Genomic DNA, 70,874 nt, shown 5'->3' with positions numbered 1-70,874 from the left:
TATTTACCTGAGAAGAGATCTAACAAAACTCTATGAAACGTATTTACAGACAACTTAAACAAACTCTAAAACCTCTATCCTGAACACAACAACTGTAAAACGTATGTACAGCAGGGTGGCATCTGTGTCTGTGATGTCCCTAAGTCCTGGAAGAAAAACAAGTAGCACGGTCAGTGCAGTCAGGCACGGAAGGGTGTTCCATGTGCTGCCGGGCTGGGACACTGGCCCAGTGGGACCCTGCTGCCAGAAGGGAGCCTGGCTGGGGGCTGTGGCCCAGGCACTGGAACAGGGCTTGTGTGGCCCACAGCAAGCCCAGGCCAGGCCAGGGATGGCCAGCAGAATCCAGTGCATGGGCTAGCGTGTCCCTGAGCAGGAAGTGCCCAGCCCGGCCCCAGGCTGGCAGCAGGGGCCCCACTCTGCCTGTGGGGAGCACCTGCCTGTTCTGCTGCTGGCATCGGTCTTCATCCCAAGACCATGTCTTCCTCCTTGTCTTTTAGATCAATATCCATCTCTTCAACATAATCTTTCGTTTCCACCTCCATCTCTTCCTCTGTCTCGTACATATCCACATCCATCTCTTCCTCTCCAGTATCCTCTCCGTCCACTTCCATGGCTTCTTCTCTATCAGTCTGTGTATTGACGTCCGTCTCCTCCTCTCCGTCTGTGCCAGCCTGCAGAGGTTAGCAAAATTTCCCAGCCTGTCCCACAGAGCTCCAGCCCGGCCAGGCAGCTGCGGGGTGTCCGCCTCCGTGGAATAGTACCATACCTCTTTTGGAACAAATGCAGACATCCTGCAGGGATGGAGAGCAAAATCCAAGCGATGGGGAGCTTTGGGGACTGCTGGGGGAATCAGGGAGCAGGTGGCAACAAGGTGACAGGGGTAGGCTTGGAGCAGGGTGAATGAAGAGCGTGCTGGCACAAGGAGCCAAGGGTTGTGTTGTGGCCGTTGTTGGATGCTGGAAGTTCTAGCTGGAGCGTGCACTGTGACATCACCGCCAGGAGTTCAGGCCCAGGCTGAAGTGGACAACGGAGACCGTAGAATGAATGATGGAATCCCTGGGTGCTTGGGCTTGGAAGGGACCCTAAAGACCATCTTGTTCCAAGCGGAGCGATCTTCCCCTAGAATAGGTTGCTCAGAGCCCCGCTCCCAGCTGGCCTTGGATGTTGCCAAGGATGGAGCATCCCCAGCCTCTGTGCACAGCCTGGGCCAGTGGCCCAGCAGCCGGAGTGGAAAAGAGCAGCTTCATTAGATCCAACTTCAAGCTCACTCCTGCAGTTGAAAGGCTTCTCCTCCCTGTGCCCATCTTTCCTAGAGCTGCAGGGAGGCCTCGCCAGCCCCCTTCTCTTTCCAGGCTGAGCATCCCCAGCCCCACACGGACAGCAGTCCGATGCGTGGCAGTCAAGGCTAAAGGGTAGCAAATGGCTACATCAGGAAGTGAGAGATGGAAGCTTTTGGAGATGGAAGCTTTACCTCTAAATGTAGAAAAGAAAGAGAAGTGGAGGGGGAAATGGTGGGACTCTGGCTCTGTTCTAACTGGCGAAGATTTTCTTTTCTTCTTTTCTGTCGTGCTAACCCAAGTTTTGTTGTTTGAAAGGAGGTTTAGCAAAATATCCATCATCTTCTCCACTGCTGAAACACTGAACAACACCTGGGCAGGCTGAGGATGCAGAGCAAAACCTGCAAATATCTACTGCTGATCGTGATCCTGGGGAATGCAGCTAAAGCCAGCCAAAAGCAATTTCTGGAAAGTCAAGCCTGCTTTACGTTTTCTGGAGTTTGGTTGTACCAACTTCACCAGTCATTTCTAAAAAAGGAAAAGAAACTCCAAGCAAAAGAGAGAAAAACACAAAGAAACCAACCCAAAGAAACCAATCAAACAAACAGATAAAACACCCCCAATCAAACCAAAGGCAATGAGACGTTAGGACTAGTTGTAAGGATATCACAGCAGGCGAATGGCTGCTTCCTACTTGGATCACCATCCAAAGCCACCTAGAACAACTTCTCCAAAACATATCCAACAGGAGAAATGGAAAAAGTGATCCATGGCAGCTCTGCATTGTGGTGAAGGATGAGCATGCAGTGGTCCAGATGCAGCATTGCCCACCCTCCAGGCTGCTGTTTGCTCTGCTGAAAGACTCTTGCAGGACTCTTGTGGCCCCTCTCCATGCAATGGAAATCCTTGCCACAGCTCTCAGTTGAGGCACTGGCATTTCCAGAGCCAGATTCAGGCACAATCCTACTGCCTGCTGAGCATCTGGGAAAGGTGCTGAGCATCTTCAGGCCTAGAAGCACAAAAGAGCTCAGGCTCTCCCCGAACTGGGTTTTCAGGGCAGCTTTCCATATCTCTGCAAGATTTCTTCATCCCTCAACACGTCTGACTTTATGATGTCCAACGATGCATTTGGGTTTCTTCCGTCCTCTTGTGTGCCCGTGAGTAACCTTCCACGTGGATGAAGGAGATTGTGTACAGGACAATTGATTGCGGCATTGCCATTTGGCTTCACTGTCACTCAGTTGAACACGGTCCTTATCTAAGAAGGACTTCCAAGAAATGGGTAGGAGTTTTGGCTGTGAGAGGAGCAGAAAGCACATTTTCTACAGCAAATTGCTAGCTGATGCACTTTCCTCCCTGCCAAAATAGTGATTGCCATTCATCTTCCTGGGAAGAATGTAAAGACCCATTCAGAGATGCCAGGTTCAGCTGGCCTGTGGCTTTGTGTGCCTCATTTCACATGTCCAATTTCAAGGGCCACTAAAAGAGGCTCATGTTTGCCTTGCTACCCACAAGTGCTGTAGGTATTTCCAGGAGAAGAGGGAAAACATCGCTGTCCTGTGGTGTGGTAGAAATGCCACCACAACTGTGATTGTGTGAGCAAAGCCAGCCAGTGCTTTTTGGGGCAGCAGCAGCAGCTGAGAGTGTGGCAGAGCGGTTGTGATACTCTTTTTAGAGTCCTGCAAACATTGTTCCCGAAACAACCCACAGCTTTGCAAATGTGCCCGAAGAAAATGCAAAGAGAACTGGGGTGTGAAAATCAAAGACTGTTTATCTGTAGAAGAAAAGGAACAAGAATGAACTACACCACATATTTACACTGTAAGAATATTGGTAACAACAACAACAACAACAAACTATAGAACCTATTTACCTGAGAACAGCTCTAACAAAACTCTATGAAACGTATTTACAGGCAACTTAAACAAACTCTAAAACTTCTATCCTGAACACAACAACTGTAAAACGTATGTACAGCAGGGTGGCATCTGTGTCTGTGATGTCCCTAAGTCCTGGAAGAAAAACAAGTAGCACGGTCAGTGCAGTCAGGCACGGAAGGGTGTTCCATGTGCTGCCGGGCTGGGACACTGGCCCAGTGGGACTCTGCTGCCAGAAGGGAGCCTGGCTGGGGGCTGTGGCCCAGGCACTGGAACAGGGCTTGTGTGGCCCACAGCAAGCCCAGGCCAGGCCAGGGATGGCCAGCAGAATCCAGTGCATGAGCTAGCGTGTCCCTGAGCAGGAAGTGCCCAGCCCGGCCCCAGGCTGGCAGCAGGGGCCCCACTCTGCCTGTGGGGAGCACCTGCCTGTTCTGCTGCTGGCATCGGTCTTCATCCCAAGACCATGTCTTCCTCCTTGTCTTTTAGATCAATATCCATCTCTTCAACATAATCTTTCGTTTCCACCTCCATCTCTTCCTCTGTCTCGTACATATCCACATCCATCTCTTCCTCTCCAGTATCCTCTCCGTCCACTTCCATGGCTTCTTCTCTATCAGACTGTGTATCGACGTCCGTCTCCTCCTCTCCGTCTGTGCCAGCCTGCAGAGGTTAGCAAAATTTCCCAGCCTGTCCCACAGAGCTCCAGCCCAGCCAGGCAGCTGCGGGGTGTCCGCCTCCGTGGAATAGTACCATACCTCTTTTGGAACAAATGCAGATGTCCTGCAGGGATGGAGAGCAAAATCCAAGCGATGGGGAGCTTTGGGGACTGCTGGGGGAATCAGGGAGCAGGTGGCAACAAGGTGACAGGGGTAGGCTTGGAGCAGGGTGAATGAAGAGCGTGCTGGCACAAGGAGCCAAGGGTTGTGTTGTGGCCGTTGCTGGATGCTGGAAGTTCTAGCTGGAGCGTGCACTGTGACATCACCGCCAGGAGTTCAGGCCCAGGCTGAAGTGGACAACGGAGACCGTAGAATGAATGATGGAATCCCTGGGTGCTTGGGCTTGGAAGGGACCCTAAAGACCATCTTGTTCCAAGCGGAGCGATCTTCCCCTAGAATAGGTTGCTCAGAGCCCCGCTCCCAGCTGGCCTTGGATGTTGCCAAGGATGGAGCATCCCCAGCCTCTGTGCACAGCCTGGGCCAGTGGCCCAGCAGCCGGAGTGGAAAAGAGCAGCTTCATTAGATCCAACTTCAAGCTCACTCCTGCAGTTGAAAGGCTTCTCCTCCCTGTGCCCATCTTTCCTAGAGCTGCAGGGAGGCCTCGCCAGCCCCCTTCTCTTTCCAGGCTGAGCATCCCCAGCCCCACACGGACAGCAGTCCGATGCGTGGCAGTCAAGGCTAAAGGGTAGCAAATGGCTACATCAGGAAGTGCGAGATGGAAGCTTTTGGAGATGGAAGCTTTACCTCTAAATGTAGAAAAGAAAGAGAAGTGGAGGGGGAAATGGTGGGACTCTGGCTCTGTTCTAACTGGCGAAGATTTTCTTTTCTTCTTTTCTGTCGTGCTAACCCAAGTTTTGTTGTTTGAAAGGAGGTTTAGCAAAATATCCATCGTCTTCTCCACTGCTGAAACACTGAACAACACCTGGGCAGGCTGAGGATGCAGAGCAAAACCTGCAAATATCTACTGCTGATCGTGAGCCTGGGGAATGCAGCTAAAGCCAGCCAAAAGCAATTTCTGGAAAGTCAAGCCTGCTTTACGTTTTCTGGAGTTTGGTTGTGCCAACTTCACCAGTCATTTCTAAAAAAGGAAAAGAAACTCCAAGCAAAAGAGAGAAAAACACAAAGAAACCAACCCAAAGAAACCAATCAAACAAACAGATAAAACACCCCCAATCAAACCAAAGGCAATGAGACGTTAGGACTAGTTGTAAGGATATCACAGCAGGCGAATGGCTGCTTCCTACTTGGATCACCATCCAAAGCCACCTAGAACAACTTCTCCAAAACATATCCAACAGGACAAATGGAAAAAGTGATCCATGGCAGCTCTGCATTGTGGTGAAGGATGAGCATGCAGTGGTCCAGATGCAGCATTGCCCACCCTCCAGGCTGCTGTTTGCTCTGCTGAAAGACTCTTGCAGGACTCTTGTGGCCCCTCTCCATGCAATGGAAATCATTGCCACAGCTCTCAGTTGAGGCACTGGCATTTCCAGAGCCAGATTCAGGCACAATCCTACTGCCTGCTGAGCATCTGGGAAAGGTGCTGAGCATCTTCAGGCCTAGAAGCACAAAAGAGCTCAGGCTCTCCCCGAACTGGGTTTTCAGGGCAGCTTTCCATATCTCTGCAAGATTTCTTCATCCCTCAACACGTCTGACTTTATGATGTCCAACGATGCATTTGGGTTTCTTCCGTCCTCTTGTGTGCCCGTGAGTAACCTTCCACGTGGATGAAGGAGATTGTGTACAGGACAATTGATTGCGGCATTGCCATTTGGCTTCACTGTCACTCAGTTGAACACGGTCCTTATCTAAGAAGGACTTCCAAGAAATGGGTAGGAGTTTTGGCTGTGAGAGGAGCAGAAAGCACATTTTCTACAGCAAATTGCTAGCTGATGCACTTTCCTCCCTGCCAAAATAGTGATTGCCATTCATCTTCCTGGGAAGAATGTAAAGACCCATTCAGAGATGCCAGGTTCAGCTGGCCTGTGGCTTTGTGTGCCTCATTTCACATGTCCAATTTCAAGGGCCACTAAAAGAGGCTCATGTTTGCCTTGCTACCCACAAGTGCTGTAGGTATTTCCAGGAGAAGAGGGAAAACATCGCTGTCCTGTGGTGTGGTAGAAATGCCACCACAACTGTGATTGTGTGAGCAAAGCCAGCCAGTGCTTTTTGGGGCAGCAGCAGCAGCTGAGAGTGTGGCAGAGCGGTTGTGATACTCTTTTTAGAGTCCTGCAAACATTGTTCCCGAAACAACCCACAGCTTTGCAAATGTGCCCGAAGAAAATGCAAAGAGAACTGGGGTGTGAAAATCAAAGACTGTTTATCTGTAGAAGAAAAGGAACAAGAATGAACTACACCACATATTTACACTGTAAGAATATTGGTAACAACAACAACAACAACCACAACAACAACAACAAACTATAGAACCTATTTACCTGAGAACAGCTCTAACAAAACTCTATGAAACGTATTTACAGACAACTTAAACAAACTCTAAAACCTCTATCCTGAACACAACAACTGTAAAACGTATGTACAGCAGGGTGGCATCTGTGTCTGTGATGTCCCTAAGTCCTGGAAGAAAAACAAGTAGCACGGTCAGTGCAGTCAGGCACGGAAGGGTGTTCCATGTGCTGCCGGGCTGGGACACTGGCCCAGTGGGACTCTGCTGCCAGAAGGGAGCCTGGCTGGGGGCTGTGGCCCAGGCACTGGAACAGGGCTTGTGTGGCCCACAGCAAGCCCAGGCCAGGCCAGGGATGGCCAGCAGAATCCAGTGCATGGGCTAGCGTGTCCCTGAGCAGGAAGTGCCCAGCCCGGCCCCAGGCTGGCAGCAGGGGCCCCATTCTGCCTGTGGGGAGCACCTGCCTGTTCTGCTGCTGGCATCGGTCTTCATCCCAAGACCATGTCTTCCTCCTTGTCTTTTAGATCAATATCCATCTCTTCAACATAATCTTTTGTTTCCACCTCCATCTCTTCCTCTGTCTCGTACATATCCACATCCATCTCTTCCTCTCCAGTATCCTCTCCGTCCACTTCCATGGCTTCTTCTCTATCAGTCTGTGTATCGACGTCCGTCTCCTCCTCTCGGTCTGTGCCAGCCTGCAGAGGTTAGCAAAATTTCCCAGCCTGTCCCACAGAGCTCCAGCCCGGCCAGGCAGCTGCGGGGTGTCCGCCTCCGTGGAATAGTACCATACCTCTTTTGGAACAAATGCAGACATCCTGCAGGGATGGAGAGCAAAATCCAAGCGATGGGGAGCTTTGGGGACTGCTGGGGGAATCAGGGAGCAGGTGGCAACAAGGTGACAGGGGTAGGCTTGGAGCAGGGTGAATGAAGAGCGTGCTGGCACAAGGAGCCAAGGGTTGTGTTGTGGCCGTTGTTGGATGCTGGAAGTTCTAGCTGGAGCGTGCACTGTGACATCACCGCCAGGAGTTCAGGCCCAGGCTGAAGTGGACAACGGAGACCGTAGAATGAATGATGGAATCCCTGGGTGCTTGGGCTTGGAAGGGACCCTAAAGACCATCTTGTTCCAAGCGGAGCGATCTTCCCCTAGAATAGGTTGCTCAGAGCCCCGCTCCCAGCTGGCCTTGGATGTTGCCAAGGATGGAGCATCCCCAGCCTCTGTGCACAGCCTGGGCCAGTGGCCCAGCAGCCGGAGTGGAAAAGAGCAGCTTCATTAGATCCAACTTCAAGCTCACTCCTGCAGTTGAAAGGCTTCTCCTCCCTGTGCCCATCTTTCCTAGAGCTGCAGGGAGGCCTCGCCAGCCCCCTTCTCTTTCCAGGCTGAGCATCCCCAGCCCCACACGGACAGCAGTCCGATGCGTGGCAGTCAAGGCTAAAGGGTAGCAAATGGCTACATCAGGAAGTGAGAGATGGAAGCTTTTGGAGATGGAAGCTTTACCTCTAAATGTAGAAAAGAAAGAGAAGTGGAGGGGGAAATGGTGGGACTCTGGCTCTGTTCTAACTGGCGAAGATTTTCTTTTCTTCTTTTCTGTCGTGCTAACCCAAGTTTTGTTGTTTGAAAGGAGGTTTAGCAAAATATCCATCATCTTCTCCACTGCTGAAACACTGAACAACACCTGGGCAGGCTGAGGATGCAGAGCAAAACCTGCAAATATCTACTGCTGATCGTGATCCTGGGGAATGCAGCTAAAGCCAGCCAAAAGCAATTTCTGGAAAGTCAAGCCTGCTTTACGTTTTCTGGAGTTTGGTTGTACCAACTTCACCAGTCATTTCTAAAAAAGGAAAAGAAACTCCAAGCAAAAGAGAGAAAAACACAAAGAAACCAACCCAAAGAAACCAATCAAACAAACAGATAAAACACCCCCAATCAAACCAAAGGCAATGAGACGTTAGGACTAGTTGTAAGGATATCACAGCAGGCGAATGGCTGCTTCCTACTTGGATCACCATCCAAAGCCACCTAGAACAACTTCTCCAAAACATATCCAACAGGAGAAATGGAAAAAGTGATCCATGGCAGCTCTGCATTGTGGTGAAGGATGAGCATGCAGTGGTCCAGATGCAGCATTGCCCACCCTCCAGGCTGCTGTTTGCTCTGCTGAAAGACTCTTGCAGGACTCTTGTGGCCCCTCTCCATGCAATGGAAATCCTTGCCACAGCTCTCAGTTGAGGCACTGGCATTTCCAGAGCCAGATTCAGGCACAATCCTACTGCCTGCTGAGCATCTGGGAAAGGTGCTGAGCATCTTCAGGCCTAGAAGCACAAAAGAGCTCAGGCTCTCCCCGAACTGGGTTTTCAGGGCAGCTTTCCATATCTCTGCAAGATTTCTTCATCCCTCAACACGTCTGACTTTATGATGTCCAACGATGCATTTGGGTTTCTTCCGTCCTCTTGTGTGCCCGTGAGTAACCTTCCACGTGGATGAAGGAGATTGTGTACAGGACAATTGATTGCGGCATTGCCATTTGGCTTCACTGTCACTCAGTTGAACACGGTCCTTATCTAAGAAGGACTTCCAAGAAATGGGTAGGAGTTTTGGCTGTGAGAGGAGCAGAAAGCACATTTTCTACAGCAAATTGCTAGCTGATGCACTTTCCTCCCTGCCAAAATAGTGATTGCCATTCATCTTCCTGGGAAGAATGTAAAGACCCATTCAGAGATGCCAGGTTCAGCTGGCCTGTGGCTTTGTGTGCCTCATTTCACATGTCCAATTTCAAGGGCCACTAAAAGAGGCTCATGTTTGCCTTGCTACCCACAAGTGCTGTAGCTATTTCCAGGAGAAGAGGGAAAACATCGCTGTCCTGTGGTGTGGTAGAAATGCCACCACAACTGTGATTGTGTGAGCAAAGCCAGCCAGTGCTTTTTGGGGCAGCAGCAGCAGCTGAGAGTGTGGCAGAGCGGTTGTGATACTCTTTTTAGAGTCCTGCAAACATTGTTCCCGAAAGAACCCACAGCTTTGCAAATGTGCCCGAAGAAAATGCAAAGAGAACTGGGGTGTGAAAATCAAAGACTGTTTATCTGTAGAAGAAAAGGAACAAGAATGAACTACACCACATATTTACACTGTAAGAATATTGGTAACAACAACAACAACAACAAACTATAGAACCTATTTACCTGAGAACAGCTCTAACAAAACTCTATGAAACGTATTTACAGGCAACTTAAACAAACTCTAAAACTTCTATCCTGAACACAACAACTGTAAAACGTATGTACAGCAGGGTGGCATCTGTGTCTGTGATGTCCCTAAGTCCTGGAAGAAAAACAAGTAGCACGGTCAGTGCAGTCAGGCACGGAAGGGTGTTCCATGTGCTGCCGGGCTGGGACACTGGCCCAGTGGGACTCTGCTGCCAGAAGGGAGCCTGGCTGGGGGCTGTGGCCCAGGCACTGGAACAGGGCTTGTGTGGCCCACAGCAAGCCCAGGCCAGGCCAGGGATGGCCAGCAGAATCCAGTGCATGAGCTAGCGTGTCCCTGAGCAGGAAGTGCCCAGCCCGGCCCCAGGCTGGCAGCAGGGGCCCCACTCTGCCTGTGGGGAGCACCTGCCTGTTCTGCTGCTGGCATCGGTCTTCATCCCAAGACCATGTCTTCCTCCTTGTCTTTTAGATCAATATCCATCTCTTCAACATAATCTTTCGTTTCCACCTCCATCTCTTCCTCTGTCTCGTACATATCCACATCCTTCTCTTCCTCTCCAGTATCCTCTCCGTCCACTTCCATGGCTTCTTCTCTATCAGACTGTGTATCGACGTCCGTCTCCTCCTCTCCGTCTGTGCCAGCCTGCAGAGGTTAGCAAAATTTCCCAGCCTGTCCCACAGAGCTCCAGCCCAGCCAGGCAGCTGCGGGGTGTCCGCCTCCGTGGAATAGTACCATACCTCTTTTGGAACAAATGCAGACATCCTGCAGGGATGGAGAGCAAAATCCAAGCGATGGGGAGCTTTGGGGACTGCTGGGGGAATCAGGGAGCAGGTGGCAACAAGGTGACAGGGGTAGGCTTGGAGCAGGGTGAATGAAGAGCGTGCTGGCACAAGGAGCCAAGGGTTGTGTTGTGGCCGTTGCTGGATGCTGGAAGTTCTAGCTGGAGCGTGCACTGTGACATCACCGCCAGGAGTTCAGGCCCAGGCTGAAGTGGACAACGGAGACCGTAGAATGAATGATGGAATCCCTGGGTGCTTGGGCTTGGAAGGGACCCTAAAGACCATCTTGTTCCAAGCGGAGCGATCTTCCCCTAGAATAGGTTGCTCAGAGCCCCGCTCCCAGCTGGCCTTGGATGTTGCCAAGGATGGAGCATCCCCAGCCTCTGTGCACAGCCTGGGCCAGTGGCCCAGCAGCCGGAGTGGAAAAGAGCAGCTTCATTAGATCCAACTTCAAGCTCACTCCTGCAGTTGAAAGGCTTCTCCTCCCTGTGCCCATCTTTCCTAGAGCTGCAGGGAGGCCTCGCCAGCCCCCTTCTCTTTCCAGGCTGAGCATCCCCAGCCCCACACGGACAGCAGTCCGATGCGTGGCAGTCAAGGCTAAAGGGTAGCAAATGGCTACATCAGGAAGTGCGAGATGGAAGCTTTTGGAGATGGAAGCTTTACCTCTAAATGTAGAAAAGAAAGAGAAGTGGAGGGGGAAATGGTGGGACTCTGGCTCTGTTCTAACTGGCGAAGATTTTCTTTTCTTCTTTTCTGTCGTGCTAACCCAAGTTTTGTTGTTTGAAAGGAGGTTTAGCAAAATATCCATCGTCTTCTCCACTGCTGAAACACTGAACAACACCTGGGCAGGCTGAGGATGCAGAGCAAAACCTGCAAATATCTACTGCTGATCGTGATCCTGGGGAATGCAGCTAAAGCCAGCCAAAAGCAATTTCTGGAAAGTCAAGCCTGCTTTACGTTTTCTGGAGTTTGGTTGTGCCAACTTCACCAGTCATTTCTAAAAAAGGAAAAGAAACTCCAAGCAAAACAGAGAAAAACACAAAGAAACCAACCCAAAGAAACCAATCAAACAAACAGATAAAACACCCCCAATCAAACCAAAGGCAATGAGAAGTTAGGACTAGTTGTAAGGATATCACAGCAGGCGAATGGCTGCTTCCTACTTGGATCACCATCCAAAGCCACCTAGAACAACTTCTCCAAAACATATCCAACAGGAGAAATGGAAAAAGTGATCCATGGCAGCTCTGCATTGTGGTGAATGATGAGCATGCAGTGGTCCAGATTGCCCACCCTCCAGGCTGCTGTTTGCTCTGCTGAAAGACTCTTGCAGGACTCTTGTGGCCCCTCTCCATGCAATGGAAATCCTTGCCACAGCTCTCAGTTGAGGCACTGGCATTTCCAGAGCCAGATTCAGGCACAATCCTACTGCCTGCTGAGCATCTGGGAAAGGTGCTGAGCATCTTCAGGCCTAGAAGCACAAAAGAGCTCAGGCTCTCCCCGAACTGGGTTTTCAGGGCAGCTTTCCATATCTCTGCAAGATTTCTTCATCCCTCAACACGTCTGACTTTATGATGTCCAACGATGCATTTGGGTTTCTTCCGTCCTCTTGTGTGCCCGTGAGTAACCTTCCACGTGGATGAAGGAGATTGTGTACAGGACAATTGATTGCGGCATTGCCATTTGGCTTCACTGTCACTCAGTTGAACACGGTCCTTATCTAAGAAGGACTTCCAAGAAATGGCTAGGAGTTTTGGCTGTGAGAGGAGCAGAAAGCACATTTTCTACAGCAAATTGCTAGCTGATGCACTTTCCTCCCTGCCAAAATAGTGATTGCCATTCATCTTCCTGGGAAGAATGTAAAGACCCATTCAGAGATGCCAGGTTCAGCTGGCCTGTGGCTTTGTGTGCCTCATTTCACATGTCCAATTTCAAGGGCCACTAAAAGAGGCTCATGTTTGCCTTGCTACCCACAAGTGCTGTAGGTATTTCCAGGAGAAGAGGGAAAACATCGCTGTCCTGTGGTGTGGTAGAAATGCCACCACAACTGTGATTGTGTGAGCAAAGCCAGCCAGTGCTTTTTGGGGCAGCAGCAGCAGCTGAGAGTGTGGCAGAGCGGTTGTGATACTCTTTTTAGAGTCCTGCAAACATTGTTCCCGAAAGAACCCACAGCTTTGCAAATGTGCCCGAAGAAAATGCAAAGAGAACTGGGGTGTGAAAATCAAAGACTGTTTATCTGTAGAAGAAAAGGAACAAGAATGAACTACACCACATATTTACACTGTAAGAATATTGGTAACAACAACAACAACAACCACAACAACAACAACAAACTATAGAACCTACTTACCTGAGAAGAGATCTAACAAAACTCTATGAAACGTATTTACAGACAACTTAAACAAACTCTAAAACCTCTATCCTGAACACAACAACTGTAAAACGTATGTACAGCAGGGTGGCATCTGTGTCTGTGATGTCCCTAAGTCCTGGAAGAAAAACAAGTAGCACGGTCAGTGCAGTCAGGCACGGAAGGGTGTTCCATGTGCTGCCGGGCTGGGACACTGGCCCAGTGGGACTCTGCTGCCAGAAGGGAGCCTGGCTGGGGGCTGTGGCCCAGGCACTGGAACAGGGCTTGTGTGGCCCACAGCAAGCCCAGGCCAGGCCAGGGATGGCCAGCAGAATCCAGTGCATGAGCTAGCGTGTCCCTGAGCAGGAAGTGCCCAGCCCGGCCCCAGGCTGGCAGCAGGGGCCCCACTCTGCCTGTGGGGAGCACCTGCCTGTTCTGCTGCTGGCATCGGTCTTCATCCCAAGACCATGTCTTCCTCCTTGTCTTTTAGATCAATATCCATCTCTTCAACATAATCTTTCGTTTCCACCTCCATCTCTTCCTCTGTCTCGTACATATCCACATCCATCTCTTCCTCTCCAGTATCCTCTCCGTCCACTTCCATGGCTTCTTCTCTATCAGACTGTGTATCGACGTCCGTCTCCTCCTCTCCGTCTGTGCCAGCCTGCAGAGGTTAGCAAAATTTCCCAGCCTGTCCCACAGAGCTCCAGCCCAGCCAGGCAGCTGCGGGGTGTCCGCCTCCGTGGAATAGTACCATACCTCTTTTGGAACAAATGCAGACATCCTGCAGGGATGGAGAGCAAAATCCAAGCGATGGGGAGCTTTGGGGACTGCTGGGGGAATCAGGGAGCAGGTGGCAACAAGGTGACAGGGGTAGGCTTGGAGCAGGGTGAATGAAGAGCGTGCTGGCACAAGGAGCCAAGGGTTGTGTTGTGGCCGTTGCTGGATGCTGGAAGTTCTAGCTGGAGCGTGCACTGTGACATCACCGCCAGGAGTTCAGGCCCAGGCTGAAGTGGACAACGGAGACCGTAGAATGAATGATGGAATCCCTGGGTGCTTGGGCTTGGAAGGGACCCTAAAGACCATCTTGTTCCAAGCGGAGCGATCTTCCCCTAGAATAGGTTGCTCAGAGCCCCGCTCCCAGCTGGCCTTGGATGTTGCCAAGGATGGAGCATCCCCAGCCTCTGTGCACAGCCTGGGCCAGTGGCCCAGCAGCCAGAGTGGAAAAGAGCAGCTTCATTAGATCCAACTTCAAGCTCACTCCTGCAGTTGAAAGGCTTCTCCTCCCTGTGCCCATCTTTCCTAGAGCTGCAGGGAGGCCTCGCCAGCCCCCTTCTCTTTCCAGGCTGAGCATCCCCAGCCCCACACGGACAGCGGTCCGATGCGTGGCAGTCAAGGCTAAAGGGTAGCAAATGGCTACATCAGGAAGTGAGAGATGGAAGCTTTTGGAGATGGAAGCTTTACCTCTAAATGTAGAAAAGAAAGAGAAGTGGAGGGGGAAATGGTGGGACTCTGGCTCTGTTCTAACTGGCGAAGATTTTCTTTTCTTCTTTTCTGTCGTGCTAACCCAAGTTTTGTTGTTTGAAAGGAGGTTTAGCAAAATATCCATCGTCTTCTCCACTGCTGAAACACTGAACAACACCTGGGCAGGCTGAGGATGCAGAGCAAAACCTGCAAATATCTACTGCTGATCGTGAGCCTGGGGAATGCAGCTAAAGCCAGCCAAAAGCAATTTCTGGAAAGTCAAGCCTGCTTTACGTTTTCTGGAGTTTGGTTGTGCCAACTTCACCAGTCATTTCTAAAAAAGGAAAAGAAACTCCAAGCAAAAGAGAGAAAAACACAAAGAAACCAACCCAAAGAAACCAATCAAACAAACAGATAAAACACCCCCAATCAAACCAAAGGCAATGAGAAGTTAGGACTAGTTGTAAGGATATCACAGCAGGCGAATGGCTGCTTCCTACTTGGATCACCATCCAAAGCCACCTAGAACAACTTCTCCAAAACATATCCAACAGGAGAAATGGAAAAAGTGATCCATGGCAGCTCTGCATTGTGGTGAAGGATGAGCATGCAGTGGTCCAGATGCAGCATTGCCCACCCTCCAGGCTGCTGTTTGCTCTGCTGAAAGACTCTTGCAGGACTCTTGTGGCCCCTCTCCATGCAATGGAAATCATTGCCACAGCTCTCAGTTGAGGCACTGGCATTTCCAGAGCCAGATTCAGGCACAATCCTACTGCCTGCTGAGCATCTGGGAAAGGTGCTGAGCATCTTCAGGCCTAGAAGCACAAAAGAGCTCAGGCTCTCCCCAAACTGGGTTTTCAGGGCAGCTTTCCATATCTCTGCAAGATTTCTTCATCCCTCAACACGTCTGACTTTATGATGTCCAACGATGCATTTGGGTTTCTTCCGTCCTCTTGTGTGCCCGTGAGTAACCTTCCACGTGGATGAAGGAGATTGTGTACAGGACAATTGATTGCGGCATTGCCATTTGGCTTCACTGTCACTCAGTTGAACACGGTCCTTATCTAAGAAGGACTTCCAAGAAATGGGTAGGAGTTTTGGCTGTGAGAGGAGCAGAAAGCACATTTTCTACAGCAAATTGCTAGCTGATGCACTTTCCTCCCTGCCAAAATAGTGATTGCCATTCATCTTCCTGGGAAGAATGTAAAGACCCATTCAGAGATGCCAGGTTCAGCTGGCCTGTGGCTTTGTGTGCCTCATTTCACATGTCCAATTTCAAGGGCCACTAAAAGAGGCTCATGTTTGCCTTGCTACCCACAAGTGCTGTAGCTATTTCCAGGAGAAGAGGGAAAACATCGCTGTCCTGTGGTGTGGTAGAAATGCCACCACAACTGTGATTGTGTGAGCAAAGCCAGCCAGTGCTTTTTGGGGCAGCAGCAGCAGCTGAGAGTGTGGCAGAGCGGTTGTGATACTCTTTTTAGAGTCCTGCAAACATTGTTCCCGAAACAAGCCACAGCTTTGCAAATGTGCCCGAAGAAAATGCAAAGAGAACTGGGGTGTGAAAATCAAAGACTGTTTATCTGTAGAAGAAAAGGAACAAGAATGAACTACACCACATATTTACACTGTAAGAATATTGGTAACAACAACAACAACAACCACAACAACAACAACAAACTATAGAACCTATTTACCTGAGAAGAGATCTAACAAAACTCTATGAAACGTATTTACAGACAACTTAAACAAACTCTAAAACCTCTATCCTGAACACAACAACTGTAAAACGTATGTACAGCAGGGTGGCATCTGTGTCTGTGATGTCCCTAAGTCCTGGAAGAAAAACAAGTAGCACGGTCAGTGCAGTCAGGCACGGAAGGGTGTTCCATGTGCTGCCGGGCTGGGACACTGGCCCAGTGGGACCCTGCTGCCAGAAGGGAGCCTGGCTGGGGGCTGTGGCCCAGGCACTGGAACAGGGCTTGTGTGGCCCACAGCAAGCCCAGGCCAGGCCAGGGATGGCCAGCAGAATCCAGTGCATGGGCTAGCGTGTCCCTGAGCAGGAAGTGCCCAGCCCGGCCCCAGGCTGGCAGCAGGGGCCCCACTCTGCCTGTGGGGAGCACCGGCCTGTTCTGCTGCTGGCATCGGTCTTCATCCCAAGACCATGTCTTCCTCCTTGTCTTTTACATCAATATCCATCTCTTCAACATAATCTTTCGTTTCCACCTCCATCTCTTCCTCTGTCTCGTACATATCCACATCCATCTCTTCCTCTCCAGTATCCTCTCCGTCCACTTCCATGGCTTCTTCTCTATCAGTCTGTGTATCGACGTCCGTCTCCTCCTCTCGGTCTGTGCCAGCCTGCAGAGGTTAGCAAAATTTCCCAGCCTGTCCCACAGAGCTCCAGCCCAGCCAGGCAGCTGCGGGGTGTCCGCCTCCGTGGAATAGTACCATACCTCTTTTGGAACAAATGCAGACATCCTGCAGGGATGGAGAGCAAAATCCAAGCGATGGGGAGCTTTGGGGACTGCTGGGGGAATCAGGGAGCAGGTGGCAACAAGGTGACAGGGGTAGGCTTGGAGCAGGGTGAATGAAGAGCGTGCTGGCACAAGGAGCCAAGGGTTGTGTTGTGGCCGTTGTTGGATGCTGGAAGTTCTAGCTGGAGCGTGCACTGTGACATCACCGCCAGGAGTTCAGGCCCAGGCTGAAGTGGACAACGGAGACCGTAGAATGAATGATGGAATCCCTGGGTGCTTGGGCTTGGAAGGGACCCTAAAGACCATCTTGTTCCAAGCGGAGCGATCTTCCCCTAGAATAGGTTGCTCAGAGCCCCGCTCCCAGCTGGCCTTGGATGTTGCCAAGGATGGAGCATCCCCAGCCTCTGTGCACAGCCTGGGCCAGTGGCCCAGCAGCCAGAGTGGAAAAGAGCAGCTTCATTAGATCCAACTTCAAGCTCACTCCTGCAGTTGAAAGGTAAGCTGCACAAACATATGCTGTCCTGTCACGCGTTCTCTTTGCCAGAAGCTGTGCAAAAGCTTTCCGCTTGCATTAAGAGCAAGAAAGGCAGAAGCCTCGATTCTGGATTTCGGAAAAAGTAAACGCAAGAGGCGAGCATCCTTCGGCAGAAGCCGCTTTTCAGAACTCTTGGCAACCGGCCAAAGTACCATGTGTGTCTGTGGGACGTTGCCGGTCAGCGCGCGGCCGGTGGAAAGCGCGAGCGCTGCGGGCAGGCGAATAAGGAAGGTGTTTAAAAGGCATCTGGTGCGCGAGACTTTCAAACTGCAAGTGGATCGTAGCTGCCACTCGGACGCTTGCTGAGTAGTCGCTAAGGTGTCGTGTGCAAGAATTACTGTTTCGGCTTCCTTCTGCTGCTCCCTACTGCTGTTGCTGCTCTCTGCGACAACAATTGCGCTTTCCATTTACTCCCAGATGCAGAGAAATGCCCTGCGCAGCACAGAAACCTGTCACACCGCGAGTGGCATAGGGTGCTGCAAATCCGTGTTGCGTCAGTGGCAGGGGTATACTGCACAAACATGTGCTGTCCTGTCACACGTTCTCTTCGCTAGACACAGTTCAGAAGCTTTCCGCTTGCATTAAGAGCAAGAAAGGCAGAAGCCGCGACTCCTCAGTTCCGAGAAGGTGAGCGCAAGAGGCGAGCATCATTCGGCAGAAGCCGCTTTTCGGGACTCTTGGCAACCGGCCAAAGTACTATGTGTGTCTGTGGGACGTTGCCGGTCAGCGCGCGGGCGGTGGAAAGCGCGAGCTTTACAGGCAAGCGAATAAGAAACATGTTTAACAGACATCTGGCGCGCGAAACTTTCAGACTGCGAGTGGAATGTAACTGCCAGTCGCCCGTTTGCTAATTAGTCGTAGTTGTCTTGTGGAAGAGGTAAGATCACTACTTCCTTCTTCTGCTCCCTACTGCTGTTGCTGCTCTCTGCGACAACAATTCACTTTCCGTTTTACTTACAGATGCAGAGAAGTGCCCTGCGCAGCACAGAAACCTGTCACACCATGGGTGCCATAGGGTGTTGCAAATCCGTGCTTGTGTAAGTGGCAGGGGTAAACTGCACAAACATGTGCTGTCCTGTCACACCTTCTCCTCGCTAGACACAGTGCAGAAACTTTCCGCTTGCATTACGAGCAAGAAAGGCAGAAGCCTCGATTCCGGAGTTCGGAGAGGGTAACCGCAAGAGGCGAGCCTCCTTCGGCAGAAGCTGCTTTCCGGAGTTCTTGGCAGCCGGCCGAAATACCATGTGTGTCTGAGAGAGAGTGCCGGTCAGCGCACGGGCGGTGGAAAGCGAGAGCGCTGCGGGCAGGCGAATAAGGAAGGTGTTTAAAAGGCATCTGGTGCGCGAGACTTTCAGACTGCAAGTGGAAAGCAGCTGCCACTCGCACGCTTGCTGATTAGTAGCTAGTTGTCGTGTGGAAGAAGTAAGATCACTACTTCCTTCTGCTGCTCCCTACTGCTGTTGCTGCTCTCTGCGACAATAGTTGAACATTCCCTTTTACTCCAAGCTGCAGAGAAATGTCCTGAGCAGCACAGAAACCTGTCACACCATGGGTGGCATAGGGTGCTGCAAATTCGTGGTTACATCAGTGGCAGGGGTATACTGCACAAACATGTGCTGTCCTGTCACTCGTTCTCCTCGCCAAACTCTGTGCAAAAGCTTTCCGCTTGCATTAAGAGCAAGAAAGGCAGAAGCCGCGACTCCGCAGTTCGGAGAAGGTGAGCGCAAGAGGCGAGTCTCCTTCGATCCCTGAGGTGCATCACTGGAATTGCTACAAGTTTTACTTACCACAATTTTAACCAAAATCTGTCTTAAATCATGTTATATCTCTTTAGATGGAGGAAGACAGACACGAACGAAACAACCCACAAACAAAAAAAAAAAACAAAGCCCCCAAACCACAAATCCTACACAGCCCAGTAATACATAGAAAGGCACCTGATAATATCATTAGTAGCAGATATCTACAGCATCCTAAGTGTACTTAAGGAATCAAGATGATTTTTAAAAATATCATGAAATACAAGAATTGCTGGCATTCAAAATGTAACTCTAGCCTATGTAGCAAGTCACTAAAATGACGTGCAGTTGTAAATCATTAAGTGTGCAAAACTATACAGTTTTGCATAAAGTGCTGTATGTACCCCAGTTTGCTAAGCTTGACAATATGACACAAAATGATGAAGTTAAGGATGTATCTTACCTACCTCATCTTTCCTTTTCCTTTCCCTCCATCACCCACTGTCCTTTAAACTGTACATTTAAAAATTACACAAAGACCTTTTCAGGAATTGTAGTTCAGAAAAATGTTTCAAGTATATTTATCTTTCAGTGTAAACTTAGGGACACTATGGTTCAATTTTCACAAGCTCTACATACTTACAGCTTCTCTTGATTCAATTTGATTTGCAATTATTTCAATCTGTTCAATACCTCTGGCAAAGGAGTATTTCCTATTACTCATTTTACTCCTATTTAAGGAGTGCTGAAATCCATGCTGTAACTTGTCCAGATTTAAATCTAAACATGACACAATTATAGAAAAACAGAGTAATACTTTATCTGATCACTTGGGCTCACAAAACCAAGTCCTACCATATCTGTTCATACAGACTCATTCTAGGCATTGTACACAGATCTTTAACACTTGAATTCAAGTTACTATAGTACAGCAGTTTCTCTTGCAGGAATTGTGCAGTACACTTAAAAGTATACAACGGGTCTCTTCTTTACTCTGTATTTTAGTGATCCGTATCGTATCTGAGGGGAAAAACAAAATTATAATGAAGTACTAAGTCACATGAAATGGAAATATAATTCAGCTCCCCACTAATCCTATTTAGCAAATGTTTTCCAATGTGCTTTGGACACCCGGTTTCACTAAGAGAATCTACCTATGACTGAATAAAATAAAGTTTCAACAGAATTAGGCAAGAAGAGTAAGTATCAATTGTTTTCCTGGAATGACCCAAAAACTTTTATGAGACTTCACAGAGATTTATACTAGAGTATCTTTAAATTTTGTGATGCATGCACTAGGATGCTAACTAGGATCTTCTCTTTGTAGATCACAAAGAGTCAGGCTGTTTTTCTATGGCAACTAAAAAATTCTGAATATTCTTTATCTATTAAGAAGCAGATGTTTAAGTGTGCACAACACACAGATAATATTATTGTTATTCATACCCTTTTCAAGGCGAACACTTCCTGAAATTAGGCTTGGTGGTGCCAAAATTAGCATTTCAAATAGAGAGTCTGTTTCGTCTCCTCTCCCTTGCTCCTTGCTTCATTAATTTCATACATATATTTCCCCTAAACACATCAAACTACAAAAGCTCCAAACTTAGATATTGTTGTCACATGCTTTCTTTCCCATTTAGCATTCTGGAACCCAGTTACTGTTGACAAATTCTCCAATATTAAAAATAAAAATAAATTTCTGCACTATGAATAATGCCAATATACACTGAAAGAACAAACTCAATTAACCAGGATTATACTTGCTTCTTTACGGCCTTTAATAGTTTTCACAGACTTCATACTCTGAGTTCTGCGAAGGCCTCTCTGAGCAAACATTTCATCCTCTGAATGTGTCCCCTCCATCTCTTCATCTGTTTTATCATCTCCAGGATTTTTTTCCAGTGGGGTTTTGTAACCCTTAGAAAAAAAATATTTAAAAAATAGTAGCTGTAACTTTTTGACTTCTAAGAAAGCAGCGATTTTTATCTTGATTTATGCTTTTAGATGATGTGCTTATTTCAAAACAGAAACATCTCCTTTGCCACGAGTTTGGTACTTCTAATCCTGCCACTTGGTTCCACAGGTATGTAATGCAGTGCTTGTTCAGTTGTCAAGACTGAAATCACAAGTTTGCTGACATCTTCTGCTTTACACTGAACTGCAAAAACTTGAGTGATCGTTTAAAGAAGTACCTAAGATTTTAGGACACAATCCACATGAGAAGGTGGTTACACTTATAATAAACCTTTAAAGATCCCTCCCAATACAAACCACTTCATGACTTGTATTCATAGGATCTTTCTTCATACACTCATCCTCCTGCATTTTTAATACCAAAGCTACTTTCATTTCGGTAACACACCAAAGTACTGTTAAGAGTTGTTAACATACTACAAAACCAGGACCAAGATTATTACCTAAGACTCTCACTAGAGGGCACTAACTGCTTAAAAATACACTCCGAAAGCTCCTTGGGGTCCAACAGCCCCGAATCTCCACCACAGACCTATCGCAAAGCTACCAAATCCAGTGTGATTCCTTCCTCCACTGAACACTCCTTTTATCCCAGAATCTACTGGCTGTAACACTCAGGAACACCTTTTAGACTCTAAACCAAATTTTATCAATGACCTGTGTACATTTTATCTTAAGCCAATATTTTATTTAGGCTTATCTAATATTTTTCATCAATTTTTTTCCCTAGAAATTAGAATCACATCATCCATTCCACAGCTACTTGAGACAAACATCCGGTCATTCTCTTCTGCCATTTTAGAGGCAACATGTCTCTGCTTCCAGTACAGTTTCAATTAATCTTTTTCAATACAGAAGATTTGAATTACATCTCTTACTCTGTTTCAGAGTAGCAGTGTTTGCAGCGACACCAATACTTTTTTATCTGCATTTGTAATACCTGATGCATCGGCATCCCATCTGCCTTTTTCAGAGCAAGAGCACTGCCAGCTCAGCATCATCCTACAATCCACATCCTACAACTAGGCCTTTTAAATCAATTTGCACAGAACTCCTGGCCCAGACAAAAAATAAGATCCAGCTCAGCACAAGAGAATATTGCTACACAGTGTTCCTAAATCTATGTATACTTTTGATCTTTTTTAAGTTCCTAATGCTGAAGAAAATTCAAAGAAAACATGAGAGGTGTATGCTAGATGAGACCAGGACCAGAAAAAATAAATTAAGTTTAACTAACTGTAAGAAAGCTTTTTGACATTTGAGATTGAATCTCACAATCGGTGATTATTTATATAGTATAAACTGAAGAATTTTTTTAAAAAAATTAGAGCATTTTTAAGCTATTTCAGATAGGTAAATAATGCTCTCTTACTGAGGAACAGATCCTGCACAACAGCTGCAGTGACATTATCTCTAGTGCAGCTCTTTGTGAATTCTTGGCTTTCTCTCCAGCCAGAGGCTTCAGTTCACACTGCCCTGCACAGGATACTTTTTGGAAACTCTAATTCAGATTAGGTCCCTTCAGCTGGTCACCTATTCCTTAGAATGGGCTAGCACACTATTCATGAAATTCCTTGGTCCCCACAAATGCTATCCCTCCCCAAAATGGGGGGATGAGAAGGAATGACAGTCTTAAGTGAAAAGAAATAGCCCAGACCCACTTCTTTTGTGGGAAACAGCAGTTCCTATACATCACAGTCTTGCTATTTCAAAATTACGTAGTTAGCAGACCTTCAGCAAAACCTTCCTTCAAGCATCACAAGCTCAAAGGCAAAGTGATGATGACAATAACAGTATATGTAACATAATAATGAAATAATACTATCTTTCAACAAAACCATATATTGATCACCACACACCATCTTCTGAGCGTTAATAGACATCCGTCTATTATGACAACTTGATGCCTTTATTATTCGTATCACCATACACAATTTTACATTTTGATCTATTACTACAATGCTGTCTGTGCATTTGCAAGTTTCTTGTTCCTACCCTGTTTACTCCCCTGCCTAATCAAGACAGTGACTACCACAGGTACAAGCAAGCATCCAGATCCCTGAAATAAAAGACAAGAAGCAGGCCAGGATCATGTTAATGGAAACCCAAAGTCAAGATCGAGAGCACAAAACTGCCAGGGAAATATATGAGCAATATCGAGAATTAAGAGATAAATATTCCCAAGAGCCAGAAGTTAATGGTTGATGCGGGCTAGAGCCCGATCAAAATATAAGAGGGGGGATATTGTTAAGAATAATATGTTACAGTTGCTGTTTGTAAACTCCTTACTTACCTTGTACCCCTGTCCCAGGTTTACTTACCTTGTACCCCTGTCGCAAATTGCTGTACCCCATATTTTTTTATTCCTTGTTCAGCCAGGCCCTGCTCCCTCTCCCAAGTTGCTGTACCCTGTGTTTCTTGTTCTGTGTTCAGCCAGGCACTGCCCCCACTGCTCCGAGACTCCCACATGGCAACATTGTATCCTTTTCCCGAGTTGCTGTACCGTCCTGAGGAGGAAGATGACATACGGACTTTTATGCAAACGAGAGAGACCAGAGACTTATGGGATGCACCCAGACTGGAAAAAAACCCAAAACAACGAGCCACGCAAAAGGGAAGGAATAGAACCAGCACCATCTAACAAGGAAGACCCAGAGGAGTCCCCTGGCTTCTTTCCGAGGCCGACATAACCTCGAGGAGACTCGACTAGGATGACAGCCTAGACTACAAGGCCTAAAGAAGGAGTCTTCCCGGGGACTCCCGTGAGGGAGGAAGGCCCAGCTCTGCCCCACTGACAGAGCTGTACGGATTCTCCTCTTCTGCGGTGTCCAGTGGAAGCAGTGGCGGTGTGCGCAACCCCTCGGGCCCCCACCCCAGAGCTGTGCTGCTTAATAATGGCCTTTTTAAAAGGAACAGGCCTCCTGGCCCATTTATCACAATCGTGATCCTGGGGAATGCAGCTAAAGCCAGCCAAAAGCAATTTCTGGAAAGTCAAGCCTGCTTTACGTTTTCTGGAGTTTGGTTGTGCCAACTTCACCAGTCATTTCTAAAAAAGGAAAAGAAACTCCAAGCAAAAGAGAGAAAAACACAAAGAAACCAACCCAAAGAAACCAATCAAACAAACAGATAAAACACCCCCAATCAAACCAAAGGCAATGAGAAGTTAGGACTAGTTGTAAGGATATCACAGCAGGCGAATGGCTGCTTCCTACTTGGATCACCATCCAAAGCCACCTAGAACAACTTCTCCAAAACATATCCAACAGGAGAAATGGAAAAAGTGATCCATGGCAGCTCTGCATTGTGGTGAAGGATGAGCATGCAGTGGTCCAGATGCAGCACTGCCCACCCTCCAGGCTGCTGTTTGCTCTGCTGAAAGACTCTTGCAGGACTGTGGCCCCTCTCCATGCAATGGAAATCATTGCCACAGCTCTCAGTTGAGGCACTGGCATTTCCAGAGCCAGATTCAGGCACAATCCTACTGCCTGCTGAGCATCTGGGAAAGCTGCTGAGCATCTTCAGGCCTAGAAGCACAAAAGAGCTCAGGCTCTCCCCAAACTGGGTTTTCAGGGCAGCTTTCCATATCTCTGCAAGATTTCTTCATCCCTCAACACGTCTGACTTTATGATGTCCAACGATGCATTTGGGTTTCTTCCGTCCTCTTGTGTGCCCGTGAGTAACCTTCCACGTGGATGAAGGAGATTGTGTACAGGACAATTGATTGCGGCATTGCCATTTGGCTTCACTGTCACTCAGTTGAACACGGTCCTTATCTAAGAAGGACTTCCAAGAAATGGCTAGGAGTTTTGGCTGTGAGAGGAGCAGAAAGCACATTTTCTACAGCAAATTGCTAGCTGATGCACTTTCCTCCCTGCCAAAATAGTGATTGCCATTCATCTTCCTGGGAAGAATGTAAAGACCCATTCAGAGATGCCAGGTTCAGCTGGCCTGTGGCTTTGTGTGCCTCATTTCACATGTCCAATTTCAAGGGCCACTAAAAGAGGCTCATGTTTGCCTTGCTACCCACAAGTGCTGTAGCTATTTCCAGGAGAAGAGGGAAAACATCGCTGTCCTGTGGTGTGGTAGAAATGCCACCACAACTGTGATTGTGTGAGCAAAGCCAGCCAGTGCTTTTTGGGGCAGCAGCAGCAGCTGAGAGTGTGGCAGAGCGGTTGTGATACTCTTTTTAGAGTCCTGCAAACATTGTTCCCGAAAGAACCCACAGCTTTGCAAATGTGCCCGAAGAAAATGCAAAGAGAACTGGGGTGTGAAAATCAAAGACTGTTTATCTGTAGAAGAAAAGGAACAAGAATGAACTACACCACATATTTACACTGTAAGAATATTGGTAACAACAACAACAACAACCACAACAACAACAACAAACTATAGAACCTATTTACCTGAGAAGAGATCTAACAAAACTCTATGAAACGTATTTACAGACAACTTAAACAAACTCTAAAACCTCTATCCTGAACACAACAACTGTAAAACGTATGTACAGCAGGGTGGCATCTGTGTCTGTGATGTCCCTAAGTCCTGGAAGAAAAACAAGTAGCACGGTCAGTGCAGTCAGGCACGGAAGGGTGTTCCATGTGCTGCCGGGCTGGGACACTGGCCCAGTGGGACTCTGCTGCCAGAAGGGAGCCTGGCTGGGGGCTGTGGCCCAGGCACTGGAACAGGGCTTGTGTGGCCCACAGCAAGCCCAGGCCAGGCCAGGGATGGCCAGCAGAATCCAGTGCATGGGCTAGCGTGTCCCTGAGCAGGAAGTGCCCAGCCCGGCCCCAGGCTGGCAGCAGGGGCCCCACTCTGCCTGTGGGGAGCACCTGCCTGTTCTGCTGCTGGCATCGGTCTTCATCCCAAGACCATGTCTTCCTCCTTGTCTTTTAGATCAATATCCATCTCTTCAATATAATCTTTTGTTTCCACCTCCATCTCTTCCTCTGTCTCGTACATATCCACATCCATCTCTTCCTCTCCAGTATCCTCTCCGTCCACTTCCATGGCTTCTTCTCTATCAGTCTGTGTATCGACGTCCGTCTCCTCCTCTCCGTCTGTGCCAGCCTGCAGAGGTAGCAAAATTTCCCACCCTGTCCCACAGAGCTCCAGCCCAGCCAGGCAGCTGCGGGGTGTCCGCCTCCGTGGAATAGTACCATACCTCTTTTGGAACAAATGCAGACATCCTGCAGGGATGGAGAGCAAAATCCAAGCGATGGGGAGCTTTGGGGACTGCTGGGGGAATCAGGGAGCAGGTGGCAACAAGGTGACAGGGGTAGGCTTGGAGCAGGGTGAATGAAGAGCGTGCTGGCACAAGGAGCCAAGGGTTGTGTTGTGGCCGTTGCTGGATGCTGGAAGTTCTAGCTGGAGCGTGCACTGTGACATCACCGCCAGGAGTTCAGGCCCAGGCTGAAGTGGACAACGGAGACCGTAGAATGAATGATGGAATCCCTGGGTGCTTGGGCTTGGAAGGGACCCTAAAGACCATCTTGTTCCAAGCGGAGCGATCTTCCCCTAGAATAGGTTGCTCAGAGCCCCGCTCCCAGCTGGCCTTGGATGTTGCCAAGGATGGAGCATCCCCAGCCTCTGTGCACAGCCTGGGCCAGTGGCCCAGCAGCCGGAGTGGAAAAGAGCAGCTTCATTAGATCCAACTTCAAGCTCACTCCTGCAGTTGAAAGGCTTCTCCTCCCTGTGCCCATCTTTCCTAGAGCTGCAGGGAGGCCTCGCCAGCCCCCTTCTCTTTCCAGGCTGAGCATCCCCAGCCCCACACGGACAGCAGTCCGATGCGTGGCAGTCAAGGCTAAAGGGTAGCAAATGGCTACATCAGGAAGTGAGAGATGGAAGCTTTTGGAGATGGAAGCTTTACCTCTAAATGTAGAAAAGAAAGAGAAGTGGAGGGGGAAATGGTGGGACTCTGGCTCTGTTCTAACTGGCGAAGATTTTCTTTTCTTCTTTTCTGTCGTGCTAACCCAAGTTTTGTTGTTTGAAAGGAGGTTTAGCAAAATATCCATCGTCTTCTCCACTGCTGAAACACTGAACAACACCTGGGCAGGCTGAGGATGCAGAGCAAAACCTGCAAATATCTACTGCTGATCGTGATCCTGGGGAATGCAGCTAAAGCCAGCCAAAAGCAATTTCTGGAAAGTCAAGCCTGCTTTACGTTTTCTGGAGTTTGGTTGTGCCAACTTCACCAGTCATTTCTAAAAAAGGAAAAGAAACTCCAAGCAAAAGAGAGAAAAACACAAAGAAACCAACCCAAAGAAACCAATCAAACAAACAGATAAAACACCCCCAATCAAACCAAAGGCAATGAGACGTTAGGACTAGTTGTAAGGATATCACAGCAGGCGAATGGCTGCTTCCTACTTGGATCACCATCCAAAGCCACCTAGAACAACTTCTCCAAAACATATCCAACAGGAGAAATGGAAAAAGTGATCCATGGCAGCTCTGCATTGTGGTGAAGGATGAGCATGCAGTGGTCCAGATGCAGCATTGCCCCCCCTCCAGGCTGCTGTTTGCTCTGCTGAAAGACTCTTGCAGGACTCTTGTGGCCCCTCTCCATGCAATGGAAATCCTTGCCACAGCTCTCAGTTGAGGCACTGGCATTTCCAGAGCCAGATTCAGGCACAATCCTACTGCCTGCTGAGCATCTGGGAAAGGTGCTGAGCATCTTCAGGCCTAGAAGCACAAAAGAGCTCAGGCTCTCCCCGAACTGGGTTTTCAGGGCAGCTTTCCATATCTCTGCAAGATTTCTTCATCCCTCAACACGTCTGACTTTATGATGTCCAACGATGCATTTGGGTTTCTTCCGTCCTCTTGTGTGCCCGTGAGTAACCTTCCACGTGGATGAAGGAGATTGTGTACAGGACAATTGATTGCGGCATTGCCATTTGGCTTCACTGTCACTCAGTTGAACACGGTCCTTATCTAAGAAGGACTTCCAAGAAATGGGTAGGAGTTTTGGCTGTGAGAGGAGCAGAAAGCACATTTTCTACAGCAAATTGCTAGCTGATGCACTTTCCTCCCTGCCAAAATAGTGATTGCCATTCATCTTCCTGGGAAGAATGTAAAGACCCATTCAGAGATGCCAGGTTCAGCTGGCCTGTGGCTTTGTGTGCCTCATTTCACATGTCCAATTTCAAGGGCCACTAAAAGAGGCTCATGTTTGCCTTGCTACCCACAAGTGCTGTAGCTATTTCCAGGAGAAGAGGGAAAACATCGCTGTCCTGTGGTGTGGTAGAAATGCCACCACAACTGTGATTGTGTGAGCAAAGCCAGCCAGTGCTTTTTGGGGCAGCAGCAGCAGCTGAGAGTGTGGCAGAGCGGTTGTGATACTCTTTTTAGAGTCCTGCAAACATTGTTCCCGAAACAAGCCACAGCTTTGCAAATGTGCCCGAAGAAAATGCAAAGAGAACTGGGGTGTGAAAATCAAAGACTGTTTATCTGTAGAAGAAAAGGAACAAGAATGAACTACACCACATATTTACACTGTAAGAATATTGGTAACAACAACAACAACAACAAACTATAGAACCTATTTACCTGAGAAGAGCTCTAACAAAACTCTATGAAACGTATTTACAGACAACTTAAACAAACTCTAAAACCTCTATCCTGAACACAACAACTGTAAAACGTATGTACAGCAGGGTGGCATCTGTGTCTGTGATGTCCCTAAGTCCTGGAAGAAAAACAAGTAGCACGGTCAGTGCAGTCAGGCACGGAAGGGTGTTCCATGTGCTGCCGGGCTGGGACACTGGCCCAGTGGGACTCTGCTGCCAGAAGGGAGCCTGGCTGGGGGCTGTGGCCCAGGCACTGGAACAGGGCTTGTGTGGCCCACAGCAAGCCCAGGCCAGGCCAGGGATGGCCAGCAGAATCCAGTGCATGAGCTAGCGTGTCCCTGAGCAGGAAGTGCCCAGCCCGGCCCCAGGCTGGCAGCAGGGGCCCCACTCTGCCTGTGGGGAGCACCTGCCTGTTCTGCTGCTGGCATCGGTCTTCATCCCAAGACCATGTCTTCCTCCTTGTCTTTTAGATCAATATCCATCTCTTCAACATAATCTTTCGTTTCCACCTCCATCTCTTCCTCTGTCTCGTACATATCCACATCCATCTCTTCCTCTCCAGTATCCTCTCCGTCCACTTCCATGGCTTCTTCTCTATCAGACTGTGTATCGACGTCCGTCTCCTCCTCTCCGTCTGTGCCAGCCTGCAGAGGTTAGCAAAATTTCCCAGCCTGTCCCACAGAGCTCCAGCCCAGCCAGGCAGCTGCGGGGTGTCCGCCTCCGTGGAATAGTACCATACCTCTTTTGGAACAAATGCAGACATCCTGCAGGGATGGAGAGCAAAATCCAAGCGATGGGGAGCTTTGGGGACTGCTGGGGGAATCAGGGAGCAGGTGGCAACAAGGTGACAGGGGTAGGCTTGGAGCAGGGTGAATGAAGAGCGTGCTGGCACAAGGAGCCAAGGGTTGTGTTGTGGCCGTTGCTGGATGCTGGAAGTTCTAGCTGGAGCGTGCACTGTGACATCACCGCCAGGAGTTCAGGCCCAGGCTGAAGTGGACAACGGAGACCGTAGAATGAATGATGGAATCCCTGGGTGCTTGGGCTTGGAAGGGACCCTAAAGACCATCTTGTTCCAAGCGGAGCGATCTTCCCCTAGAATAGGTTGCTCAGAGCCCCGCTCCCAGCTGGCCTTGGATGTTGCCAAGGATGGAGCATCCCCAGCCTCTGTGCACAGCCTGGGCCAGTGGCCCAGCAGCCAGAGTGGAAAAGAGCAGCTTCATTAGATCCAACTTCAAGCTCACTCCTGCAGTTGAAAGGCTTCTCCTCCCTGTGCCCATCTTTCCTAGAGCTGCAGGGAGGCCTCGCCAGCCCCCTTCTCTTTCCAGGCTGAGCATCCCCAGCCCCACACGGACAGCAGTCCGATGCGTGGCAGTCAAGGCTAAAGGGTAGCAAATGGCTACATCAGGAAGTGAGAGATGGAAGCTTTTGGAGATGGAAGCTTTACCTCTAAATGTAGAAAAGAAAGAGAAGTGGAGGGGGAAATGGTGGGACTCTGGCTCTGTTCTAACTGGCGAAGATTTTCTTTTCTTCTTTTCTGTCGTGCTAACCCAAGTTTTGTTGTTTGAAAGGAGGTTTAGCAAAATATCCATCGTCTTCTCCACTGCTGAAACACTGAACAACACCTGGGCAGGCTGAGGATGCAGAGCAAAACCTGCAAATATCTACTGCTGATCGTGAGCCTGGGGAATGCAGCTAAAGCCAGCCAAAAGCAATTTCTGGAAAGTCAAGCCTGCTTTACGTTTTCTGGAGTTTGGTTGTGCCAACTTCACCAGTCATTTCTAAAAAAGGAAAAGAAACTCCAAGCAAAAGAGAGAAAAACACAAAGAAACCAACCCAAAGAAACCAATCAAACAAACAGATAAAACACCCCCAATCAAACCAAAGGCAATGAGACGTTAGGACTAGTTGTAAGGATATCACAGCAGGCGAATGGCTGCTTCCTACTTGGATCACCATCCAAAGCCACCTAGAACAACTTCTCCAAAACATATCCAACAGGAGAAATGGAAAAAGTGATCCATGGCAGCTCTGCATTGTGGTGAAGGATGAGCATGCAGTGGTCCAGATGCAGCATTGCCCACCCTCCAGGCTGCTGTTTGCTCTGCTGAAAGACTCTTGCAGGACTCTTGTGGCCCCTCTCCATGCAATGGAAATCCTTGCCACAGCTCTCAGTTGAGGCACTGGCATTTCCAGAGCCAGATTCAGGCACAATCCTACTGCCTGCTGAGCATCTGGGAAAGGTGCTGAGCATCTTCAGGCCTAGAAGCACAAAAGAGCTCAGGCTCTCCCCGAACTGGGTTTTCAGGGCAGCTTTCCATATCTCTGCAAGATTTCTTCATCCCTCAACACGTCTGACTTTATGATGTCCAACGATGCATTTGGGTTTCTTCCGTCCTCTTGTGTGCCCGTGAGTAACCTTCCACGTGGATGAAGGAGATTGTGTACAGGACAATTGATTGCGGCATTGCCATTTGGCTTCACTGTCACTCAGTTGAACACGGTCCTTATCTAAGAAGGACTTCCAAGAAATGGCTAGGAGTTTTGGCTGTGAGAGGAGCAGAAAGCACATTTTCTACAGCAAATTGCTAGCTGATGCACTTTCCTCCCTGCCAAAATAGTGATTGCCATTCATCTTCCTGGGAAGAATGTAAAGACCCATTCAGAGATGCCAGGTTCAGCTGGCCTGTGGCTTTGTGTGCCTCATTTCACATGTCCAATTTCAAGGGCCACTAAAAGAGGCTCATGTTTGCCTTGCTACCCACAAGTGCTGTAGGTATTTCCAGGAGAAGAGGGAAAACATCGCTGTCCTGTGGTGTGGTAGAAATGCCACCACAACTGTGATTGTGTGAGCAAAGCCAGCCAGTGCTTTTTGGGGCAGCAGCAGCAGCTGAGAGTGTGGCAGAGCGGTTGTGATACTCTTTTTAGAGTCCTGCAAACATTGTTCCCGAAAGAACCCACAGCTTTGCAAATGTGCCCGAAGAAAATGCAAAGAGAACTGGGGTGTGAAAATCAAAGACTGTTTATCTGTAGAAGAAAAGGAACAAGAATGAACTACACCACATATTTACACTGTAAGAATATTGGTAACAACAACAACAACAACAAACTATAGAACCTATTTACCTGAGAAGAGCTCTAACAAAACTCTATGAAACGTATTTACAGACAACTTAAACAAACTCTAAAACCTCTATCCTGAACACAACAACTGTAAAACGTATGTACAGCAGGATGGCATCTGTGTCTGTGATGTCCCTAAGTCCTGGAAGAAAAACAAGTAGCACGGTCAGTGCAGTCAGGCACGGAAGGGTGTTGCATGTGCTGCCGGGCTGGGACACTGGCCCAGTGGGACTCTGCTGCCAGAAGGGAGCCTGGCTGGGGGCTGTGGCCCAGGCACTGGAACAGGGCTTGTGTGGCCCACAGCAAGCCCAGGCCAGGCCAGGGATGGCCAGCAGAATCCAGTGCATGAGCTAGCGTGTCCCTGAGCAGGAAGTGCCCAGCCCGGCCCCAGGCTGGCAGCAGGGGCCCCACTCTGCCTGTGGGGAGCACCTGCCTGTTCTGCTGCTGGCATCGGTCTTCATCCCAAGACCATGTCTTCCTCCTTGTCTTTTAGATCAATATCCATCTCTTCAACATAATCTTTCGTTTCCACCTCCATCTCTTCCTCTGTCTCGTACATATCCACATCCATCTCTTCCTCTCCAGTATCCTCTCCGTCCACTTCCATGGCTTCTTCTCTATCAGACTGTGTATCGACGTCCGTCTCCTCCTCTCCGTCTGTGCCAGCCTGCAGAGGTTAGCAAAATTTCCCAGCCTGTCCCACAGAGCTCCAGCCCAGCCAGGCAGCTGCGGGGTGTCCGCCTCCGTGGAATAGTACCATACCTCTTTTGGAACAAATGCAGACATCCTGCAGGGATGGAGAGCAAAATCCAAGCGATGGGGAGCTTTGGGGACTGCTGGGGGAATCAGGGAGCAGGTGGCAACAAGGTGACAGGGGTAGGCTTGGAGCAGGGTGAATGAAGAGCGTGCTGGCACAAGGAGCCAAGGGTTGTGTTGTGGCCGTTGCTGGATGCTGGAAGTTCTAGCTGGAGCGTGCACTGTGACATCACCGCCAGGAGTTCAGGCCCAGGCTGAAGTGGACAACGGAGACCGTAGAATGAATGATGGAATCCCTGGGTGCTTGGGCTTGGAAGGGACCCTAAAGACCATCTTGTTCCAAGCGGAGCGATCTTCCCCTAGAATAGGTTGCTCAGAGCCCCGCTCCCAGCTGGCCTTGGATGTTGCCAAGGATGGAGCATCCCCAGCCTCTGTGCACAGCCTGGGCCAGTGGCCCAGCAGCCAGAGTGGAAAAGAGCAGCTTCATTAGATCCAACTTCAAGCTCACTCCTGCAGTTGAAAGGCTTCTCCTCCCTGTGCCCATCTTTCCTAGAGCTGCAGGGAGGCCTCGCCAGCCCCCTTCTCTTTCCAGGCTGAGCATCCCCAGCCCCACACGGACAGCAGTCCGATGCGTGGCAGTCAAGGCTAAAGGGTAGCAAATGGCTACATCAGGAAGTGAGAGATGGAAGCTTTTGGAGATGGAAGCTTTACCTCTAAATGTAGAAAAGAAAGAGAAGTGGAGGGGGAAATGGTGGGACTCTGGCTCTGTTCTAACTGGCGAAGATTTTCTTTTCTTCTTTTCTGTCGTGCTAACCCAAGTTTTGTTGTTTGAAAGGAGGTTTAGCAAAATATCCATCGTCTTCTCCACTGCTGAAACACTGAACAACACCTGGGCAGGCTGAGGATGCAGAGCAAAACCTGCAAATATCTACTGCTGATCGTGAGCCTGGGGAATGCAGCTAAAGCCAGCCAAAAGCAATTTCTGGAAAGTCAAGCCTGCTTTACGTTTTCTGGAGTTTGGTTGTGCCAACTTCACCAGTCATTTCTAAAAAAGGAAAAGAAACTCCAAGCAAAAGAGAGAAAAACACAAAGAAACCAACCCAAAGAAACCAATCAAACAAACAGATAAAACACCCCCAATCAAACCAAAGGCAATGAGACGTTAGGACTAGTTGTAAGGATATCACAGCAGGCGAATGGCTGCTTCCTACTTGGATCACCATCCAAAGCCACCTAGAACAACTTCTCCAAAACATATCCAACAGGAGAAATGGAAAAAGTGATCCATGGCAGCTCTGCATTGTGGTGAAGGATGAGCATGCAGTGGTCCAGATGCAGCATTGCCCACCCTCCAGGCTGCTGTTTGCTCTGCTGAAAGACTCTTGCAGGACTCTTGTGGCCCCTCTCCATGCAATGGAAATCATTGCCACAGCTCTCAGTTGAGGCACTGGCATTTCCAGAGCCAGATTCAGGCACAATCCTACTGCCTGCTGAGCATCTGGGAAAGGTGCTGAGCATCTTCAGGCCTAGAAGCACAAAAGAGCTCAGGCTCTCCCCAAACTGGGTTTTCAGGGCAGCTTTCCATATCTCTGCAAGATTTCTTCATCCCTCAACACGTCTGACTTTATGATGTCCAACGATGCATTTGGGTTTCTTCCGTCCTCTTGTGTGCCCGTGAGTAACCTTCCACGTGGATGAAGGAGATTGTGTACAGGACAATTGATTGCGGCATTGCCATTTGGCTTCACTGTCACTCAGTTGAACACGGTCCTTATCTAAGAAGGACTTCCAAGAAATGGCTAGGAGTTTTGGCTGTGAGAGGAGCAGAAAGCACATTTTCTACAGCAAATTGCTAGCTGATGCACTTTCCTCCCTGCCAAAATAGTGATTGCCATTCATCTTCCTGGGAAGAATGTAAAGACCCATTCAGAGATGCCAGGTTCAGCTGGCCTGTGGCTTTGTGTGCCTCATTTCACATGTCCAATTTCAAGGGCCACTAAAAGAGGCTCATGTTTGCCTTGCTACCCACAAGTGCTGTAGCTATTTCCAGGAGAAGAGGGAAAACATCGCTGTCCTGTGGTGTGGTAGAAATGCCACCACAACTGTGATTGTGTGAGCAAAGCCAGCCAGTGCTTTTTGGGGCAGCAGCAGCAGCTGAGAGTGTGGCAGAGCGGTTGTGATACTCTTTTTAGAGTCCTGCAAACATTGTTCCCGAAACAAGCCACAGCTTTGCAAATGTGCCCGAAGAAAATGCAAAGAGAACTGGGGTGTGAAAATCAAAGACTGTTTATCTGTAGAAGAAAAGGAACAAGAATGAACTACACCACATATTTACACTGTAAGAATATTGGTAACAACAACAACAACAACCACAACAACAACAACAAACTATAGAACCTATTTACCTGAGAAGAGATCTAACAAAACTCTATGAAACGTATTTACAGACAACTTAAACAAACTCTAAAACCTCTATCCTGAACACAACAACTGTAAAACGTATGTACAGCAGGGTGGCATCTGTGTCTGTGATGTCCCTAAGTCCTGGAAGAAAAACAAGTAGCACGGTCAGTGCAGTCAGGCACGGAAGGGTGTTCCATGTGCTGCCGGGCTGGGACACTGGCCCAGTGGGACCCTGCTGCCAGAAGGGAGCCTGGCTGGGGGCTGTGGCCCAGGCACTGGAACAGGGCTTGTGTGGCCCACAGCAAGCCCAGGCCAGGCCAGGGATGGCCAGCAGAATCCAGTGCATGGGCTAGCGTGTCCCTGAGCAGGAAGTGCCCAGCCCGGCCCCAGGCTGGCAGCAGGGGCCCCACTCTGCCTGTGGGGAGCACCTGCCTGTTCTGCTGCTGGCATCGGTCTTCATCCCAAGACCATGTCTTCCTCCTTGTCTTTTAGATCAATATCCATCTCTTCAACATAATCTTTCGTTTCCACCTCCATCTCTTCCTCTGTCTCGTACATATCCACATCCATCTCTTCCTCTCCAGTATCCTCTCCGTCCACTTCCATGGCTTCTTCTCTATCAGTCTGTGTATCGACGTCCGTCTCCTCCTCTCGGTCTGTGCCAGCCTGCAGAGGTTAGCAAAATTTCCCAGCCTGTCCCACAGAGCTCCAGCCCAGCCAGGCAGCTGCGGGGTGTCCGCCTCCGTGGAATAGTACCATACCTCTTTTGGAACAAATGCAGACATCCTGCAGGGATGGAGAGCAAAATCCAAGCGATGGGGAGCTTTGGGGACTGCTGGGGGAATCAGGGAGCAGGTGGCAACAAGGTGACGGGTAGGCTTGGAGCAGGGTGAATGAAGAGCGTGCTGGCACAAGGAGCCAAGGGTTGTGTTGTGGCCGTTGCTGGATGCTGGAAGTTCTAGCTGGAGCGTGCACTGTGACATCACCGCCAGGAGTTCAGGCCCAGGCTGAAGTGGACAACGGAGACCGTAGAATGAATGATGGAATCCCTGGGTGCTTGGGCTTGGAAGGGACCCTAAAGACCATCTTGTTCCAAGCGGAGCGATCTTCCCCTAGAATAGGTTGCTCAGAGCCCCGCTCCCAGCTGGCCTTGGATGTTGCCAAGGATGGAGCATCCCCAGCCTCTGTGCACAGCCTGGGCCAGTGGCCCAGCAGCCAGAGTGGAAAAGAGCAGCTTCATTAGATCCAACTTCAAGCTCACTCCTGCAGTTGAAAGGCTTCTCCTCCCTGTGCCCATCTTTCCTAGAGCTGCAGGGAGGCCTCGCCAGCCCCCTTCTCTTTCCAGGCTGAGCATCCCCAGCCCCACACGGACAGCAGTCCGATGCGTGGCAGTCAAGGCTAAAGGGTAGCAAATGGCTACATCAGGAAGTGAGAGATGGAAGCTTTTGGAGATGGAAGCTTTACCTCTAAATGTAGAAAAGAAAGAGAAGTGGAGGGGGAAATGGTGGGACTCTGGCTCTGTTCTAACTGGCGAAGATTTTCTTTTCTTCTTTTCTGTCGTGCTAACCCAAGTTTTGTTGTTTGAAAGGAGGTTTAGCAAAATATCCATCGTCTTCTCCACTGCTGAAACACTGAACAACACCTGGGCAGGCTGAGGATGCAGAGCAAAACCTGCAAATATCTACTGCTGATCGTGAGCCTGGGGAATGCAGCTAAAGCCAGCCAAAAGCAATTTCTGGAAAGTCAAGCCTGCTTTACGTTTTCTGGAGTTTGGTTGTGCCAACTTCACCAGTCATTTCTAAAAAAGGAAAAGAAACTCCAAGCAAAAGAGAGAAAAACACAAAGAAACCAACCCAAAGAAACCAATCAAACAAACAGATAAAACACCCCCAATCAAACCAAAGGCAATGAGACGTTAGGACTAGTTGTAAGGATATCACAGCAGGCGAATGGCTGCTTCCTACTTGGATCACCATCCAAAGCCACCTAGAACAACTTCTCCAAAACATATCCAACAGGAGAAATGGAAAAAGTGATCCATGGCAGCTCTGCATTGTGGTGAAGGATGAGCATGCAGTGGTCCAGATGCAGCATTGCCCACCCTCCAGGCTGCTGTTTGCTCTGCTGAAAGACTCTTGCAGGACTCTTGTGGCCCCTCTCCATGCAATGGAAATCATTGCCACAGCTCTCAGCTGAGGCACTGGCATTTCCAGAGCCAGATTCAGGCACAATCCTACTGCCTGCTGAGCATCTGGGAAAGGTGCTGAGCATCTTCAGGCCTAGAAGCACAAAAGAGCTCAGGCTCTCCCCGAACTGGGTTTTCAGGGCAGCTTTCCATATCTCTGCAAGATTTCTTCATCCCTCAACACGTCTGACTTTATGATGTCCAACGATGCATTTGGGTTTCTTCCGTCCTCTTGTGTGCCCGTGAGTAACCTTCCACGTGGATGAAGGAGATTGTGTACAGGACAATTGATTGCGGCATTGCCATTTGGCTTCACTGTCACTCAGTTGAACACGGTCCTTATCTAAGAAGGACTTCCAAGAAATGGCTAGGAGTTTTGGCTGTGAGAGGAGCAGAAAGCACATTTTCTACAGCAAATTGCTAGCTGATGCACTTTCCTCCCTGCCAAAATAGTGATTGCCATTCATCTTCCTGGGAAGAATGTAAAGACCCATTCAGAGATGCCAGGTTCAGCTGGCCTGTGGCTTTGTGTGCCTCATTTCACATGTCCAATTTCAAGGGCCACTAAAAGAGGCTCATGTTTGCCTTGCTACCCACAAGTGCTGTAGCTATTTCCAGGAGAAGAGGGAAAACATCGCTGTCCTGTGGTGTGGTAGAAATGCCACCACAACTGTGATTGTGTGAGCAAAGCCAGCCAGTGCTTTTTGGGGCAGCAGCAGCAGCTGAGAGTGTGGCAGAGCGGTTGTGATACTCTTTTTAGAGTCCTGCAAACATTGTTCCCGAAACAAGCCACAGCTTTGCAAATGTGCCCGAAGAAAATGCAAAGAGAACTGGGGTGTGAAAATCAAAGACTGTTTATCTGTAGAAGAAAAGGAACAAGAATGAACTACACCACATATTTACACTGTAAGAATATTGGTAACAACAACAACAACAACCACAACAACAACAACAAACTATAGAACCTATTTACCTGAGAAGAGATCTAACAAAACTCTATGAAACGTATTTACAGACAACTTAAACAAACTCTAAAACCTCTATCCTGAACACAACAACTGTAAAACGTATGTACAGCAGGGTGGCATCTGTGTCTGTGATGTCCCTAAGTCCTGGAAGAAAAACAAGTAGCACGGTCAGTGCAGTCAGGCACGGAAGGGTGTTCCATGTGCTGCCGGGCTGGGACACTGGCCCAGTGGGACCCTGCTGCCAGAAGGGAGCCTGGCTGGGGGCTGTGGCCCAGGCACTGGAACAGGGCTTGTGTGGCCCACAGCAAGCCCAGGCCAGGCCAGGGATGGCCAGCAGAATCCAGTGCATGGGCTAGCGTGTCCCTGAGCAGGAAGTGCCCAGCCCGGCCCCAGGCTGGCAGCAGGGGCCCCACTCTGCCTGTGGGGAGCACCTGCCTGTTCTGCTGCTGGCATCGGTCTTCATCCCAAGACCATGTCTTCCTCCTTGTCTTTTACATCAATATCCATCTCTTCAACATAATCTTTCGTTTCCACCTCCATCTCTTCCTCTGTCTCGTACATATCCACATCCATCTCTTCCTCTCCAGTATCCTCTCCGTCCACTTCCATGGCTTCTTCTCTATCAGTCTGTGTATTGACGTCCGTCTCCTCCTCTCCGTCTGTGCCAGCCTGCAGAGGTTAGCAAAATTTCCCAGCCTGTCCCACAGAGCTCCAGCCCAGCCAGGCAGCTGCGGGGTGTCCGCCTCCGTGGAATAGTACCATACCTCTTTTGGAACAAATGCAGACATCCTGCAGGGATGGAGAGCAAAATCCAAGCGATGGGGAGCTTTGGGGACTGCTGGGGGAATCAGGGAGCAGGTGGCAACAAGGTGACAGGGGTAGGCTTGGAGCAGGGTGAATGAAGAGCGTGCTGGCACAAGGAGCCAAGGGTTGTGTTGTGGCCGTTGTTGGATGCTGGAAGTTCTAGCTGGAGCGTGCACTGTGACATCACCGCCAGGAGTTCAGGCCCAGGCTGAAGTGGACAACGGAGACCGTAGAATGAATGATGGAATCCCTGGGTGCTTGGGCTTGGAAGGGACCCTAAAGACCATCTTGTTCCAAGCGGAGCGATCTTCCCCTAGAATAGGTTGCTCAGAGCCCCGCTCCCAGCTGGCCTTGGATGTTGCCAAGGATGGAGCATCCCCAGCCTCTGTGCACAGCCTGGGCCAGTGGCCCAGCAGCCAGAGTGGAAAAGAGCAGCTTCATTAGATCCAACTTCAAGCTCACTCCTGCAGTTGAAAGGCTTCTCCTCCCTGTGCCCATCTTTCCTAGAGCTGCAGGGAGGCCTCGCCAGCCCCCTTCTCTTTCCAGGCTGAGCATCCCCAGCCCCACACGGACAGCAGTCCGATGCGTGGCAGTCAAGGCTAAAGGGTAGCAAATGGCTACATCAGGAAGTGAGAGATGGAAGCTTTTGGAGATGGAAGCTTTACCTCTAAATGTAGAAAAGAAAGAGAAGTGGAGGGGGAAATGGTGGGACTCTGGCTCTGTTCTAACTGGCGAAGATTTTCTTTTCTTCTTTTCTGTCGTGCTAACCCAAGTTTTGTTGTTTGAAAGGAGGTTTAGCAAAATATCCATCGTCTTCTCCACTGCTGAAACACTGAACAACACCTGGGCAGGCTGAGGATGCAGAGCAAAACCTGCAAATATCTACTGCTGATCGTGAGCCTGGGGAATGCAGCTAAAGCCAGCCAAAAGCAATTTCTGGAAAGTCAAGCCTGCTTTACATTTTCTGGAGTTTGGTTGTGCCAACTTCACCAGTCATTTCTAAAAAAGGAAAAGAAACTCCAAGCAAAAGAGAGAAAAACACAAAGAAACCAACCCAAAGAAACCAATCAAACAAACAGATAAAACACCCCCAATCAAACCAAAGGCAATGAGACGTTAGGACTAGTTGTAAGGATATCACAGCAGGCGAATGGCTGCTTCCTACTTGGATCACCATCCAAAGCCACCTAGAACAACTTCTCCAAAACATATCCAACAGGAGAAATGGAAAAAGTGATCCATGGCAGCTCTGCATTGTGGTGAAGGATGAGCATGCAGTGGTCCAGATGCAGCATTGCCCACCCTCCAGGCTGCTGTTTGCTCTGCTGAAAGACTCTTGCAGGACTCTTGTGGCCCCTCTCCATGCAATGGAAATCATTGCCACAGCTCTCAGTTGAGGCACTGGCATTTCCAGAGCCAGATTCAGGCACAATCCTACTGCCTGCTGAGCATCTGGGAAAGGTGCTGAGCATCTTCAGGCCTAGAAGCACAAAAGAGCTCAGGCTCTCCCCAAACTGAGTTTTCAGGGCAGCTTTCCATATCTCTGCAAGATTTCTTCATCCCTCAACACGTCTGACTTTATGATGTCCAACGATGCATTTGGGTTTCTTCCGTCCTCTTGTGTGCCCGTGAGTAACCTTCCACGTGGATGAAGGAGATTGTGTACAGGACAATTGATTGCGGCATTGCCATTTGGCTTCACTGTCACTCAGTTGAACACGGTCCTTATCTAAGAAGGACTTCCAAGAAATGGCTAGGAGTTTTGGCTGTGAGAGGAGCAGAAAGCACATTTTCTACAGCAAATTGCTAGCTGATGCACTTTCCTCCCTGCCAAAATAGTGATTGCCATTCATCTTCCTGGGAAGAATGTAAAGACCCATTCAGAGATGCCAGGTTCAGCTGGCCTGTGGCTTTGTGTGCCTCATTTCACATGTCCAATTTCAAGGGCCACTAAAAGAGGCTCATGTTTGCCTTGCTACCCACAAGTGCTGTAGCTATTTCCAGGAGAAGAGGGAAAACATCGCTGTCCTGTGGTGTGGTAGAAATGCCACCACAACTGTGATTGTGTGAGCAAAGCCAGCCAGTGCTTTTTGGGGCAGCAGCAGCAGCTGAGAGTGTGGCAGAGCGGTTGTGATACTCTTTTTAGAGTCCTGCAAACATTGTTCCCGAAACAAGCCACAGCTTTGCAAATGTGCCCGAAGAAAATGCAAAGAGAACTGGGGTGTGAAAATCAAAGACTGTTTATCTGTAGAAGAAAAGGAACAAGAATGAACTACACCACATATTTACACTGTAAGAATATTGGTAACAACAACAACAACAACCACAACAACAACAACAAACTATAGAACCTATTTACCTGAGAAGAGATCTAACAAAACTCTATGAAACGTATTTACAGACAACTTAAACAAACTCTAAAACCTCTATCCTGAACACAACAACTGTAAAACGTATGTACAGCAGGGTGGCATCTGTGTCTGTGATGTCCCTAAGTCCTGGAAGAAAAACAAGTAGCACGGTCAGTGCAGTCAGGCACGGAAGGGTGTTCCATGTGCTGCCGGGCTGGGACACTGGCCCAGTGGGACCCTGCTGCCAGAAGGGAGCCTGGCTGGGGGCTGTGGCCCAGGCACTGGAACAGGGCTTGTGTGGCCCACAGCAAGCCCAGGCCAGGCCAGGGATGGCCAGCAGAATCCAGTGCATGGGCTAGCGTGTCCCTGAGCAGGAAGTGCCCAGCCCGGCCCCAGGCTGGCAGCAGGGGCCCCATTCTGCCTGTGGGGAGCACCTGCCTGTTCTGCTGCTGGCATCGGTCTTCATCCCAAGACCATGTCTTCCTCCTTGTCTTTTAGATCAATATCCATCTCTTCAACATAATCTTTTGTTTCCACCTCCATCTCTTCCTCTGTCTCGTACATATCCACATCCATCTCTTCCTCTCCAGTATCCTCTCCGTCCACTTCCATGGCTTCTTCTCTATCAGACTGTGTATCGACGTCCGTCTCCTCCTCTCCGTCTGTGCCAGCCTGCAGAGGTTAGCAAAATTTCCCAGCCTGTCCCACAGAGCTCCAGCCCAGCCAGGCAGCTGCGGGGTGTCCGCCTCCGTGGAATAGTACCATACCTCTTTTGGAACAAATGCAGACGTCCTGCAGGGATGGAGAGCAAAATCCAAGCGATGGGGAGCTTTGGGGACTGCTGGGGGAATCAGGGAGCAGGTGGCAACAAGGTGACAGGGGTAGGCTTGGAGCAGGGTGAATGAAGAGCGTGCTGGCACAAGGAGCCAAGGGTTGTGTTGTGGCCGTTGCTGGATGCTGGAAGTTCTAGCTGGAGCGTGCACTGTGACATCACCGCCAGGAGTTCAGGCCCAGGCTGAAGTGGACAACGGAGACCGTAGAATGAATGATGGAATCCCTGGGTGCTTGGGCTTGGAAGGGACCCTAAAGACCATCTTGTTCCAAGCGGAGCGATCTTCCCCTAGAAGAGGTTGCTCAGAGCCCCGCTCCCAGCTGGCCTTGGATGTTGCCAAGGATGGAGCATCCCCAGCCTCTGTGCACAGCCTGGGCCAGTGGCCCAGCAGCCGGAGTGGAAAAGAGCAGCTTCATTAGATCCAACTTCAAGCTCACTCCTGCAGTTGAAAGGCTTCTCCTCCCTGTGCCCATCTTTCCTAGAGCTGCAGGGAGGCCTCGCCAGCCCCCTTCTCTTTCCAGGCTGAGCATCCCCAGCCCCACACGGACAGCAGTCCGATGCGTGGCAGTCAAGGCTAAAGGGTAGCAAATGGCTACATCAGGAAGTGCGAGATGGAAGCTTTTGGAGATGGAAGCTTTACCTCTAAATGTAGAAAAGAAAGAGAAGTGGAGGGGGAAATGGTGGGACTCTGGCTCTGTTCTAACTGGCGAAGATTTTCTTTTCTTCTTTTCTGTCGTGCTAACCCAAGTTTTGTTGTTTGAAAGGAGGTTTAGCAAAATATCCATCGTCTTCTCCACTGCTGAAACACTGAACAACACCTGGGCAGGCTGAGGATGCAGAGCAAAACCTGCAAATATCTACTGCTGATCGTGATCCTGGGGAATGCAGCTAAAGCCAGCCAAAAGCAATTTCTGGAAAGTCAAGCCTGCTTTACGTTTTCTGGAGTTTGGTTGTGCCAACTTCACCAGTCATTTCTAAAAAAGGAAAAGAAACTCCAAGCAAAAGAGAGAAAAACACAAAGAAACCAACCCAAAGAAACCAATCAAACAAACAGATAAAACACCCCCAATCAAACCAAAGGCAATGAGACGTTAGGACTAGTTGTAAGGATATCACAGCAGGCGAATGGCTGCTTCCTACTTGGATCACCATCCAAAGCCACCTAGAACAACTTCTCCAAAACATATCCAACAGGAGAAATGGAAAAAGTGATCCATGGCAGCTCTGCATTGTGGTGAATGATGAGCATGCAGTGGTCCAGATTGCCCACCCTCCAGGCTGCTGTTTGCTCTGCTGAAAGACTCTTGCAGGACTCTTGTGGCCCCTCTCCATGCAATGGAAATCATTGCCACAGCTCTCAGTTGAGGCACTGGCATTTCCAGAGCCAGATTCAGGCACAATCCTACTGCCTGCTGAGCATCTGGGAAAGGTGCTGAGCATCTTCAGGCCTAGAAGCACAAAAGAGCTCAGGCTCTCCCCAAACTGGGTTTTCAGGGCAGCTTTCCATATCTCTGCAAGATTTCTTCATCCCTCAACACGTCTGACTTTATGATGTCCAACGATGCATTTGGGTTTCTTCCGTCCTCTTGTGTGCCCGTGAGTAACCTTCCACGTGGATGAAGGAGATTGTGTACAGGACAATTGATTGCGGCATTGCCATTTGGCTTCACTGTCACTCAGTTGAACACGGTCCTTATCTAAGAAGGACTTCCAAGAAATGGCTAGGAGTTTTGGCTGTGAGAGGAGCAGAAAGCACATTTTCTACAGCAAATTGCTAGCTGATGCACTTTCCTCCCTGCCAAAATAGTGATTGCCATTCATCTTCCTGGGAAGAATGTAAAGACCCATTCAGAGATGCCAGGTTCAGCTGGCCTGTGGCTTTGTGTGCCTCATTTCACATGTCCAATTTCAAGGGCCACTAAAAGAGGCTCATGTTTGCCTTGCTACCCACAAGTGCTGTAGCTATTTCCAGGAGAAGAGGGAAAACATCGCTGTCCTGTGGTGTGGTAGAAATGCCACCACAACTGTGATTGTGTGAGCAAAGCCAGCCAGTGCTTTTTGGGGCAGCAGCAGCAGCTGAGAGTGTGGCAGAGCGGTTGTGATACTCTTTTTAGAGTCCTGCAAACATTGTTCCCGAAACAAGCCACAGCTTTGCAAATGTGCCCGAAGAAAATGCAAAGAGAACTGGGGTGTGAAAATCAAAGACTGTTTATCTGTAGAAGAAAAGGAACAAGAATGAACTACACCACATATTTACACTGTAAGAATATTGGTAACAACAACAACAACAACCACAACAACAACAACAAACTATAGAACCTATTTACCTGAGAAGAGATCTAACAAAACTCTATGAAACGTATTTACAGACAACTTAAACAAACTCTAAAACCTCTATCCTGAACACAACAACTGTAAAACGTATGTACAGCAGGGTGGCATCTGTGTCTGTGATGTCCCTAAGTCCTGGAAGAAAAACAAGTAGCACGGTCAGTGCAGTCAGGCACGGAAGGGTGTTCCATGTGCTGCCGGGCTGGGACACTGGCCCAGTGGGACCCTGCTGCCAGAAGGGAGCCTGGCTGGGGGCTGTGGCCCAGGCACTGGAACAGGGCTTGTGTGGCCCACAGCAAGCCCAGGCCAGGCCAGGGATGGCCAGCAGAATCCAGTGCATGGGCTAGCGTGTCCCTGAGCAGGAAGTGCCCAGCCCGGCCCCAGGCTGGCAGCAGGGGCCCCACTCTGCCTGTGGGGAGCACCTGCCTGTTCTGCTGCTGGCATCGGTCTTCATCCCAAGACCATGTCTTCCTCCTTGTCTTTTAGATCAATATCCATCTCTTCAACATAATCTTTCGTTTCCACCTCCATCTCTTCCTCTGTCTCGTACATATCCACATCCATCTCTTCCTCTCCAGTATCCTCTCCGTCCACTTCCATGGCTTCTTCTCTATCAGTCTGTGTATTGACGTCCGTCTCCTCCTCTCCGTCTGTGCCAGCCTGCAGAGGTAGCAAAATTTCCCACCCTGTCCCACAGAGCTCCAGCCCAGCCAGGCAGCTGCGGGGTGTCCGCCTCCGTGGAATAGTACCATACCTCTTTTGGAACAAATGCAGACATCCTGCAGGGATGGAGAGCAAAATCCAAGCGATGGGGAGCTTTGGGGACTGCTGGGGGAATCAGGGAGCAGGTGGCAACAAGGTGACAGGGGTAGGCTTGGAGCAGGGTGAATGAAGAGCGTGCTGGCACAAGGAGCCAAGGGTTGTGTTGTGGCCGTTGTTGGATGCTGGAAGTTCTAGCTGGAGCGTGCACTGTGACATCACCGCCAGGAGTTCAGGCCCAGGCTGAAGTGGACAACGGAGACCGTAGAATGAATGATGGAATCCCTGGGTGCTTGGGCTTGGAAGGGACCCTAAAGACCATCTTGTTCCAAGCGGAGCGATCTTCCCCTAGAATAGGTTGCTCAGAGCCCCGCTCCCAGCTGGCCTTGGATGTTGCCAAGGATGGAGCATCCCCAGCCTCTGTGCACAGCCTGGGCCAGTGGCCCAGCAGCCGGAGTGGAAAAGAGCAGCTTCATTAGATCCAACTTCAAGCTCACTCCTGCAGTTGAAAGGCTTCTCCTCCCTGTGCCCATCTTTCCTAGAGCTGCAGGGAGGCCTCGCCAGCCCCCTTCTCTTTCCAGGCTGAGCATCCCCAGCCCCACACGGACAGCAGTCCGATGCGTGGCAGTCAAGGCTAAAGGGTAGCAAATGGCTACATCAGGAAGTGAGAGATGGAAGCTTTTGGAGATGGAAGCTTTACCTCTAAATGTAGAAAAGAAAGAGAAGTGGAGGGGGAAATGGTGGGACTCTGGCTCTGTTCTAACTGGCGAAGATTTTCTTTTCTTCTTTTCTGTCGTGCTAACCCAAGTTTTGTTGTTTGAAAGGAGGTTTAGCAAAATATCCATCGTCTTCTCCACTGCTGAAACACTGAACAACACCTGGGCAGGCTGAGGATGCAGAGCAAAACCTGCAAATATCTACTGCTGATCGTGATCCTGGGGAATGCAGCTAAAGCCAGCCAAAAGCAATTTCTGGAAAGTCAAGCCTGCTTTACGTTTTCTGGAGTTTGGTTGTGCCAACTTCACCAGTCATTTCTAAAAAAGGAAAAGAAACTCCAAGCAAAAGAGAGAAAAACACAAAGAAACCAACCCAAAGAAACCAATCAAACAAACAGATAAAACACCCCCAATCAAACCAAAGGCAATGAGACGTTAGGACTAGTTGTAAGGATATCACAGCAGGCGAATGGCTGCTTCCTACTTGGATCACCATCCAAAGCCACCTAGAACAACTTCTCCAAAACATATCCAACAGGAGAAATGGAAAAAGTGATCCATGGCAGCTCTGCATTGTGGTGAAGGATGAGCATGCAGTGGTCCAGATGCAGCATTGCCCACCCTCCAGGCTGCTGTTTGCTCTGCTGAAAGACTCTTGCAGGACTCTTGTGGCCCCTCTCCATGCAATGGAAATCATTGCCACAGCTCTCAGTTGAGGCACTGGCATTTCCAGAGCCAGATTCAGGCACAATCCTACTGCCTGCTGAGCATCTGGGAAAGGTGCTGAGCATCTTCAGGCCTAGAAGCACAAAAGAGCTCAGGCTCTCCCCAAACTGGGTTTTCAGGGCAGCTTTCCATATCTCTGCAAGATTTCTTCATCCCTCAACACGTCTGACTTTATGATGTCCAACGATGCATTTGGGTTTCTTCCGTCCTCTTGTGTGCCCGTGAGTAACCTTCCACGTGGATGAAGGAGATTGTGTACAGGACAATTGATTGCGGCATTGCCATTTGGCTTCACTGTCACTCAGTTGAACACGGTCCTTATCTAAGAAGGACTTCCAAGAAATGGCTAGGAGTTTTGGCTGTGAGAGGAGCAGAAAGCACATTTTCTACAGCAAATTGCTAGCTGATGCACTTTCCTCCCTGCCAAAATAGTGATTGCCATTCATCTTCCTGGGAAGAATGTAAAGACCCATTCAGAGATGCCAGGTTCAGCTGGCCTGTGGCTTTGTGTGCCTCATTTCACATGTCCAATTTCAAGGGCCACTAAAAGAGGCTCATGTTTGCCTTGCTACCCACAAGTGCTGTAGGTATTTCCAGGAGAAGAGGGAAAACATCGCTGTCCTGTGGTGTGGTAGAAATGCCACCACAACTGTGATTGTGTGAGCAAAGCCAGCCAGTGCTTTTTGGGGCAGCAGCAGCAGCTGAGAGTGTGGCAGAGCGGTTGTGATACTCTTTTTAGAGTCCTGCAAACATTGTTCCCGAAACAAGCCACAGCTTTGCAAATGTGCCCGAAGAAAATGCAAAGAGAACTGGGGTGTGAAAATCAAAGACTGTTTATCTGTAGAAGAAAAGGAACAAGAATGAACTACACCACATATTTACACTGTAAGAATATTGGTAACAACAACAACAACAACCACAACAACAACAACAAACTATAGAACCTATTTACCTGAGAAGAGATCTAACAAAACTCTATGAAACGTATTTACAGACAACTTAAACAAACTCTAAAACCTCTATCCTGAACACAACAACTGTAAAACGTATGTACAGCAGGGTGGCATCTGTGTCTGTGATGTCCCTAAGTCCTGGAAGAAAAACAAGTAGCACGGTCAGTGCAGTCAGGCACGGAAGGGTGTTCCATGTGCTGCCGGGCTGGGACACTGGCCCAGTGGGACCCTGCTGCCAGAAGGGAGCCTGGCTGGGGGCTGTGGCCCAGGCACTGGAACAGGGCTTGTGTGGCCCACAGCAAGCCCAGGCCAGGCCAGGGATGGCCAGCAGAATCCAGTGCATGGGCTAGCGTGTCCCTGAACAGGAAGTGCCCAGCCCGGCCCCAGGCTGGCAGCAGGGGCCCCACTCTGCCTGTGGGGAGCACCTGCCTGTTCTGCTGCTGGCATCGGTCTTCATCCCAAGACCATGTCTTCCTCCTTGTCTTTTACATCAATATCCATCTCTTCAACATAATCTTTCGTTTCCACCTCCATCTCTTCCTCTGTCTCGTACATATCCACATCCATCTCTTCCTCTCCAGTATCCTCTCCGTCCACTTCCATGGCTTCTTCTCTATCAGTCTGTGTATCGACGTCCGTCTCCTCCTCTCGGTCTGTGCCAGCCTGCAGAGGTTAGCAAAATTTCCCAGCCTGTCCCACAGAGCTCCAGCCCAGCCAGGCAGCTGCGGGGTGTCCGCCTCCGTGGAATAGTACCATACCTCTTTTGGAACAAATGCAGACATCCTGCAGGGATGGAGAGCAAAATCCAAGCGATGGGGAGCTTTGGGGACTGCTGGGGGAATCAGGGAGCAGGTGGCAACAAGGTGACAGGGGTAGGCTTGGAGCAGGGTGAATGAAGAGCGTGCTGGCACAAGGAGCCAAGGGTTGTGTTGTGGCCGTTGTTGGATGCTGGAAGTTCTAGCTGGAGCGTGCACTGTGACATCACCGCCAGGAGTTCAGGCCCAGGCTGAAGTGGACAACGGAGACCGTAGAATGAATGATGGAATCCCTGGGTGCTTGGGCTTGGAAGGGACCCTAAAGACCATCTTGTTCCAAGCGGAGCGATCTTCCCCTAGAATAGGTTGCTCAGAGCCCCGCTCCCAGCTGGCCTTGGATGTTGCCAAGGATGGAGCATCCCCAGCCTCTGTGCACAGCCTGGGCCAGTGGCCCAGCAGCCGGAGTGGAAAAGAGCAGCTTCATTAGATCCAACTTCAAGCTCACTCCTGCAGTTGAAAGGCTTCTCCTCCCTGTGCCCATCTTTCCTAGAGCTGCAGGGAGGCCTCGCCAGCCCCCTTCTCTTTCCAGGCTGAGCATCCCCAGCCCCACACGGACAGCAGTCCGATGCGTGGCAGTCAAGGCTAAAGGGTAGCAAATGGCTACATCAGGAAGTGAGAGATGGAAGCTTTTGGAGATGGAAGCTTTACCTCTAAATGTAGAAAAGAAAGAGAAGTGGAGGGGGAAATGGTGGGACTCTGGCTCTGTTCTAACTGGCGAAGATTTTCTTTTCTTCTTTTCTGTCGTGCTAACCCAAGTTTTGTTGTTTGAAAGGAGGTTTAGCAAAATATCCATCGTCTTCTCCACTGCTGAAACACTGAACAACACCTGGGCAGGCTGAGGATGCAGAGCAAAACCTGCAAATATCTACTGCTGATCGTGAGCCTGGGGAATGCAGCTAAAGCCAGCCAAAAGCAATTTCTGGAAAGTCAAGCCTGCTTTACGTTTTCTGGAGTTTGGTTGTGCCAACTTCACCAGTCATTTCTAAAAAAGGAAAAGAAACTCCAAGCAAAAGAGAGAAAAACACAAAGAAACCAACCCAAAGAAACCAATCAAACAAACAGATAAAACACCCCCAATCAAACCAAAGGCAATGAGACGTTAGGACTAGTTGTAAGGATATCACAGCAGGCGAATGGCTGCTTCCTACTTGGATCACCATCCAAAGCCACCTAGAACAACTTCTCCAAAACATATCCAACAGGACAAATGGAAAAAGTGATCCATGGCAGCTCTGCATTGTGGTGAAGGATGAGCATGCAGTGGTCCAGATGCAGCATTGCCCACCCTCCAGGCTGCTGTTTGCTCTGCTGAAAGACTCTTGCAGGACTCTTGTGGCCCCTCTCCATGCAATGGAAATCATTGCCACAGCTCTCAGTTGAGGCACTGGCATTTCCAGAGCCAGATTCAGGCACAATCCTACTGCCTGCTGAGCATCTGGGAAAGGTGCTGAGCATCTTCAGGCCTAGAAGCACAAAAGAGCTCAGGCTCTCCCCAAACTGGGTTTTCAGGGCAGCTTTCCATATCTCTGCAAGATTTCTTCATCCCTCAACACGTCTGACTTTATGATGTCCAACGATGCATTTGGGTTTCTTCCGTCCTCTTGTGTGCCCGTGAGTAACCTTCCACGTGGATGAAGGAGATTGTGTACAGGACAATTGATTGCGGCATTGCCATTTGGCTTCACTGTCACTCAGTTGAACACGGTCCTTATCTAAGAAGGACTTCCAAGAAATGGCTAGGAGTTTTGGCTGTGAGAGGAGCAGAAAGCACATTTTCTACAGCAAATTGCTAGCTGATGCACTTTCCTCCCTGCCAAAATAGTGATTGCCATTCATCTTCCTGGGAAGAATGTAAAGACCCATTCAGAGATGCCAGGTTCAGCTGGCCTGTGGCTTTGTGTGCCTCATTTCACATGTCCAATTTCAAGGGCCACTAAAAGAGGCTCATGTTTGCCTTGCTACCCACAAGTGCTGTAGCTATTTCCAGGAGAAGAGGGAAAACATCGCTGTCCTGTGGTGTGGTAGAAATGCCACCACAACTGTGATTGTGTGAGCAAAGCCAGCCAGTGCTTTTTGGGGCAGCAGCAGCAGCTGAGAGTGTGGCAGAGCGGTTGTGATACTCTTTTTAGAGTCCTGCAAACATTGTTCCCGAAACAAGCCACAGCTTTGCAAATGTGCCCGAAGAAAATGCAAAGAGAACTGGGGTGTGAAAATCAAAGACTGTTTATCTGTAGAAGAAAAGGAACAAGAATGAACTACACCACATATTTACACTGTAAGAATATTGGTAACAACAACAACAACAACCACAACAACAACAACAAACTATAGAACCTATTTACCTGAGAACAGCTCTAACAAAACTCTATGAAACGTATTTACAGACAACTTAAACAAACTCTAAAACCTCTATCCTGAACACAACAACTGTAAAACGTATGTACAGCAGGGTGGCATCTGTGTCTGTGATGTCCCTAAGTCCTGGAAGAAAAACAAGTAGCACGGTCAGTGCAGTCAGGCACGGAAGGGTGTTCCATGTGCTGCCGGGCTGGGACACTGGCCCAGTGGGACTCTGCTGCCAGAAGGGAGCCTGGCTGGGGGCTGTGGCCCAGGCACTGGAACAGGGCTTGTGTGGCCCACAGCAAGCCCAGGCCAGGCCAGGGATGGCCAGCAGAATCCAGTGCATGGGCTAGCGTGTCCCTGAGCAGGAAGTGCCCAGCCCGGCCCCAGGCTGGCAGCAGGGGCCCCATTCTGCCTGTGGGGAGCACCTGCCTGTTCTGCTGCTGGCATCGGTCTTCATCCCAAGACCATGTCTTCCTCCTTGTCTTTTAGATCAATATCCATCTCTTCAACATAATCTTTTGTTTCCACCTCCATCTCTTCCTCTGTCTCGTACATATCCACATCCATCTCTTCCTCTCCAGTATCCTCTCCGTCCACTTCCATGGCTTCTTCTCTATCAGTCTGTGTATCGACGTCCGTCTCCTCCTCTCGGTCTGTGCCAGCCTGCAGAGGTTAGCAAAATTTCCCAGCCTGTCCCACAGAGCTCCAGCCCGGCCACGCAGCTGCGGGGTGTCCGCCTCCGTGGAATAGTACCATACCTCTTTTGGAACAAATGCAGACATCCTGCAGGGATGGAGAGCAAAATCCAAGCGATGGGGAGCTTTGGGGACTGCTGGGGGAATCAGGGAGCAGGTGGCAACAAGGTGACAGGGGTAGGCTTGGAGCAGGGTGAATGAAGAGCGTGCTGGCACAAGGAGCCAAGGGTTGTGTTGTGGCCGTTGTTGGATGCTGGAAGTTCTAGCTGGAGCGTGCACTGTGACATCACCGCCAGGAGTTCAGGCCCAGGCTGAAGTGGACAACGGAGACCGTAGAATGAATGATGGAATCCCTGGGTGCTTGGGCTTGGAAGGGACCCTAAAGACCATCTTGTTCCAAGCGGAGCGATCTTCCCCTAGAATAGGTTGCTCAGAGCCCCGCTCCCAGCTGGCCTTGGATGTTGCCAAGGATGGAGCATCCCCAGCCTCTGTGCACAGCCTGGGCCAGTGGCCCAGCAGCCGGAGTGGAAAAGAGCAGCTTCATTAGATCCAACTTCAAGCTCACTCCTGCAGTTGAAAGGCTTCTCCTCCCTGTGCCCATCTTTCCTAGAGCTGCAGGGAGGCCTCGCCAGCCCCCTTCTCTTTCCAGGCTGAGCATCCCCAGCCCCACACGGACAGCAGTCCGATGCGTGGCAGTCAAGGCTAAAGGGTAGCAAATGGCTACATCAGGAAGTGAGAGATGGAAGCTTTTGGAGATGGAAGCTTTACCTCTAAATGTAGAAAAGAAAGAGAAGTGGAGGGGGAAATGGTGGGACTCTGGCTCTGTTCTAACTGGCGAAGATTTTCTTTTCTTCTTTTCTGTCGTGCTAACCCAAGTTTTGTTGTTTGAAAGGAGGTTTAGCAAAATATCCATCGTCTTCTCCACTGCTGAAACACTGAACAACACCTGGGCAGGCTGAGGATGCAGAGCAAAACCTGCAAATATCTACTGCTGATCGTGATCCTGGGGAATGCAGCTAAAGCCAGCCAAAAGCAATTTCTGGAAAGTCAAGCCTGCTTTACGTTTTCTGGAGTTTGGTTGTGCCAACTTCACCAGTCATTTCTAAAAAAGGAAAAGAAACTCCAAGCAAAAGAGAGAAAAACACAAAGAAACCAACCCAAAGAAACCAATCAAACAAACAGATAAAACACCCCCAATCAAACCAAAGGCAATGAGACGTTAGGACTAGTTGTAAGGATATCACAGCAGGCGAATGGCTGCTTCCTACTTGGATCACCATCCAAAGCCACCTAGAACAACTTCTCCAAAACATATCCAACAGGAGAAATGGAAAAAGTGATCCATGGCAGCTCTGCATTGTGGTGAAGGATGAGCATGCAGTGGTCCAGATGCAGCATTGCCCACCCTCCAGGCTGCTGTTTGCTCTGCTGAAAGACTCTTGCAGGACTCTTGTGGCCCCTCTCCATGCAATGGAAATCATTGCCACAGCTCTCAGTTGAGGCACTGGCATTTCCAGAGCCAGATTCAGGCACAATCCTACTGCCTGCTGAGCATCTGGGAAAGGTGCTGAGCATCTTCAGGCCTAGAAGCACAAAAGAGCTCAGGCTCTCCCCAAACTGGGTTTTCAGGGCAGCTTTCCATATCTCTGCAAGATTTCTTCATCCCTCAACACGTCTGACTTTATGATGTCCAACGATGCATTTGGGTTTCTTCCGTCCTCTTGTGTGCCCGTGAGTAACCTTCCACGTGGATGAAGGAGATTGTGTACAGGACAATTGATTGCGGCATTGCCATTTGGCTTCACTGTCACTCAGTTGAACACGGTCCTTATCTAAGAAGGACTTCCAAGAAATGGGTAGGAGTTTTGGCTGTGAGAGGAGCAGAAAGCACATTTTCTACAGCAAATTGCTAGCTGATGCACTTTCCTCCCTGCCAAAATAGTGATTGCCATTCATCTTCCTGGGAAGAATGTAAAGACCCATTCAGAGATGCCAGGTTCAGCTGGCCTGTGGCTTTGTGTGCCTCATTTCACATGTCCAATTTCAAGGGCCACTAAAAGAGGCTCATGTTTGCCTTGCTACCCACAAGTGCTGTAGGTATTTCCAGGAGAAGAGGGAAAACATCGCTGTCCTGTGGTGTGGTAGAAATGCCACCACAACTGTGATTGTGTGAGCAAAGCCAGCCAGTGCTTTTTGGGGCAGCAGCAGCAGCTGAGAGTGTGGCAGAGCGGTTGTGATACTCTTTTTAGAGTCCTGCAAACATTGTTCCCGAAACAAGCCACAGCTTTGCAAATGTGCCCGAAGAAAATGCAAAGAGAACTGGGGTGTGAAAATCAAAGACTGTTTATCTGTAGAAGAAAAGGAACAAGAATGAACTACACCACATATTTACACTGTAAGAATATTGGTAACAACAACAACAACAACCACAACAACAACAACAAACTATAGAACCTATTTACCTGAGAAGAGATCTAACAAAACTCTATGAAACGTATTTACAGACAACTTAAACAAACTCTAAAACCTCTATCCTGAACACAACAACTGTAAAACGTATGTACAGCAGGGTGGCATCTGTGTCTGTGATGTCCCTAAGTCCTGGAAGAAAAACAAGTAGCACGGTCAGTGCAGTCAGGCACGGAAGGGTGTTCCATGTGCTGCCGGGCTGGGACACTGGCCCAGTGGGACCCTGCTGCCAGAAGGGAGCCTGGCTGGGGGCTGTGGCCCAGGCACTGGAACAGGGCTTGTGTGGCCCACAGCAAGCCCAGGCCAGGCCAGGGATGGCCAGCAGAATCCAGTGCATGGGCTAGCGTGTCCCTGAACAGGAAGTGCCCAGCCCGGCCCCAGGCTGGCAGCAGGGGCCCCACTCTGCCTGTGGGGAGCACCTGCCTGTTCTGCTGCTGGCATCGGTCTTCATCCCAAGACCATGTCTTCCTCCTTGTCTTTTACATCAATATCCATCTCTTCAACATAATCTTTCGTTTCCACCTCCATCTCTTCCTCTGTCTCGTACATATCCACATCCATCTCTTCCTCTCCAGTATCCTCTCCGTCCACTTCCATGGCTTCTTCTCTATCAGTCTGTGTATCGACGTCCGTCTCCTCCTCTCGGTCTGTGCCAGCCTGCAGAGGTTAGCAAAATTTCCCAGCCTGTCCCACAGAGCTCCAGCCCAGCCAGGCAGCTGCGGGGTGTCCGCCTCCGTGGAATAGTACCATACCTCTTTTGGAACAAATGCAGACATCCTGCAGGGATGGAGAGCAAAATCCAAGCGATGGGGAGCTTTGGGGACTGCTGGGGGAATCAGGGAGCAGGTGGCAACAAGGTGACAGGGGTAGGCTTGGAGCAGGGTGAATGAAGAGCGTGCTGGCACAAGGAGCCAAGGGTTGTGTTGTGGCCGTTGTTGGATGCTGGAAGTTCTAGCTGGAGCGTGCACTGTGACATCACCGCCAGGAGTTCAGGCCCAGGCTGAAGTGGACAACGGAGACCGTAGAATGAATGATGGAATCCCTGGGTGCTTGGGCTTGGAAGGGACCCTAAAGACCATCTTGTTCCAAGCGGAGCGATCTTCCCCTAGAATAGGTTGCTCAGAGCCCCGCTCCCAGCTGGCCTTGGATGTTGCCAAGGATGGAGCATCCCCAGCCTCTGTGCACAGCCTGGGCCAGTGGCCCAGCAGCCGGAGTGGAAAAGAGCAGCTTCATTAGATCCAACTTCAAGCTCACTCCTGCAGTTGAAAGGCTTCTCCTCCCTGTGCCCATCTTTCCTAGAGCTGCAGGGAGGCCTCGCCAGCCCCCTTCTCTTTCCAGGCTGAGCATCCCCAGCCCCACACGGACAGCAGTCCGATGCGTGGCAGTCAAGGCTAAAGGGTAGCAAATGGCTACATCAGGAAGTGAGAGATGGAAGCTTTTGGAGATGGAAGCTTTACCTCTAAATGTAGAAAAGAAAGAGAAGTGGAGGGGGAAATGGTGGGACTCTGGCTCTGTTCTAACTGGCGAAGATTTTCTTTTCTTCTTTTCTGTCGTGCTAACCCAAGTTTTGTTGTTTGAAAGGAGGTTTAGCAAAATATCCATCGTCTTCTCCACTGCTGAAACACTGAACAACACCTGGGCAGGCTGAGGATGCAGAGCAAAACCTGCAAATATCTACTGCTGATCGTGAGCCTGGGGAATGCAGCTAAAGCCAGCCAAAAGCAATTTCTGGAAAGTCAAGCCTGCTTTACGTTTTCTGGAGTTTGGTTGTGCCAACTTCACCAGTCATTTCTAAAAAAGGAAAAGAAACTCCAAGCAAAAGAGAGAAAAACACAAAGAAACCAACCCAAAGAAACCAATCAAACAAACAGATAAAACACCCCCAATCAAACCAAAGGCAATGAGACGTTAGGACTAGTTGTAAGGATATCACAGCAGGCGAATGGCTGCTTCCTACTTGGATCACCATCCAAAGCCACCTAGAACAACTTCTCCAAAACATATCCAACAGGACAAATGGAAAAAGTGATCCATGGCAGCTCTGCATTGTGGTGAAGGATGAGCATGCAGTGGTCCAGATGCAGCATTGCCCACCCTCCAGGCTGCTGTTTGCTCTGCTGAAAGACTCTTGCAGGACTCTTGTGGCCCCTCTCCATGCAATGGAAATCATTGCCACAGCTCTCAGTTGAGGCACTGGCATTTCCAGAGCCAGATTCAGGCACAATCCTACTGCCTGCTGAGCATCTGGGAAAGGTGCTGAGCATCTTCAGGCCTAGAAGCACAAAAGAGCTCAGGCTCTCCCCGAACTGGGTTTTCAGGGCAGCTTTCCATATCTCTGCAAGATTTCTTCATCCCTCAACACGTCTGACTTTATGATGTCCAACGATGCATTTGGGTTTCTTCCGTCCTCTTGTGTGCCCGTGAGTAACCTTCCACGTGGATGAAGGAGATTGTGTACAGGACAATTGATTGCGGCATTGCCATTTGGCTTCACTGTCACTCAGTTGAACACGGTCCTTATCTAAGAAGGACTTCCAAGAAATGGGTAGGAGTTTTGGCTGTGAGAGGAGCAGAAAGCACATTTTCTACAGCAAATTGCTAGCTGATGCACTTTCCTCCCTGCCAAAATAGTGATTGCCATTCATCTTCCTGGGAAGAATGTAAAGACCCATTCAGAGATGCCAGGTTCAGCTGGCCTGTGGCTTTGTGTGCCTCATTTCACATGTCCAATTTCAAGGGCCACTAAAAGAGGCTCATGTTTGCCTTGCTACCCACAAGTGCTGTAGGTATTTCCAGGAGAAGAGGGAAAACATCGCTGTCCTGTGGTGTGGTAGAAATGCCACCACAACTGTGATTGTGTGAGCAAAGCCAGCCAGTGCTTTTTGGGGCAGCAGCAGCAGCTGAGAGTGTGGCAGAGCGGTTGTGATACTCTTTTTAGAGTCCTGCAAACATTGTTCCCGAAACAAGCCACAGCTTTGCAAATGTGCCCGAAGAAAATGCAAAGAGAACTGGGGTGTGAAAATCAAAGACTGTTTATCTGTAGAAGAAAAGGAACAAGAATGAACTACACCACATATTTACACTGTAAGAATATTGGTAACAACAACAACAACAACCACAACAACAACAACAAACTATAGAACCTATTTACCTGAGAAGAGATCTAACAAAACTCTATGAAACGTATTTACAGACAACTTAAACAAACTCTAAAACCTCTATCCTGAACACAACAACTGTAAAACGTATGTACAGCAGGGTGGCATCTGTGTCTGTGATGTCCCTAAGTCCTGGAAGAAAAACAAGTAGCACGGTCAGTGCAGTCAGGCACGGAAGGGTGTTCCATGTGCTGCCGGGCTGGGACACTGGCCCAGTGGGACCCTGCTGCCAGAAGGGAGCCTGGCTGGGGGCTGTGGCCCAGGCACTGGAACAGGGCTTGTGTGGCCCACAGCAAGCCCAGGCCAGGCCAGGGATGGCCAGCAGAATCCAGTGCATGGGCTAGCGTGTCCCTGAACAGGAAGTGCCCAGCCCGGCCCCAGGCTGGCAGCAGGGGCCCCACTCTGCCTGTGGGGAGCACCTGCCTGTTCTGCTGCTGGCATCGGTCTTCATCCCAAGACCATGTCTTCCTCCTTGTCTTTTACATCAATATCCATCTCTTCAACATAATCTTTCGTTTCCACCTCCATCTCTTCCTCTGTCTCGTACATATCCACATCCATCTCTTCCTCTCCAGTATCCTCTCCGTCCACTTCCATGGCTTCTTCTCTATCAGTCTGTGTATCGACGTCCGTCTCCTCCTCTCGGTCTGTGCCAGCCTGCAGAGGTTAGCAAAATTTCCCAGCCTGTCCCACAGAGCTCCAGCCCAGCCAGGCAGCTGCGGGGTGTCCGCCTCCGTGGAATAGTACCATACCTCTTTTGGAACAAATGCAGACATCCTGCAGGGATGGAGAGCAAAATCCAAGCGATGGGGAGCTTTGGGGACTGCTGGGGGAATCAGGGAGCAGGTGGCAACAAGGTGACAGGGGTAGGCTTGGAGCAGGGTGAATGAAGAGCGTGCTGGCACAAGGAGCCAAGGGTTGTGTTGTGGCCGTTGTTGGATGCTGGAAGTTCTAGCTGGAGCGTGCACTGTGACATCACCGCCAGGAGTTCAGGCCCAGGCTGAAGTGGACAACGGAGACCGTAGAATGAATGATGGAATCCCTGGGTGCTTGGGCTTGGAAGGGACCCTAAAGACCATCTTGTTCCAAGCGGAGCGATCTTCCCCTAGAATAGGTTGCTCAGAGCCCCGCTCCCAGCTGGCCTTGGATGTTGCCAAGGATGGAGCATCCCCAGCCTCTGTGCACAGCCTGGGCCAGTGGCCCAGCAGCCGGAGTGGAAAAGAGCAGCTTCATTAGATCCAACTTCAAGCTCACTCCTGCAGTTGAAAGGCTTCTCCTCCCTGTGCCCATCTTTCCTAGAGCTGCAGGGAGGCCTCGCCAGCCCCCTTCTCTTTCCAGGCTGAGCATCCCCAGCCCCACACGGACAGCAGTCCGATGCGTGGCAGTCAAGGCTAAAGGGTAGCAAATGGCTACATCAGGAAGTGAGAGATGGAAGCTTTTGGAGATGGAAGCTTTACCTCTAAATGTAGAAAAGAAAGAGAAGTGGAGGGGGAAATGGTGGGACTCTGGCTCTGTTCTAACTGGCGAAGATTTTCTTTTCTTCTTTTCTGTCGTGCTAACCCAAGTTTTGTTGTTTGAAAGGAGGTTTAGCAAAATATCCATCGTCTTCTCCACTGCTGAAACACTGAACAACACCTGGGCAGGCTGAGGATGCAGAGCAAAACCTGCAAATATCTACTGCTGATCGTGAGCCTGGGGAATGCAGCTAAAGCCAGCCAAAAGCAATTTCTGGAAAGTCAAGCCTGCTTTACGTTTTCTGGAGTTTGGTTGTGCCAACTTCACCAGTCATTTCTAAAAAAGGAAAAGAAACTCCAAGCAAAAGAGAGAAAAACACAAAGAAACCAACCCAAAGAAACCAATCAAACAAACAGATAAAACACCCCCAATCAAACCAAAGGCAATGAGACGTTAGGACTAGTTGTAAGGATATCACAGCAGGCGAATGGCTGCTTCCTACTTGGATCACCATCCAAAGCCACCTAGAACAACTTCTCCAAAACATATCCAACAGGACAAATGGAAAAAGTGATCCATGGCAGCTCTGCATTGTGGTGAAGGATGAGCATGCAGTGGTCCAGATGCAGCATTGCCCACCCTCCAGGCTGCTGTTTGCTCTGCTGAAAGACTCTTGCAGGACTCTTGTGGCCCCTCTCCATGCAATGGAAATCATTGCCACAGCTCTCAGTTGAGGCACTGGCATTTCCAGAGCCAGATTCAGGCACAATCCTACTGCCTGCTGAGCATCTGGGAAAGGTGCTGAGCATCTTCAGGCCTAGAAGCACAAAAGAGCTCAGGCTCTCCCCGAACTGGGTTTTCAGGGCAGCTTTCCATATCTCTGCAAGATTTCTTCATCCCTCAACACGTCTGACTTTATGATGTCCAACGATGCATTTGGGTTTCTTCCGTCCTCTTGTGTGCCCGTGAGTAACCTTCCACGTGGATGAAGGAGATTGTGTACAGGACAATTGATTGCGGCATTGCCATTTGGCTTCACTGTCACTCAGTTGAACACGGTCCTTATCTAAGAAGGACTTCCAAGAAATGGGTAGGAGTTTTGGCTGTGAGAGGAGCAGAAAGCACATTTTCTACAGCAAATTGCTAGCTGATGCACTTTCCTCCCTGCCAAAATAGTGATTGCCATTCATCTTCCTGGGAAGAATGTAAAGACCCATTCAGAGATGCCAGGTTCAGCTGGCCTGTGGCTTTGTGTGCCTCATTTCACATGTCCAATTTCAAGGGCCACTAAAAGAGGCTCATGTTTGCCTTGCTACCCACAAGTGCTGTAGCTATTTCCAGGAGAAGAGGGAAAACATCGCTGTCCTGTGGTGTGGTAGAAATGCCACCACAACTGTGATTGTGTGAGCAAAGCCAGCCAGTGCTTTTTGGGGCAGCAGCAGCAGCTGAGAGTGTGGCAGAGCGGTTGTGATACTCTTTTTAGAGTCCTGCAAACATTGTTCCCGAAACAAGCCACAGCTTTGCAAATGTGCCCGAAGAAAATGCAAAGAGAACTGGGGTGTGAAAATCAAAGACTGTTTATCTGTAGAAGAAAAGGAACAAGAATGAACTACACCACATATTTACACTGTAAGAATATTGGTAACAACAACAACAACAACCACAACAACAACAACAAACTATAGAACCTATTTACCTGAGAACAGCTCTAACAAAACTCTATGAAACGTATTTACAGACAACTTAAACAAACTCTAAAACCTCTATCCTGAACACAACAACTGTAAAACGTATGTACAGCAGGGTGGCATCTGTGTCTGTGATGTCCCTAAGTCCTGGAAGAAAAACAAGTAGCACGGTCAGTGCAGTCAGGCACGGAAGGGTGTTCCATGTGCTGCCGGGCTGGGACACTGGCCCAGTGGGACTCTGCTGCCAGAAGGGAGCCTGGCTGGGGGCTGTGGCCCAGGCACTGGAACAGGGCTTGTGTGGCCCACAGCAAGCCCAGGCCAGGCCAGGGATGGCCAGCAGAATCCAGTGCATGGGCTAGCGTGTCCCTGAGCAGGAAGTGCCCAGCCCGGCCCCAGGCTGGCAGCAGGGGCCCCATTCTGCCTGTGGGGAGCACCTGCCTGTTCTGCTGCTGGCATCGGTCTTCATCCCAAGACCATGTCTTCCTCCTTGTCTTTTAGATCAATATCCATCTCTTCAACATAATCTTTTGTTTCCACCTCCATCTCTTCCTCTGTCTCGTACATATCCACATCCATCTCTTCCTCTCCAGTATCCTCTCCGTCCACTTCCATGGCTTCTTCTCTATCAGTCTGTGTATCGACGTCCGTCTCCTCCTCTCGGTCTGTGCCAGCCTGCAGAGGTTAGCAAAATTTCCCAGCCTGTCCCACAGAGCTCCAGCCCGGCCACGCAGCTGCGGGGTGTCCGCCTCCGTGGAATAGTACCATACCTCTTTTGGAACAAATGCAGACATCCTGCAGGGATGGAGAGCAAAATCCAAGCGATGGGGAGCTTTGGGGACTGCTGGGGGAATCAGGGAGCAGGTGGCAACAAGGTGACAGGGGTAGGCTTGGAGCAGGGTGAATGAAGAGCGTGCTGGCACAAGGAGCCAAGGGTTGTGTTGTGGCCGTTGTTGGATGCTGGAAGTTCTAGCTGGAGCGTGCACTGTGACATCACCGCCAGGAGTTCAGGCCCAGGCTGAAGTGGACAACGGAGACCGTAGAATGAATGATGGAATCCCTGGGTGCTTGGGCTTGGAAGGGACCCTAAAGACCATCTTGTTCCAAGCGGAGCGATCTTCCCCTAGAATAGGTTGCTCAGAGCCCCGCTCCCAGCTGGCCTTGGATGTTGCCAAGGATGGAGCATCCCCAGCCTCTGTGCACAGCCTGGGCCAGTGGCCCAGCAGCCGGAGTGGAAAAGAGCAGCTTCATTAGATCCAACTTCAAGCTCACTCCTGCAGTTGAAAGGCTTCTCCTCCCTGTGCCCATCTTTCCTAGAGCTGCAGGGAGGCCTCGCCAGCCCCCTTCTCTTTCCAGGCTGAGCATCCCCAGCCCCACACGGACAGCAGTCCGATGCGTGGCAGTCAAGGCTAAAGGGTAGCAAATGGCTACATCAGGAAGTGAGAGATGGAAGCTTTTGGAGATGGAAGCTTTACCTCTAAATGTAGAAAAGAAAGAGAAGTGGAGGGGGAAATGGTGGGACTCTGGCTCTGTTCTAACTGGCGAAGATTTTCTTTTCTTCTTTTCTGTCGTGCTAACCCAAGTTTTGTTGTTTGAAAGGAGGTTTAGCAAAATATCCATCATCTTCTCCACTGCTGAAACACTGAACAACACCTGGGCAGGCTGAGGATGCAGAGCAAAACCTGCAAATATCTACTGCTGATCGTGATCCTGGGGAATGCAGCTAAAGCCAGCCAAAAGCAATTTCTGGAAAGTCAAGCCTGCTTTACGTTTTCTGGAGTTTGGTTGTACCAACTTCACCAGTCATTTCTAAAAAAGGAAAAGAAACTCCAAGCAAAAGAGAGAAAAACACAAAGAAACCAACCCAAAGAAACCAATCAAACAAACAGATAAAACACCCCCAATCAAACCAAAGGCAATGAGACGTTAGGACTAGTTGTAAGGATATCACAGCAGGCGAATGGCTGCTTCCTACTTGGATCACCATCCAAAGCCACCTAGAACAACTTCTCCAAAACATATCCAACAGGAGAAATGGAAAAAGTGATCCATGGCAGCTCTGCATTGTGGTGAAGGATGAGCATGCAGTGGTCCAGATGCAGCATTGCCCACCCTCCAGGCTGCTGTTTGCTCTGCTGAAAGACTCTTGCAGGACTCTTGTGGCCCCTCTCCATGCAATGGAAATCCTTGCCACAGCTCTCAGTTGAGGCACTGGCATTTCCAGAGCCAGATTCAGGCACAATCCTACTGCCTGCTGAGCATCTGGGAAAGGTGCTGAGCATCTTCAGGCCTAGAAGCACAAAAGAGCTCAGGCTCTCCCCGAACTGGGTTTTCAGGGCAGCTTTCCATATCTCTGCAAGATTTCTTCATCCCTCAACACGTCTGACTTTATGATGTCCAACGATGCATTTGGGTTTCTTCCGTCCTCTTGTGTGCCCGTGAGTAACCTTCCACGTGGATGAAGGAGATTGTGTACAGGACAATTGATTGCGGCATTGCCATTTGGCTTCACTGTCACTCAGTTGAACACGGTCCTTATCTAAGAAGGACTTCCAAGAAATGGGTAGGAGTTTTGGCTGTGAGAGGAGCAGAAAGCACATTTTCTACAGCAAATTGCTAGCTGATGCACTTTCCTCCCTGCCAAAATAGTGATTGCCATTCATCTTCCTGGGAAGAATGTAAAGACCCATTCAGAGATGCCAGGTTCAGCTGGCCTGTGGCTTTGTGTGCCTCATTTCACATGTCCAATTTCAAGGGCCACTAAAAGAGGCTCATGTTTGCCTTGCTACCCACAAGTGCTGTAGGTATTTCCAGGAGAAGAGGGAAAACATCGCTGTCCTGTGGTGTGGTAGAAATGCCACCACAACTGTGATTGTGTGAGCAAAGCCAGCCAGTGCTTTTTGGGGCAGCAGCAGCAGCTGAGAGTGTGGCAGAGCGGTTGTGATACTCTTTTTAGAGTCCTGCAAACATTGTTCCCGAAACAACCCACAGCTTTGCAAATGTGCCCGAAGAAAATGGAAAGAGAACTGGGGTGTGAAAATCAAACACTGTTTATCTGTAGAAGAAAAGGAACAAGAATGAACTACACCACATATTTACACTGTAAGAATATTGGTAACAACAACAACAACAACAAACTATAGAACCTATTTACCTGAGAACAGCTCTAACAAAACTCTATGAAACGTATTTACAGGCAACTTAAACAAACTCTAAAACTTCTATCCTGAACACAACAACTGTAAAACGTATGTACAGCAGGGTGGCATCTGTGTCTGTGATGTCCCTAAGTCCTGCAAGAAAAACAAGTAGCACGGTCAGTGCAGTCAGGCACGGAAGGGTGTTGCATGTGCTGCCGGGCTGGGACACTGGCCCAGTGGGACTCTGCTGCCAGAAGGGAGCCTGGCTGGGGGCTGTGGCCCAGGCACTGGAACAGGGCTTGTGTGGCCCACAGCAAGCCCAGGCCAGGCCAGGGATGGCCAGCAGAATCCAGTGCATGAGCTAGCGTGTCCCTGAGCAGGAAGTGCCCAGCCCGGCCCCAGGCTGGCAGCAGGGGCCCCACTCTGCCTGTGGGGAGCACCTGCCTGTTCTGCTGCTGGCATCGGTCTTCATCCCAAGACCATGTCTTCCTCCTTGTCTTTTAGATCAATATCCATCTCTTCAACATAATCTTTCGTTTCCACCTCCATCTCTTCCTCTGTCTCGTACATATCCACATCCATCTCTTCCTCTCCAGTATCCTCTCCGTCCACTTCCATGGCTTCTTCTCTATCAGACTGTGTATCGACGTCCGTCTCCTCCTCTCCGTCTGTGCCAGCCTGCAGAGGTTAGCAAAATTTCCCAGCCTGTCCCACAGAGCTCCAGCCCAGCCAGGCAGCTGCGGGGTGTCCGCCTCCGTGGAATAGTACCATACCTCTTTTGGAACAAATGCAGACGTCCTGCAGGGATGGAGAGCAAAATCCAAGCGATGGGGAGCTTTGGGGACTGCTGGGGGAATCAGGGAGCAGGTGGCAACAAGGTGACAGGGGTAGGCTTGGAGCAGGGTGAATGAAGAGCGTGCTGGCACAAGGAGCCAAGGGTTGTGTTGTGGCCGTTGCTGGATGCTGGAAGTTCTAGCTGGAGCGTGCACTGTGACATCACCGCCAGGAGTTCAGGCCCAGGCTGAAGTGGACAACGGAGACCGTAGAATGAATGATGGAATCCCTGGGTGCTTGGGCTTGGAAGGGACCCTAAAGACCATCTTGTTCCAAGCGGAGCGATCTTCCCCTAGAATAGGTTGCTCAGAGCCCCGCTCCCAGCTGGCCTTGGATGTTGCCAAGGATGGAGCATCCCCAGCCTCTGTGCACAGCCTGGGCCAGTGGCCCAGCAGCCGGAGTGGAAAAGAGCAGCTTCATTAGATCCAACTTCAAGCTCACTCCTGCAGTTGAAAGGCTTCTCCTCCCTGTGCCCATCTTTCCTAGAGCTGCAGGGAGGCCTCGCCAGCCCCCTTCTCTTTCCAGGCTGAGCATCCCCAGCCCCACACGGACAGCAGTCCGATGCGTGGCAGTCAAGGCTAAAGGGTAGCAAATGGCTACATCAGGAAGTGCGAGATGGAAGCTTTTGGAGATGGAAGCTTTACCTCTAAATGTAGAAAAGAAAGAGAAGTGGAGGGGGAAATGGTGGGACTCTGGCTCTGTTCTAACTGGCGAAGATTTTCTTTTCTTCTTTTCTGTCGTGCTAACCCAAGTTTTGTTGTTTGAAAGGAGGTTTAGCAAAATATCCATCGTCTTCTCCACTGCTGAAACACTGAACAACACCTGGGCAGGCTGAGGATGCAGAGCAAAACCTGCAAATATCTACTGCTGATCGTGATCCTGGGGAATGCAGCTAAAGCCAGCCAAAAGCAATTTCTGGAAAGTCAAGCCTGCTTTACGTTTTCTGGAGTTTGGTTGTGCCAACTTCACCAGTCATTTCTAAAAAAGGAAAAGAAACTCCAAGCAAAACAGAGAAAAACACAAAGAAACCAACCCAAAGAAACCAATCAAACAAACAGATAAAACACCCCCAATCAAACCAAAGGCAATGAGAAGTTAGGACTAGTTGTAAGGATATCACAGCAGGCGAATGGCTGCTTCCTACTTGGATCACCATCCAAAGCCACCTAGAACAACTTCTCCAAAACATATCCAACAGGACAAATGGAAAAAGTGATCCATGGCAGCTCTGCATTGTGGTGAATGATGAGCATGCAGTGGTCCAGATTGCCCACCCTCCAGGCTGCTGTTTGCTCTGCTGAAAGACTCTTGCAGGACTCTTGTGGCCCCTCTCCATGCAATGGAAATCCTTGCCACAGCTCTCAGTTGAGGCACTGGCATTTCCAGAGCCAGATTCAGGCACAATCCTACTGCCTGCTGAGCATCTGGGAAAGGTGCTGAGCATCTTCAGGCCTAGAAGCACAAAAGAGCTCAGGCTCTCCCCAAACTGGGTTTTCAGGGCAGCTTTCCATATCTCTGCAAGATTTCTTCATCCCTCAACACGTCTGACTTTATGATGTCCAACGATGCATTTGGGTTTCTTCCGTCCTCTTGTGTGCCCGTGAGTAACCTTCCACGTGGATGAAGGAGATTGTGTACAGGACAATTGATTGCGGCATTGCCATTTGGCTTCACTGTCACTCAGTTGAACACGGTCCTTATCTAAGAAGGACTTCCAAGAAATGGGTAGGAGTTTTGGCTGTGAGAGGAGCAGAAAGCACATTTTCTACAGCAAATTGCTAGCTGATGCACTTTCCTCCCTGCCAAAATAGTGATTGCCATTCATCTTCCTGGGAAGAATGTAAAGACCCATTCAGAGATGCCAGGTTCAGCTGGCCTGTGGCTTTGTGTGCCTCATTTCACATGTCCAATTTCAAGGGCCACTAAAAGAGGCTCATGTTTGCCTTGCTACCCACAAGTGCTGTAGGTATTTCCAGGAGAAGAGGGAAAACATCGCTGTCCTGTGGTGTGGTAGAAATGCCACCACAACTGTGATTGTGTGAGCAAAGCCAGCCAGTGCTTTTTGGGGCAGCAGCAGCAGCTGAGAGTGTGGCAGAGCGGTTGTGATACTCTTTTTAGAGTCCTGCAAACATTGTTCCCGAAACAACCCACAGCTTTGCAAATGTGCCCGAAGAAAATGCAAAGAGAACTGGGGTGTGAAAATCAAAGACTGTTTATCTGTAGAAGAAAAGGAACAAGAATGAACTACACCACATATTTACACTGTAAGAATATTGGTAACAACAACAACAACAACAAACTATAGAACCTATTTACCTGAGAACAGCTCTAACAAAACTCTATGAAACGTATTTACAGGCAACTTAAACAAACTCTAAAACCTCTATCCTGAACACAACAACTGTAAAACGTATGTACAGCAGGGTGGCATCTGTGTCTGTGATGTCCCTAAGTCCTGGAAGAAAAACAAGTAGCACGGTCAGTGCAGTCAGGCACGGAAGGGTGTTCCATGTGCTGCCGGGCTGGGACACTGGCCCAGTGGGACTCTGCTGCCAGAAGGGAGCCTGGCTGGGGGCTGTGGCCCAGGCACTGGAACAGGGCTTGTGTGGCCCACAGCAAGCCCAGGCCAGGCCAGGGATGGCCAGCAGAATCCAGTGCATGGGCTAGCGTGTCCCTGAGCAGGAAGTGCCCAGCCCGGCCCCAGGCTGGCAGCAGGGGCCCCATTCTGCCTGTGGGGAGCACCTGCCTGTTCTGCTGCTGGCATCGGTCTTCATCCCAAGACCATGTCTTCCTCCTTGTCTTTTACATCAATATCCATCTCTTCAACATAATCTTTTGTTTCCACCTCCATCTCTTCCTCTGTCTCGTACATATCCACATCCATCTCTTCCTCTCCACTATCCTCTCCGTCCACTTCCATGGCTTCTTCTCTATCAGTCTGTGTATCGACGTCCGTCTCCTCCTCTCCGTCTGTGCCAGCCTGCAGAGGTAGCAAAATTTCCCAGCCTGTCCCACAGAGCTCCAGCCCAGCCAGGCAGCTGCGGGGTGTCCGCCTCCGTGGAATAGTACCATAGCTCTTTTGGAACAAATGCAGACATCCTGCAGGGATGGAGAGCAAAATCCAAGCGATGGGGAGCTTTGGGGACTGCTGGGGGAATCAGGGAGCAGGTGGCAACAAGGTGACAGGGGTAGGCTTGGAGCAGGGTGAATGAAGAGCGTGCTGGCACAAGGAGCCAAGGGTTGTGTTGTGGCCGTTGCTGGATGCTGGAAGTTCTAGCTGAAGCGTGCACTGTGACATCACCGCCAGGAGTTCAGGCCCAGGCTGAAGTAGACAACGGAGACCGTAGAATGAATGATGGAATCCCTGGGTGCTTGGGCTTGGAAGGGACCCTAAAGACCATCTTGTTCCAAGCGGAGCAATCTTCGCCCAGAAGAGGTTGCTCAGAGCCCCGCTCCCAGCTGGCCTTGGATGTTGCCAAGGATGGAGCATCCCCAGCCTCTGTGCACAGCCTGGGCCAGTGCCCCAGCAGCCGGAGTGGAAAAGAGCAGCTTCATTAGATCCAACTTCAAGCTCACTCCTGCAGTTGAAAGGCTTCTCCTCCCTGTGCCCATCTTTCCTAGAGCTGCAGGGAGGCCTCGCCAGCCCCCTTCTCTTTCCAGGCTGAGCATCCCCAGCCCCACACGGACAGCAGTCCGATGCGTGGCAGTCAAGGCTAAAGGGTAGCAAATGGCTACATCAGGAAGTGAGAGATGGAAGCTTTTGGAGATGGAAGCTTTACCTCTAAATGTAGAAAAGAAAGAGAAGTGGAGGGGGAAATGGTGGGACTCTGGCTCTGTTCTAACTGGCGAAGATTTTCTTTTCTTCTTTTCTGTCGTGCTAACCCAAGTTTTGTTGTTTGAAAGGAGGTTTAGCAAAATATCCATCGTCTTCTCCACTGCTGAAACACTGAACAACACCTGGGCAGGCTGAGGATGCAGAGCAAAACCTGCAAATATCTACTGCTGATCGTGATCCTGGGGAATGCAGCTAAAGCCAGCCAAAAGCAATTTCTGGAAAGTCAAGCCTGCTTTACGTTTTCTGGAGTTTGGTTGTGCCAACTTCACCAGTCATTTCTAAAAAAGGAAAAGAAACTCCAAGCAAAAGAGAGAAAAACACAAAGAAACCAACCCAAAGAAACCAATCAAACAAACAGATAAAACACCCCCAATCAAACCAAAGGCAATGAGAAGTTAGGACTAGTTGTAAGGATATCACAGCAGGCGAATGGCTGCTTCCTACTTGGATCACCATCCAAAGCCACCTAGAACAACTTCTCCAAAACATATCCAACAGGACAAATGGAAAAAGTGATCCATGGCAGCTCTGCATTGTGGTGAAGGATGAGCATGCAGTGGTCCAGATTGCCCACCCTCCAGGCTGCTGTTTGCTCTGCTGAAAGACTCTTGCAGGACTCTTGTGGCCCCTCTCCATGCAATGGAAATCATTGCCACAGCTCTCAGTTGAGGCACTGGCATTTCCAGAGCCAGATTCAGGCACAATCCTACTGCCTGCTGAGCATCTGGGAAAGCTGCTGAGCATCTTCAGGCCTAGAAGCACAAAAGAGCTCAGGCTCTCCCCAAACTGGGTTTTCAGGGCAGCTTTCCATATCTCTGCAAGATTTCTTCATCCCTCAACACGTCTGACTTTATGATGTCCAACGATGCATTTGGGTTTCTTCCGTCCTCTTGTGTGCCCGTGAGTAACCTTCCACGTGGATGAAGGAGATTGTGTACAGGACAATTGATTGCGGCATTGCCATTTGGCTTCACTGTCACTCAGTTGAACACGGTCCTTATCTAAGAAGGACTTCCAAGAAATGGCTAGGAGTTTTGGCTGTGAGAGGAGCAGAAAGCACATTTTCTACAGCAAATTGCTAGCTGATGCACTTTCCTCCCTGCCAAAATAGTGATTGCCATTCATCTTCCTGGGAAGAATGTAAAGACCCATTCAGAGATGCCAGGTTCAGCTGGCCTGTGGCTTTGTGTGCCTCATTTCACATGTCCAATTTCAAGGGCCACTAAAAGAGGCTCATGTTTGCCTTGCTACCCACAAGTGCTGTAGCTATTTCCAGGAGAAGAGGGAAAACATCGCTGTCCTGTGGTGTGGTAGAAATGCCACCACAACTGTGATTGTGTGAGCAAAGCCAGCCAGTGCTTTTTGGGGCAGCAGCAGCAGCTGAGAGTGTGGCAGAGCGGTTGTGATACTCTTTTTAGAGTCCTGCAAACATTGTTCCCGAAACAAGCCACAGCTTTGCAAATGTGCCCGAAGAAAATGCAAAGAGAACTGGGGTGTGAAAATCAAAGACTGTTTATCTGTAGAAGAAAAGGAACAAGAATGAACTACACCACATATTTACACTGTAAGAATATTGGTAACAACAACAACCACCACAACAACAACAAACTATAGAACCTATTTACCTGAGAACAGCTCTAACAAAACTCTATGAAACGTATTTACAGACAACTTAAACAAACTCTAAAACCTCTATCCTGAACACAACAACTGTAAAACGTATGTACAGCAGGGTGGCATCTGTGTCTGTGATGTCCCTAAGTCCTGGAAGAAAAACAAGTAGCACGGTCAGTGCAGTCAGGCACGGAAGGGTGTTCCATGTGCTGCCGGGCTGGGACACTGGCCCAGTGGGACTCTGCTGCCAGAAGGGAGCCTGGCTGGGGGCTGTGGCCCAGGCACTGGAACAGGGCTTGTGTGGCCCACAGCAAGCCCAGGCCAGGCCAGGGATGGCCAGCAGAATCCAGTGCATGGGCTAGCGTGTCCCTGAGCAGGAAGTGCCCAGCCCGGCCCCAGGCTGGCAGCAGGGGCCCCACTCTGCCTGTGGGGAGCACCTGCCTGTTCTGCTGCTGGCATCGGTCTTCATCCCAAGACCATGTCTTCCTCCTTGTCTTTTAGATGAATATCCATCTCTTCAATATAATCTTTCGTTTCCACCTCCATCTCTTCCTCTGTCTCGTACATATCCACATCCATCTCTTCCTCTCCAGTATCCTCTCCGTCCACTTCCATGGCTTCTTCTCTATCAGTCTGTGTATCGACGTCCGTCTCCTCCTCTCCGTCTGTGCCAGCCTGCAGAGGTAGCAAAATTTCCCAGCCTGTCCCACAGAGCTCCAGCCCAGCCAGGCAGCTGCGGGGTGTCCGCCTCCGTGGAATAGTACCATACCTCTTTTGGAACAAATGCAGACATCCTGCAGGGATGGAGAGCAAAATCCAAGCGATGGGGAGCTTTGGGGACTGCTGGAGGAATCAGGGAGCAGGTGGCAACAAGGTGACAGGGGTAGGCTTGGAGCAGGGTGAATGAAGAGCGTGCTGGCATAAGGAGCCAAGGGTTGTGTTGTGGCCGTTGCTGGATGCTGGAAGTTCTAGCTGGAGCGTGCACTGTGACATCACCGCCAGGAGTTCAGGCCCAGGCTGAAGTGGACAACGGAGACTGTAGAATGAATGATGGAATCCCTGGGTGCTTGGGCTTGGAAGGGACCCTAAAGACCATCTTGTTCCAAGCGGAGCGATCTTCCCCTAGAATAGGTTGCTCAGAGCCCCGCTCCCAGCTGGCCTTGGATGTTGCCAAGGATGGAGCATCCCCAGCCTCTGTGCACAGCCTGGGCCAGTGCCCCAGCAGCCGGAGTGGAAAAGAGCAGCTTCATTAGATCCAACTTCAAGCTCACTCCTGCAGTTGAAAGGCTTCTCCTCCCTGTGCCCATCTTTCCTAGAGCTGCAGGGAGGCCTCGCCAGCCCCCTTCTCTTTCCAGGCTGAGCATCCCCAGCCCCACACGGACAGCAGTCCGATGCGTGGCAGTCAAGGCTAAAGGGTAGCAAATGGCTACATCAGGAAGTGAGAGATGGAAGCTTTTGGAGATGGAAGCTTTACCTCTAAATGTAGAAAAGAAAGAGAAGTGGAGGGGGAAATGGTGGGACTCTGGCTCTGTTCTAACTGGCGAAGATTTTCTTTTCTTCTTTTCTGTCGTGCT

General features: G+C 49.7%; 2 long non-coding RNA genes across 2 annotated transcripts; both read right to left on the bottom strand.

Moving 5' to 3' along the window:
* Positions 1–12,469: 12,469 nt before the first annotated feature.
* Positions 12,470–16,962, bottom strand: LOC147645954 (uncharacterized). Its single transcript, XR_015282053.1, has 5 exons — positions 16,520–16,962; positions 16,191–16,424; positions 13,362–15,899; positions 13,033–13,266; positions 12,470–12,741 (listed from the first exon to the last, which is right to left on the bottom strand). It is a non-coding gene; the product is annotated as an uncharacterized LOC147645954 (long non-coding RNA).
* A 34,989-nt stretch (positions 16,963–51,951) lies between these two features.
* LOC147645953 (uncharacterized) lies at positions 51,952–60,822 on the bottom strand. Its single transcript, XR_015282052.1, has 6 exons — positions 60,648–60,822; positions 60,319–60,552; positions 57,490–60,027; positions 57,161–57,394; positions 54,332–56,869; positions 51,952–54,236 (listed from the first exon to the last, which is right to left on the bottom strand). It is a non-coding gene; the product is annotated as an uncharacterized LOC147645953 (long non-coding RNA).
* Positions 60,823–70,874: the final 10,052 nt, after the last annotated feature.

Source organism: Cyanistes caeruleus, unplaced genomic scaffold, assembly GCF_971803275.1.
Source record: "Cyanistes caeruleus unplaced genomic scaffold, bCyaCae1.hap1.1 HAP1_SCAFFOLD_142, whole genome shotgun sequence".
Taxonomy (NCBI): domain Eukaryota; kingdom Metazoa; phylum Chordata; class Aves; order Passeriformes; family Paridae; genus Cyanistes; species Cyanistes caeruleus.
Note: the sequence above shows the minus strand (reverse complement) of the source record. Positions and strands in the feature narration are given on the sequence as shown.